This window comes from Panthera uncia, chromosome D4, assembly GCF_023721935.1.
Source record: "Panthera uncia isolate 11264 chromosome D4, Puncia_PCG_1.0, whole genome shotgun sequence".
Classification (NCBI taxonomy): Eukaryota; Metazoa; Chordata; class Mammalia; order Carnivora; family Felidae; genus Panthera; species Panthera uncia.
This window is the reverse complement of record NC_064807.1, coordinates 950402-1018523: the sequence shown is the minus strand read 5'-3', so window position 1 is coordinate 1018523 and position 68122 is coordinate 950402. Positions and strand designations below refer to the sequence as shown.

Sequence of the window (68122 nt, the reverse complement as noted above, 5' to 3'; positions counted from 1 at the left end):
AGCCCCACGTCGGGCTCTGTGCTGGCGGCTCAGAGCCTGGAGCCTGCTTCGGATTCTGTGTCTCCCTCTCTCTCTGCCCCTTCCTCTCTCTCTCTCTCTCTCTCTCAAAAAAAAATTAAAAAACAATTTTTTAAATGTGTTCTTTAAAAAGTCATAAAGATGTGCAAAGACTTAGGTGTACGAGAGGGTGGCCATTGCAAAAGGAAAACATAAAAGTTCATGAGTAAGTTACGATAGGACCACAAAATAGAATTTTTACTATGCGGAAAGATGTGTTCCTAACACATAATTAAGTGACATATAACATCAGTAGAATGATTCTGTTCTGTAAAGATCATGTCTTTATGTAAAAGCATAGGAAAGGTGTGAAAGGCTGCGCGTCTGGGGTGGTTTCAATTACAGTAGACGTGACCACGCGTTCCCTCCCACGGGGTGGAGCTCCCTCTCCCGCCACGCTGATCTGGGGATTGGCCCTCTCACTTACTGTGGTCAGTGGATGTGGCCGCAGCCTCAGTGGCTGGCTCTAGGCCTGGGCATTAGGAGGGCTTGCATATGCCCTGTTCGCCAGTCTGGGGGCTCCGGACCCCCAACAGGAGCGGGGGGGGGGTCATGCACGGGGAGGGGGTCACCCAGAGCATCCGCGGCTGAGCCCCAGATGCAAAAGCAAGACCCTCACCCACGACGAGGCCCCAAAGTGGCTCTCACCGGTGACGCTCATTGGGAAACGCCCCTGCTCCCACAGCAGGGAGTCATTCCCACTTCTACCCTTACCTTTGCTTTCTTTTCTTTAAAAGATTGTATTTACTTAAGTGATCTCTACACCCAAGCGGGGCTTGAACCTACAACCCCGAGATCAAGAGTCGCAGGGTCCACCGTCTGGGCCAGCCGGGCACCCCTCTTACCTTCCCTTTCTAAATTCTATTTAATATTATGTTGCTTAATTACTACATTAGTTTATTATTTATGTATTTTATTAACTATTATTTAGATTATACTGTATTTTAGCATTTGCATAAAATTTTAATGTTTATATGTTTTATATAAATGTTGTAAATCATTTTATATAAAGAATGTTTGTGGGACGCCTGGGTGGCTTAGTCAGTTGGACGTCCGACCTTGGCCCAGGTCATGATCTTGTGGTTGTAGGGTTCAAGTCCCACGTCGGGCTCTGTGCTGACAGCTCGGAGCCTGGAGCCTGCTTCGGATTCTGTGTCTCCCTCTCTCTCTGCCACTCCCCTGCTTATGCTCTGTGTCTCTCAAAAATAAACATTTAAAAAAATAAAAGGAAGAACGTACGTGTGTGTGTGTGTGTGTGTGTGTGTGTGTGTGTAACAAGCTCTTGCAATGTTTAAAAAGAAAATCTTGCCCTTGAGGCCAGCCTATCTTCAGCCTCAAACAGACACTGGTAACTTGTGATCATGACAAAGCATATTTCGATATTCTGTCCTTTCTCTGAAGTTATGTTGTGAGCACTGTTCTGTGTTACTAGGTGTCCTTCACCAGTGACGTTTACCGTGACGGACAGGCTCTCTCAGCACGAGGGTGTCACCTGGTACGTCCGTGTGTTTCCCCGTTAGAAATTTATTTCAGATTGTCATGTTCAGTGACTACTGGACGATGACTGTGCTCGTGCATATACATGTTGTTTCCCAAAGACACAGTCAGACACATGCAATCTAGTAGAATGGACATTCTTTTCTAGTCCCCCTGATAGGTTTGTGACTGTTTGCCTTCCAGAAGGTGTCGGCCACTGCATCTGTCTGCCCGCCTGTGGCAGATGACACAGATCACCCACCCGCGTCCCTCAGGACATGAGCTCAGGCTTTATTCTGGGGGGCAATTTGCTCAGCCCACCCTGCAGCAAGCTGCCGCCGGTGAAATGTACGCACAATTTATTGAGTCGTCCGCAAAGCTCCTTAAGAGGAGACAGACAACGGGAAACGAGCCCCCTTTTGCCTGCTTCTTGCATGGATGGTGGGATCTCCAGCAGCCATCTTGGGCCATGAGGCTACTCTGAGGATGGAAACTCCACATTATGCAAGACAGAGAAGAAAAATCCCCAATAACAGAGTGGAGGAGTCGTGCTAGCCTTGGATTTCCTAATTCCAGCGTTGTTTCATTTAGAGGAAAATCCTGCATGAGTTAAGTCTTTGAGCTTTAGATCTGTTACTAGCACCCAAGCTACTTAACCTCTTCAGAACATTATTGGCGTTGGTTTCAGCACATTAAAATTTTAAACATTATTTATAGGTATCAAGTGGAACTTAACAGTTGCTTACTGGTGTCTTTTCGGAGGGAATTTATAGGCAAAAGAAGCAGCACAAGCAAAGCTATACACGCTGGAAGGAGAGCCATTTCCAGAGAGACAGACGTCTCTCCTTGGAGTGAGGCCACCTGCTATCGTCTCACTGAGGGTCAGGTGAGGGGTCAGTTCATAGGGAACCACTGAGGTAAGCACCCTGACTTAACCACTTCCCTGTTTCCATTCTCTTCCTTCCTCCTCGTCCCCGCATCCCTCCCCCCTCTCTCCTCCCGCCCTCCCTCTCCCTCCACTATCTGTCCCCCTTCCCCAAGCCCCCTCCCCTCCTCCTTTCCCTGCCCTCCCTCCAGAGTCCCCGCCCCTTCCCTCCTTCTCCCTCTTTCTCTCCCTCCCTTCCCTCCCTCTCTCCCTCTCCCCCTCCCTCCACCATCCCACCCGCTTCCCCATGCCCCCCTCCTCCTCCCCCCTCCTCCCCACACTCTCCTCCTTCCTCCCCCCACCTCCTCCCTCTCCCAGCCCTCCTCCCCCACCCAGTCTAACAGTTCTAGCAGGAGAGAGGGAACAAGGAGTCCCCTGCCCAGGACAGAGTGAGTAACTCACCATGAATATGAACAGGTTGCACAGAGAAGGAACCGGCAAACCGACACCCTCCAAGCAGGAGAGCCCAGCCCTGCTGGCGCTCCGTGAAAGGCTATTTCTGTCCTCCCGAGTTCTGGCGGAGACACGGCATCTACTCCGATAAATGCCCCTTTGTGCTGGAAGGGTTTCCATTAGCTCGTGAGATGCCCTCACGGAGAGCCTGCTGCATGCTGCCCGGGGCTCTGCCCAGCAACGGGCCTGCCGGGGCCTGGCCCGCTGCCCGCCCGCACTCCATCAGAGCCAGGGACGGGAGACGTGGCGCTTTGGGGAACGACCCCACAGACCGCGGCCTCTGCAGCGCAAACGACATCCGCGGGCCGGCCGGGCTGTCGGCCCCACGGAGAGGCCAGCAGGTCACGTGCGTGTCCCGGTTCTGGAGCCTGCCTCGGAGGTCTGAGCACCGGGGGCCCCCACGCCCAGCCACCCGGGCACTCCCGTCTCCTCCCTGCCTCACCCCCAAACCTCTGCACCCCTCCTCAGGAAGGAGCAGCTGTGGAATCAACGCAGAATCTCTCTGCTCAGCCTTGGCTGGAGACAAGGAAAGCAGCAGACCCAGGGGAACCTGGAGGAGGCCGCTGAGCCCAACACGGTCAGACACGGGCCACCGAGTGTCAGAGAGGTGGGCAGCGGCCAGAGGGCAGAGGGCATCCTGCTCCCGTGTGGCCACCCACCCGGGAGCTGTTCTCAGGAAAATGTCCTCCCGGAGCCCTGCTGAGCGGTGACAGACCCTTTATCAGGAGGAAGGCTGCCTCGCCGTCTGTCGGACCCAGTTTGCTCAGCAACCACAAGACGTGACCGGTGACAGGTGGTCCTCGGGGACCCGGCTGCACGAACACCATGCCGGGCGGCCCTGGGACCTGGACAGACCCTCTGTCGGCCTCTTTCCTTCCCGGACGGACGCAGACTCATTCCTAACACGCCGCACTGACCAGCCTTGGCTTTCCCACAGCAGAGAACACGTGCCCAGCGCTAAGGGCAATGAGTGACAGCACGTGTGTGGGGCCCTCCTCTCCCATGCTCCTTGGTCAGATCCATGACTTTTCAATCTCCACCTCGGGGCTCCACCTGGGGTCCCCAGACCAGCCGCACAGCCCCCCCACCCCCCGGGACTTGGGCGTGGGCCAGAAAGCCGGGGCCCTCAGTGTTTCTGATGCCGGTCGAATCAGAAGCAGGACAAGGATATCCCTCCGGATGGGGGCTGCGTGGTGTCAGGCAGGGCTGGGGGCCTCAGGGCAGGGACGGGGGATGGGGACAAGCCCCTCCCCCGCCGCAGCTCCTGGGGCATTTGCAGAGGTCTCCCTGAGGAGAGCAAATCTGCTGTCAGCCTGGGGTCTGAGGTGGCTGGGCACCCCGTGCGCCCCACCACGGCCTCCAGGGAGCTCCCAGCACCCGTCTGGGGTGGGTGGGGTGGGCTGGGGAGAACTGAGTTCAAGTCTCCACTCTGGGAGCCTCAGTTTGCCCATGGTAGAAGGGGTGCAGCACCCCATAGTGAGACAGGGCACGCACCAAGCCCCCAGCCCGGGGCTCAGCAACGCCTGCTAGGGCCGTCCTCGGCCCCTTGGTGGCAGTGCCTCCACTGGGCCACAACCCGTGGGCTCCTGGCCAGACCCGTGGACCCAAAGGCAGGGGCCGGAAGCATCCGGGAAGCTGCCGTGAGCCTCCGTGTGGGGAGTGTCCCTGGGAGGGGCAGGATCAGGGCTGCCCTCAGTCTTCCCAGAGGAGGCGACCCCCGGACCTGGAGAATGAGAAGCCTCTGGCCCTCAGCGGGGAGGCTGTGGGTGTGGGTGGGTGCGTGCGCGCCCGGGGCCTACAGCACCTGTTCTCTGAGCACCTGCGCCAGGGGCAGAGCTCTCAGGCCTGGTGTACTAAGCGGGAGCCACTGCCCGCCCAGAGGGCCTCCTCTCGGCCTGTGGTTCAGCCCAGTCCGCCAGACCGGCCGGGGTCAGCAGCTGACCTTTGGAGAGGAAGGAGGAACCCAGCCTAGACCTGACCTGCCGGCAATGTCTCTTCACCAAACCACAGGTCACCTGCCCTGCCGGGGCTCCAGACGCACTCCCTCACTCCCACGACCACCTGTGGCCCGTTAGCTTCCTGGTGTGAGTCAGCGGTCAATGTCAGGGCAGAGAATTTGGAGCCCGGCAGCTCTGTCATTAGTGGTTTGCGGAGCACGGGCTGGACAGGGCTAGCCGGGATGAGAGACGCCTGGAGGCTGGACAAAGCAGACAGGGCTAGGGCATGCCCTGGGCAGCACAGGGTGTGGGCTGAGGGCGAGTGGTGCCTGGGGCTTTGCGTCAGGGAGGGGGCAGACAGCGTGCGCGGTAAGCAAGCATGGTGCTTTCGGGAGCTGACCCTGGGCTAGAGTGAGGGGGGCCAGGGGCCACTGCAGAAGGGTGGTCTGTGATCAGGTGACAGGAAGGAGCCACCAACATGGAGGCCTGGGGACAGGATCTTCAGACAGGGAAAATGGAGAGTGCAAAGGCCCTGAGGTACAGAGTCCATGGAATAAAGAGAAGGGCACTGGGGAGGCTGAAGGGAGGGGCGGATGCAGGGGTCATGTGTTCAGGGTCCAGGAGTGAGGATTTTTTCAAGAAGACTTCAGAGAGAGTTAAGCTGGCCGATGACATGGTCTGATACACATTTTCAAAATGGAATTGAGGGGGGAGGGGGAAGCGATTCAACGTGTTATATGTTCTGCGTTTAAAGAAGAAAATCTAGGGGCACCTGGGTGGCTCAGTCAGTTAAGCATCTGACTCTTGACTTTGGCTCATGATCTCATGGTTCGTGAGATGGACCTTCTTGTCAGGCTCTGTGCTGACGGCTGCTTGGAATTCTCTCTCCCTCTCTCTCTGCCCCTCCCCTGCTCGCTTGCTCTCTCTCACTCTCCCAAAATAAATAAACTTAAAAAAAAAAAAGGAAAATCTATTTATTAATGAAAAGCATAACACATATTTAAAAACCAGGGTCCAGATCAACTGTATCACAAGCCCCCTGCCCCCAAATTATGGAACCCTCAAAACAAGATAGATTTTTTTTTCTTATTCACACTCAAGAAGTCTTGAGGTGGGCAGCCCAGGGAGGGCCTGTACTTCAAGCACTGGGGACACAGGCTTCTTCTGTCTTTTTTTTTTTTTTAACGTTTATTTATTTTTGAGACAGAGAGAGACAGAGCGTGAACGGGGGAGGGTCAGAGAGATAGAGGGAGACACAGAATCTGAAACAGGCTCCTGGCTCTGAGCTTTCAGCACAGAGCCGGATGCGGGGCTTGAAGCCACGAACCGCGAGATCATGACCTGAGTCGAAGTCGGACGCTTAACCGACTGAGCCACCCAGGCTCCCCATGGCTTCTTCTGTCTTTAGCTCTGCTGTGTAAGACTCCCAGGCCCAAGTTCTCCTCGTGGGCCAGTGTGGCTGCTGGAACTCTGGCCATTACAACTGTATTCCACCCAGCAGGAAAGAGGAAGTAAAAAGTAAAGGAAGTAATACATAAAATTAAAAAAATAAAAAATAAAACCCCTCTGTTTAAGGTCTCTTCCCTGATGTTGCACGTCCCCTTCCACTGCTAGAATGTAGCCACACAGGCACACCTAGCAGCAGGAGAGGCTGGGAAACACAGCTTCTATTCTGGGAGGCCACTTGCTAAGCTAAAAATCAGGAGTCTGTGACAGAGACAGAAGGGAAGAACTGCCGGTGGGGGTGACCGCTGACCCTGCCCCCTTTGCCCTGGCTGCTGAGGACAAAGGCTTTGCTGGGTAAAGATGCCTGGAGATGACAAGTGAGTCAGCCCCACCCTGCTCTGGGAGAACCCAGTGCACAAATGGGCAGGACAGACGGGTGGGTCAGGGCCTCAGGAAGAAGCCACTTGTCACTGCTCTCTCTCCATGGTACCGGGCGGGTCCCTCCAGGCCAGCCAGCCTGCCACCCACTTGCTCTGTAAATGGCTACAAGGCATTCCAAAACACTGGCGGCCACAACTCAGTGTCTCCCTCACGGTGGGCGCTCACTTTGTTTTGGGGCTTGGGGCCCTCTAGGGCTAGCTGCGCCATACTGGGTGGTCTTGGGCGTGTCACGTCTGGCTGGGGGACTGTGGGAGGTGGTGCACACACCTGCGTGGGCGTCCCGCTCGCACCACCTGGCCCGTTGCCATCCTTGACCCAGGCATGCCTGTGCCACCTTGGCAAGCTCCTCTGCTCCTGTCTTTCAAGTGGGGAAGAAGGGGCACCTGGGGGGCTCGGCCCGTTGAGCATCTGAATCTTGATTTCCGGTCAGGTCGTGATCTCGCAGTTCATGGGACGGAGCCGCGCGGGGAGCCTGCTTGGGATCCTCTCTCCCTCTCTTTCTGTGCCCCTCCCCCACCCATGCAAGCACACGCACGCGTGCACTCTCGCTCAGAAATAAATAAACGTTGAAGGAAAATCTTTTTAAAAAGTTACAAATAAATAAAGTGTGGCGGTGGCACAGCACCTCCTCATAGGCCTGACCTCCTTTCCCTGTCCTTCTGGAAATGGAAGGTCAGCCCTGCTCCACCCCCTGGCCCCGTGCACCCATCTGGTGGGAGCCGTGGTCCCCGAAAGTACCTGACAGAGCACAGAGCCCGGCCCACCCGCCGCCAGGTAATGGTGCCCCAGGGGGGCCAGTGGGCATGGGCCACCAGCTCCCAAGGCGTGTCTGTCACCCCCGGGGCTCTGCCTGGCGCTGGGCGTGTGCGGGCGGGCCGGGCCCTGCTGGAGGCGGGAGAGGCGGGGCCTCCCGGGAGGACCGAGCGCCAGCCTGCCTTGCGGGGCTGGGGGGGCCTGGGCAGGTCATGCCACCTCTCCCCCCACCGTTCCTGCCCTCCGTATGTGGAAACACCACCGACAGGGATCCACGCCTCTCAGAGAGGGAGACCGGCCAGGAGCCCGCGGCCTTCTAAGGCTCCGGTCCACAAAATACGTTTTGTCTGGAGGTGCATCCTCCCAGGCCCGAGGCGACGGGTCGAGCCCTCCCCGCCGTAATGCAGGGGCACAGGTGATGCTCCTCCCTGGCTCCAGGGCGGGTGCGGTGGCTGGGGTGCAGGCCTCTCGGCGGGGAGGCCTGTGTCCTTCCTGGCCAGGAGGGGTGTTGCTCAGGCGTCCGCTCTCTGCCCGCCTGGGGCATGAAGCTGCCACCAGGGCTGCCCCGCTCCTGTGCTCAGCTCTCAGCTCCGGGGGGCCTGGTCCAGGTGACAGGGGCCCACGGGGGCTCCAGGGCCCTCCCACACTGGGCACTGGCCTTGGGTGTTCTATGGGCTGGGGTGCTTCACCTTCAGCGCCCCCATTTGTCAGACGGGAAGTGTTTCCCTAGTCACACAGCTCGGTGGGGCCAGGTTAACTGAGTGTGCGGGTGTATCTACACGTGTGCTGCTTGTACGGGCAGCCTCTCCGCCACGTCTCTGCGCCTCTCTGCGGGAGCACGGCCAGGGAGCACGGCCAGCCCGGGACACTCCCCATGATCCTCTGCCCACGGACCCTCTCTTCAGTTCAGCATCCGGTCTCTGCAGGAGAATCTGAAAGCAGGTAGTGAGGACACACAGCAAGATGGCCCGGCCCCTTTGGGTCCGTGCTGGGAGCAGTCAGGGAAGCAGACACTTCATAGGCAAATGAGGATGACACAGCCGTCCAGGAAGTCCCTCTCGAGGACACACAATGGGGTGGGGGGCGGGCCTGGAGGGTGAGACCCTGCTGTGAGGGCTGTGACCTTGACCCCCGGAAGGTGAACTGCTGAATCGTTACACCAGGACCTTTTCCGACATCCTCCTTCTGGACCAAGGGAATGGTGAACCTCAGCTCTGAGCAGCCATGGGGCCCACAGGAGAGACAAGCTCAGGATGGGGGACCAGGGCCCCCGGAGCCTTCCCATCCGCAGCCCCCACACGGCCCACCAAGACAAGACCCTCTCACCTGCGGAAGGGGCCGAGGCTCTTCTCCCCACCGCCCAGCCTCCCCTGCACCCTCAGGACCCTCCCTCCTGGCCCCTCCAGGAGCCAGCGTGGCGCCTGGGGTGGGAGTTTATGCCATTCTGTGTGAAAGGTGCTAACATTTAAAATTCTGCATTTTCGGCCACTTGTCAACAGTCAGGTGTGGGCTCTGTGAGAACAACTGTGTGTTGCTGTACGGGGCCCCGTGCCCAGGCCTGCCCAGACCCCGGGGGGCACTGCAGAGTCCCCGCTCAGGGCGGCCCAAAGAAGGACTGAGGCACGGACCACCTGCCCTGGCTTCAGTTCCCTCAGCCTTGAACTGGGCCAACGGCAGCTCCTTCACAGACCTGGGTATGGGGTAAGTGGGTAGGACCGACACCCCCTGGGATGGCTGCCCCCCAACCTGGGCAGTGCGACCCCCTGCCGGCCCTGCTACTCCCCCACACACGGGAGAAGAGAAAGGTCAACAGGAGGCCCAGACCAGGGTTTAGTGGAAGATCCCTTTTTCTGATAAATCCCCTGGGTGACTTGCATTTTCCATGCCTTTGGTTTCACTTATAAAACTCCTCTGCCAGCAGGGATGAGGCGTGGGGTGGGGGAGGGGAGGTCTCAGCCTGGAGTGTGGTGAGGATCCTGGTCAAACCAGGAACTGGGTTCCCACACCCACGGTGCCCTCCTGCTGGCCACGCAGACCTGCTGGGGGGGCATCCAGTCGACCGCTTAGACGGCCTGCAAAGGCCCCAGAAGTTCTGAGCTCCTCCTTCTTGGCCTCCCCCCCCCCCCCCTTCCTCAGTTTCCCCCCCCCCCCCCCCATCAGGCCAGCGGGGGAGAGCCTACCTCCCGAGGCTGTAAGAAAAGCCACGTACCTGGCCCCACGCAGGGCTGCTGGGGGCTGGTTCCTGCCTGTCCCACAAACCTTGCCCCCCCCCCCCCACCACCTTGTCGCAGCTCTGTGTCTAGAACAGGACCGGGCATACAGTAGGCGTTCCATGACGACCTGATGAATGAACAAGCCTCCAACTCCAGCTAATTCACCCACTTAACTCGCTGCTTCCTGACCTGGGGCACTGCTACTTACCTCCTTCCGCGGGGGGGGGGGGGGGGGGGGGGGGAGAATCAGCCCACAGGGCCTAAGAAGACCATTCCCGCATCACGGATGGGGAAGCCGAGACAGAGAGGTCCAGTCACCTGCCCCAGCCCACACAGCTATGGTGGTTCAGGGTTATAGAGTCCGGCAGCCTAAAGGGACCTCAGCCAGGGGCGCGGGGAGGGTCAAGGGGGCCAGTGGCCCTGCTCACGGACACTAGGGTGCTTTGGCGGAGACGTCGGCAGACCACCGCGGAAGAAGTGGGAGTGGTAAAAGCGGCTGGGCCTGGCAGCAGGCTCAGGGTCAGGACTCGAGGACACAGTGGCCCCGGGAGGTAACGCCCGGCCCCTCCGGGTCCCCGCGCACCCGCCTGGCTTCCGACGCCTGGGAGCGGCCCGCGTCTTGCCGGGCGCCCTGGGAAACAGCGGCCGACTGAGCCAAGGCCTGGGGGAGCCAACGCGCTCTGGCCGCCCGCAGCGGCCCGCCCTGGCACGGGGCGCCACCCCAGACCAGAGGACCTGTCTCCCGCCTGGGAACACGGAGGCTGCGCCAACAGGGCGGGGGCTGCACCAAGCGGCCCTCTGCTGCCCCCCCCGCCCCCCCCCCCCACCTCCTGAGCGTGCGGGTCGGCCCCGGGGGCGTGGGGCGCCCGAGAACCCCCACTCCCTGGCAGCGGCGCGCTCGCCTTCCTGGCGCGCCCAGCAGTTTGCGAAGTGGCCCGGGGAAGGATGGTTCTTGGCTTCATTTCGTGGATTAAAAGTGTCCAAGACGTGGGCAGAGCCGGACGTGGCCCGCCCCCGCCCGCGCGGCGAGAGGGAGGGTCCTCGGGGTCCCGCGGGCCCGCCCCGGCTGGGCGGAGGGGCGGAGTCCTGAGGCGGAGTCTGGGGGCGGATGGGGCGGAGGGGCGGAGCCCGGGGGCGGAGTCCGGGGCGGGCCGGGGGCGGGCCGAGGGCGGGAGCGCAGCGGGGTCCCCGGGGCCCAGGCGCGGGCCGCGCTCAGGCCCCGAGCGAGGCGGCTCTGGCTGCCGCATCATGGAATCGGGCACCGAGGAGTTCGAGCTCAACGGCGACCTGCGCCCGGGCTCGCCCGGCTCCCCGGACGCCCCGGTAAGCCCCGCCCCGCCCGCGCCGCTGTGCGATCTTGGCCGGCGCCCGCCCTCTCTGGGCCCCGCGCCCGCTGCTCCCCGGGCACCGGGGGTCGCCGGCCGGCTGCGCGCCCGCTTCCGCACTGCGGGGTGCCGGGGTCTCTGCTCCCCGTGCGTCCCCCCCCCCCCCGCCGTCGGGTCCGACGTGCGGTCCGGGGGCTAGGGCCACGCCGCCGGGGTCGCCGGGCGGGCCGGCAGGTGCGTACGCCGAGCCGCGCGGCGGGGTGGCCTGGGCGCCACCTTCCCCCGCCTCCCGTGCCGGCCTCTAACTTCGGCCCCCGCATCCCCTCCCGCTCGTGCTAGCCCGGACGCGCAGGATCCCAGCCTCCGGGCCCGGGGCCAGCAGCGGGCAGACGGTTACGTCACCCGCTGTGTTTGCCGCCACCGCACTATCCGGTGCGTGCCCCGATGGGGAACTTGAGGCCGCTGTGGCTCCGCTCCTGTCTCCGCCGCGGCCTCTGCAAAACATGCACTCCTGGCCTCGGACGGCCGTGGGCATGGGACAGGCGCTCGCAGGGGTCCCGACTTCCACTTTACAAGTGGTGGCTCCCCCGCTGCCCCTGGGTCCTGTGGGGGGCGGGGGGTGGGGCTGTCCGTGCCCTGTTCCCTGGGCCCAGAGCTTCTCCAGCACCTCTGTTTGTGATGCAGTCCTGGGCATGACTCTCTGGTGACTTGTTGACTTTGAACATTCTTTCACTTTCTGACCCCCTGGCGATGGGGGCAGGGATGGCCGTCTCCCAGCCATGTGAACCCGGCTGGGGCAGCGCGGCTCAGCTGTGGGGAATAGGCCGGGTTGGGGGTGGGGGAGGACATTGGGGTGAGTGAGACCCCGATGGCAGGGCAGGCCCCCTGTGTGCTGGTGACCCCACTAATCCTCTCCATTCTCTGCATCCTTGTCTGTTCTTGACAGAGGCTTTCTGGGGCCCAGCCTCTGTGCTGACCCTTCAGGAAAGCCTGAAGGCCCTAGGGTGGCACAGGATGTTTGTCCCTGGGTTGGTGGTGAGGAAACTGAGGACCGAGAAGGTCCTTGAGTGGCCTGCCCTGGCATGGAAGCACTTCAGAGCTGTGGGTGTGCATACTCGGGGAGGCTGCCTCACCTCTCAGGGCCTCCTGTGCACCGTCTGGAAAGGGAGAAATAATCCGACCCCCCCCCACACCCCAGTTGGAAAGGAGGGATCCTGCTCACCTCCCAACCTGTGGCTGCGCCTTCCAGTCCAGCCTCTCTCTGCTCCCCTCAGCTTTGGCAGGCAGGGTCCTGTGAATCCCAGGCCCAGGGAGGTCAGGTGGGAGATGCCTCCCCCATCATCACTGAGCCGCTACGTCAGTGCTGAGACGAGCCCAGGCGGAGAAACCAAGGCCAGAGCCTGGAGCCCTGCTGTGTGGGTGGGGGACAGGGGGGTCAGGAGGGCTCCTGCACAGGGGGCTGCTGGCGCTGCGTGCTGCAGGACCCGACTGTGGTGCGGCATGGCCGTCTGCCGTGTGGGAGAGGACATCCCAAGCAGAGAGAACAGCAAGGGAAAGGCCCAAGCAAGTCTGGGGAGAACGTGTGTGACAGGAGGTCAGGCCCTTCCATGGCCCCCGAGAGCCAGTGTGGGTGTGGGTGTGGGTGTGGGGGTCTCCTGGAAGGATCTCACCGTGCCTGCGGCCCAGACCCACGTAGCGCCACTCCCCAGCCTCTGCCTCGCCCTCCCACCTTCAGGACCCGCCTTGTTGTGTTTGCGGGACGTTACTCTGTCTCGGTTTCCCCTCTGTGATGTTGGATGGTAGCAATGTCTTTCGTCAGAGGTCGTGGTGAGGACCACATGGGCTTGTGTGTGTGCTGGGCACAGTGTCCACGTTCCTGCCCGCTGCTGGTGATGACTCCAGGGAGGCACCTTTCCCCGTGGCGGGACCCCTGTGGACAGGCACAGCCTTTCCTTCACAGCACCTGCTCAAATCTGAGCCTCCGGCACCTGTGTGAGGAGGTCTCACTGGCGAGAGGGGCGACCCCTGGGGTCTTTGGATGCGCGAGTGGAACAGGAGCCCTGGATGGCAGAGCGGGTGGGCTAGGTTGGTCCCGTGTCCCCAGCACAGCCCTGGCGGCGGGGAGTGCTGACTGGGAGGCCCAGGCCGAAAGCCCCTGTCAGCCTCAGGACGCCCGCTGGGGGCTGGAGTGTCCTCTAGTGAGAAGTGGGGCAGGGTCACTCACTTCCCAGGGGGGCCGGGCTCAGGGAAGAGCCCTCCGTGCAACCGCTGAGCGGATGGACCCCGCAGGTGCTCCTCACCCCGTGCCTGTGCCCCCACGGCCCTCACGGAGGCCAGGCTGCCCGGGGCCCCTGCCGAAGAGAGCTGGTGTCTCTCTCACCTGCGGCTGGTGGCAGGACGAGTAGCAAACCTGAATGTTGTGTGAAAATGGCCCTTGGCCGTGTCATGCCCGGGGTGGGTCTTGGCTTGGGGGCAGCTGCATTGGACCTTGTGGTGGCCATTGGGGCCACAGCCAGCGGAGGACACAGCAGGGGGGGAGCAGGGGGGTGGGGTGTGGCTCCGGGGGCTGCATCTGGGCTCTCTCCCTCACTTCTGCTTTCCCGGAAAGATCCTGAGGCTGGCAGGGTCTTGGCCAAGTTCTAAAAGGCCTCGGGGTCACTGCCGGCCAGTGCTGAGCCCACAGGAAGCAGGTCTGCCCAGCCCATGGCCCAGCTGCTGTGGGAAACCCCCCCCCCCCCGCACCGAGACTTCCCGTGGGGACACTGACAGGGACACTGACGTGGAGCGAGACACCTCTCAGTGCTGGCCTTGTGGCCTCCGTGCCAGGCATGAGCGATGGCACATGGCCAGATGGGTGGGTCAGATGAGGGACACCCCAGGTCTTGCCAGACCCACCTTTGTTCTCAGGTCCCTCCCCAGAGGGAAGGACTCCAGAGCCCCGTTCCCACCGGCACCTACTGTGCCCAAGCAGAGGAGCTGTGGTGGGCCAGGCCCCTGGGTCCTGCTCAGGGCACACGGCCATTTCCTGGGCTTGTCCTTTCTCTTGTTGTTCGGATCTATTGGTCCAAATCCGTGCAGCTCATTTAGGAGGCCGTCTGCCCTGGCTGGCTGGGCTCCAACAGACCAAAGGGCCTCTGCACCCCTCATTCAGTCTGATCGCCCATTTTGCAGATGAGGAAACTGAGGCACAGACCCCTGGTGTGGGATTCAGGGGTCTTGGGGAGAGGTGCCAGCGGGAGTCCTACCCTAGCTCCTCACAGAGCAGCCGATGGACGCCATGGATTTGGTGGGGGCCTTGGTCTCTTCCGAAAACAGGAAGGTGGGTTCTGGGCAGGGGCTCCCGTTCCACACTTCCACGCAGCAGTCAGGGCGGGCAGGATGGGCGGCGGTCAGCAACCCAGTCCCCTGGCTCCTCCCAGGCCTGGCCTCAACTCCCCGGGGAGCTGGAGGCCGGGGCGGGCACTCCGTCTCGTCTCCTCTACCCGAGCCTGGGCTGGACTGGAGTGTATCCGTGAAGCTACGGCCGAAGCAGGCACTTGGGCGCTGCAGATCTGGGCTCACATCCGTCCCAGTTCCCTCCCTGTCCGGGCTGAGGACAGCACTGTGGCCCTGGGCTAGCTGCGAACGCCCCCAGGCCCTCTGTCCACAGAAGGCGGGCCTCCCTCCTGGGCCCTGGCTCCCAACCCGCAAGGCTCCTTCCTGGATTTTAGGGGGAGAACTCCAGAGCTCACCTGCCGCTTCGCCCGGCTCCCGATACGACCGTTGAGGTTTGGGGGAAGTCCTCCTGGCCCTGGGGACACATTAACCAGGGTGTTTGTTCCCTGCGCTACTCAGGTCACGGGCAGAGGTCTGTGTGGGAGGTTCCCAGCGTGGCTCCCGGCAGCCAGGCTGGCAGTTCAGACCAAGGGCTCCGGCGGCCTTCCCACCCTGCCCCGCTAGACTGTGCCCGGGACAGCGGGCTCTCTGGGGCAGACAGGCCAGGTTGGAGGGTTGATGCTCCCTGTCCACTAGAGGGGGGCTTCCCAGAGTGCGGCCCGGGGCACACAGATGGGGAGACTGAGGCCAGCTGCAGGGAGCACGTTGTCGAGGCCACACAGCCAGGCTGTGGTGAGCGGGGCTTGACTGGCCTCCTGGCTGGCGCCCCTTATCCCTGCACGGGTTGAACAGGAAGCAGATGGCCGCGTGGGCAGGAAGTGCCCTGCACCAGGAGGGGCGTGCTTGCCACTCGGGGCTCTGAGGCAGTGGCCAGATCCACCAGAACCTTAGGATGCCTGCTCCTGGCCCCGTCAGACACACGGAGACTGAGGCCCAGAGGGGGTTGCACACACGGAGGCTGAGGCCCAGAGGGGGTTGCACACACGGAGACTGAGGCCCAGAGGGTGCTGGCTGTCCTAAGGTCACACCACTGGAGCCGTGGGGGTGGGGGTTGCGGAACAGTGGCCGAGTGAGTGCACAGCTCCACCTCGCCGGCCCTGATCCCAGCCCCCTCTGCAGGCCCGAGGGGAACACGGGTCAAAGCGCAGCCCTCCCTTGGTCTCTGCTTTGGATAAAGTGCTTCCTGTGCTAGCCTCAGTTTCCCCACAGTGAGTGTGAGGACGGGCCAGGGGCACCCAGGACAGGGGAGAGTGGGGACACAGGGTCCCCATGCTGGGGGCACTGACGTGTCATTCTGTGTTTGAGTGTGCGTGTGGCTGTAAAGGACTCGAACGGTTGTGGAAGGCTCAGAATAAAAGGGAATTCTTCCTCCAGCCCAGAGGCCAGCACAGTCAGCCTGGCTGTGCATGTGTGCGTGTGCCTGTTTATAGGTTAATATGTGCATGTGCCCACATGCGTGTGCACCGAGCATGTGTGCGTATTTGCTCACGTGTGTCTGCTTGTGCGTGTTTATACGTGCATGCGTGTTTACGTGTTTATATACGTGTACACATACACGTGCTGATGGGTGTGTGCTCTTGGGCGTATATGTACCTGGCCACCCTGCCCCCAGCAGGTGGGAGCCCCTCCAAAGGTCTGCGCCCGGCTCTTTTCTCCAGGACTGGAGACCAGGACAGCACTGTGGTGGCCTTGAGGGAAGGTGCTTTGGCACTTGTGGTTTGTGACAGGAGCACGTTCCCGCCACAGGCGAGGGACGCCCGCCCCTCGCAGCAGCGCACACGTGATGAGGCGTGGCCAGCCCAGCCGCCCGCTGTGGGCACACAGGCCCTTAGGCAGCGGGCTGGGGCGTGTGCGGCCTGGGGGTGGCCCCCCCACAGCTGTGGGCACAGCTGGAGGCTCGCGTGAAGAGGCCAAGCCGGGACCCCGGTGGGGCTGCTGTGTGTGGAGCGCCGCAGTCAGCAGTGCAGGGTGGAGGCGGGGCTGGGTGGAGGGCCCAGTGCTTGGATCTGGAATTTTAAACCTAGTGCCTCTGCTACTCAGCCTCCGGGCTGAATGAAGGCGGGGCTGCCCGACTGCCGCTGTTCCACACGCCCATTCTCCCTTCCTCCTGGTACACTATTCTAGATGAGATTAAGTTTAGTAAGTAAGACACAGGGCAAAAACGACCCCTGCCCCGCCCCCGCCCCCGCCCCTGCCCCACCCCCACCCCCGTAGTTCAGCATTTTGCAGGGTGAAGTTTCCAGCCGCAGAAGGTACAGGGGGCAGAGAATGCTGCTTTTGCCCCTCCCCTGCAGCCTGCCTCCAGCCTGCATCTTTCATGACTTCGGAAACGCGATCTCCCCTGTGCCCCAGGAGGCGCGGTGCAGGGCCTGGTGGCTCAGGGCCGAGGGGTGCGGGTGCGTCCTGGGGGGCTGGGGAGGGGCCAGCCGGGGGCAGCTGTGCCCAGGAGAGAGGGGCTTCCTGGAGGTGGTGACCCCTGGGCGGGGCACGGAGGGCTCCAGGAGTGGCCTGAGGCCCAGCGATGTTCTCGGGCAGGGGCACCTCCTGGACAGAAGGCGTCACAAGCCTCATCACAGAGCATGGTAATGAATGAAAGGGCAAGAGGAGGCTTCTGGGGGCCGCCAGGGTGTCCTGGGTGTGCACTTAACTCCTGAGGCTCCAAGTTGTCTACGTTAATTGTGTACGGCTTTTTGTATGGCAATCACACCTCGATAAAGTGGTTTAAAATTGTTTTTAAAAATAAAAATTGGGGCGCCTGGGTGGCGCAGTCGGTTAAGCGTCCGACTTCAGCCAGGTCACGATCTCGCGGTCCGTGAGTTCGAGCCCCGCGTCAGGCTCTGGGCTGATGGCTCGGAGCCTGGAGCCTGTTTCCGATTCTGTGTCTCCCTCTCTCTCTGCCCCTCCCCCGTTCATGCTCTGTCTCTCTCTGTCCCAAAAATAAATAAAAAATGTTGAAAAAAAAATTAAAAAAAAAATAAAAATTAGGGGGGCGTCTGGGTGGTTCAGTCAGTTAAGCGTCCAACTTGGGCTCAGGTCATGATCTCATGGTTCCTGAGTTCGAGCCCTGTGTTGGGTTCTGTGCCGACAGCTCGGAGCCTGGAGCCCGCTTCAGATTCTGTGTCTCCCTCTCTCTCTGCCCCTCCCCTGCTCGTGCTCTGTCTCTGTCTCTTTCTCTTTCTCTCTCGAAAACAAACATTAAAAAAATTAAAAATAATGATAATAAAAATGCGGGGCGCCTGGGTGGCTCAGTTGGTTGGGCACCTGACGCTTTGCTTTCAGCTCGGGTCATGATCTCACGGTTCAGAATTCTAGCCGCAGGTCGGAATCTTCGCTGACAGTACAGAGCCTGCTTGGGATTCTGTCTCTCCCTCTCTTTCTGCCTCTCCCCCACTCATGTTCGCCCCCCTCCCGCTCTGTCTCTCCCAAAATAAATAAACTTAAAAAAAATACAATAAAAGTAAATACATAAAAATTAAAAGAGCAGCTCAGTTTGACTCTACCCCGCTTTGGTAGGTGGCTGGGGGAGCGAGCAGGGTTCTGGTGCCTACACTTCACTTCCTGCCCTGGCCCCCCCCCCCCCCCCGGCCCCGCCGGGCCGGAGGAGGGCAGGCGGGGGCCCCCGGTGGGGTTGTGCCAGGCAGGGGGCCAGAGGCTCCACCCGGGGCCAGACCAGCACATGTGCCGAGGCTGCAGCTTGGTCTCCTAGAGGACTTGATTCGGGAAGGGGGGGGGTTGTCTTACAGGGGCTGCACAGCCCTGTCCGGACTCTGATCTGTCAAGGAGCCCTTCCCTCTGGGGCCCTGGGCCTCACCTGCAGGCCCCACGGAGCCCCACCCCCTGCCCAGTGGGGGGGAGGGCACAGGCGGTGGGGGGCAGCACAGGCCGGGTGGGGGGGGGGGGGGCACAGGCTGACCAACCCCTCCCCGCAGCCATCCCGCTGGGGCAGGAACCGGCCCATTAACGTGAACCATTACGCCAACAAGAAGAGCGCGGCGGAGAGCATGCTGGACATCGCGCTGCTGATGGCCAACGCGTCCCAGCTGAAGGCCGTCATCGAGCAGGGCCCCGGCTTCGCCTTCTTCGTGCCCCTGGTGGTCCTCATCTCCATCTCCCTCGTGCTGCAGATCGGCGTGGGCGTGCTGCTCATCTTCCTCGGTGTGAGCCTGGGCTGGGGCCCCGGCGGGGGAGGGCCCCGGGGCAGCCCCCACTCAGCCATGCGGTCAGGAGGTGGCCCCCCGTCTCTGTCCCTCCACCCACCCGAGCGAGGCTGCGGGAGAACGTGGTCTACGGGGACTAGCTGGTGGTCCTTCCCCCGGGGGGAGGGTCAGGGCTCACCTCCACGGCTGGCTGTGTGACCTCGGGCAGGTACCTGACCCCCGCGGGCCTCGGTTGCCTCATCCATGAAGTGGGGGTAAGGGCAGGGCTTTGGGCCCACGTGACAGTCACTAGGCCACTGCCCGCAGTGCTCAGAAAGGCGCCTGCCTGGGTGCGTTCAGCGCCAGCGCGTTGTGCCCTCAAATCCACACCTGGGCCTCGGGCCGTCTCTTCTGCTCCCAGACGGACACCTCTGAGCTTCCGTTCTTGGAGAAGGGGCTGCGGGGCTGAGGCCGCAGGCCTGGAAAGCGGTCCGAGCGTGGCGGCAGGCCCCAGGTGCCGCAGGCCCCGGTGCAGCGTCGGCTCCCTTCCGCCCACAGTCAGGTACGACCTCAACAACCCCGCGAAGCATGCCAAGCTGGACTTCCTCAACAACCTGGCCACCGGCCTAGTCTTCATCATTGTCGTGGTCAACATCTTCATCACTGCCTTTGGCGTCCAGAAGCCCGTGATGGACGCAGCACCCCGGCAGTAGGGGTTCAGGTGAGCCAGGGAGGGACCCGCCTGCTGCCGTCCACCTGCCGGCCCCCGGGCGGGTCCGTCTCCGCCGCGAGGCCGCCCGGGCACCCGCTGACCCACGAGCGGACCCTCGTGACCCGCGTCGGTCCTGTGGGGCGCCGCCGGCCGTGTGCACGGTCCCCGGGCTCATCCCCTGTCCTTGCTCGGAGGCGAGCACCCACCCAGGGTTGCCCTACCCAGGAGCAGGAGCTGCCGTGGGCGGGGGACCCTGGTTCCATGCTCAGCAAAGAAGCCCCTGCACTCTTCGGGGCCTGAGGGGCTGCCTCAAGGGCGAATGCGGGTCAGCAGGCCCAGCGTGTGTCATGTGTGCTGCACAGGGGGCCCTGGCCGGGGCCGCACACCACAGGTACGTGCGGCCTCGGGCCCAGCGGTTGCTCGTCAGGCCCGCCCCAGAGAAGGGGTGGGCACTGCTGACAGACAGCCACCAGTCCGGCACCGCGGCCGAGTGGACAGCGGGCTGCCTGGACACTGCCTGTGTGTCGGGCGCATGAAAGAAAACTTCCAGGGGGGCCAGCCGGAGGTTGAGGTGGGACCCGGGAGCAGGGCCCACACGTGTCCATTTCCCACTGGCCAGCCATGGGAGTCCCAGCTCACTGCCTGCCTGCTGGCCCTGCTTTGTTGTTAAGTCCATCTCCCCCAGAATCCTCTGGATGCCAGCCTGCTCTCTTGCTCATGGCGTGATGACCAGGCCGTTTATTAATCGTAATTAAACACGGTCCTGGCCCTCCCTGAGCATCAGCCCAGAGAGGGTCACACGGGTCTGCTCTCTGAGGCCCCCCTTTAAGCCCTGACAGTGACCCAGGAGGGGAAACTGAGGCTTGCCCAAGGCAGAATTGGGCCCTTCTGGCTCTGGAGTTGTAGTGGCTCCAAAGCTCGTGGGCTGCATGCCAGACACGCTGCCAACAGGGGATGAACAGAATGGAGCTAGAGGCCCCTCCAGACAGGGTGGCCCTCACACCCCTCCTCTCCCTGCTCGGCAGATGCCCCCAGATCGCACCTGGCCACAGCCACCCAGGTCCCAGGAGCCGCTTCACCCTTGAGGCCCATGTCCCTGTGAGAGGCCCTTCCCGAAACTGGAAGAGCCCGGGCGGGCCTGCTAGACCGCGTCCTGGGACAAGCCGCCAGTGGTTAGGCCCCTGCAGGCCAGCGCAGGGCCCCCGGAGTCGGGCCCAGGAGGCCGAACTGGGGAAGGGCCGTGGCTGGCGTGGACACACAGCGGCCCAAGGATGGGGATGAGAGGCCCGGTCGGTGTTGGCCTCAGGACGTTTCCAGAGGGACAAGGAGACCCCCACCCTCTGTCAGCGCAACAAGCATCTGGCCTCGAGCCCCCCATGCTGATGACCTGTGGCGTCTGTGCTTCCTGACCCGGGACTCTGGACCTCAAGCGCCCTGGGCCACGGGCCCTGCCCATGCCTTCCACCAGCAGTGACGGGGCAGAGCCCCCACTTTTATAAGCACCAGTGACCAATAAAGCTAATGCACCTCCTCCCCTGTTTTGGGCCCTGCAGTCGTGTCTGTGCGCTGGGCTCTTGTCTACGCTGCAGACCTGCCCGTGTGCTATGTTCTCATCTACACCGCCCACGGGTCTGTGTGCTGTGTTCTCGTCTACACTGCTGCCAGGCATCCCACAGACTTTTCACAGCACAGCAGACCCTGCATACACACTCCCCTGCTCAGGCCTGGGCCTCCAGGTGCTCCCTCAGGCCCGCGGGGGCGGGGGCATGTGTAGGACCACTGGCTTGGGGGGCTGTGTCAGTGCCGCAGGAGGGACACTGGTCCCTCGTCCACTTTGGTGGCTTTGGGGTCAGAAGCCAAGACCTGGACCCTCTGAAGAGGTTGGAAGGACAGTGTGCAGGATGACCTTGGGTTGGAGGGACAGCCAGGTGTCACCATATGCCCTCAGGGCACTGGGCCCGTGACCCCCTGGCCTCATGGAAAGTTCCAGTGCTCTCGGATTTCCTGAAGCCTCTCTGCACCTACAACCTGGCTCACTGCGGGGTGCCCAGTGCTGCTGGCCAATCAGGCCGAGGGGGCTGAGGGAAGGGGGTCTGGTGCTGGGCGGGCCGCGACCCACAGAGACCCCCGAAGCGCCAGTGTTGGCTCCAGGGCATCTGTCCTGAGGGTCCCCATGCTGGCTGGAGTCCCCTCTTCTCTCGGTCCACCCCTGCGAACTCCAGGGCCTGAGCCCTCGCGCTCTGCCCCCTCGTCCCCTTTCCCAACCCACACCGGCACCCCTTCATGTCCTTGGTGTGACAGGACCCTCACCTGGTCCTCCAGGTGGGAAACTTTCCAGCCCCAGGTCCCTCCCTAAAAATATTCAGGTGACTGTGGTCAGCTCGCACAAAGTGATCGATAAACAGAAGTGCTGGTGGGTAAGGTGGTCCAGTCCTGGACTTTACTCAGGAAAAAGCATGAGGAAGTGAATGACTCGAGGTCGAGAAGGGCTGGTGGCCTCGGAGCTGGGGCCCTGGGGAAGCCCTCTGCTCCCGTGAGCATGTCTGTGTCCTGATCCACGTGTGAGACAAAATCCATGAAGAAGCATGAGGGGCAGGTGGGCAGAGGGTGGACATGTGTTCGCAGAGGAGCTGATGGGGCCCCGCCGGGCAGGGGCAGGCAGCCCTGGGGTCTGGTGGTGCCGAGGTCACAAACTTGGGAATGGCCCTGCGGTGGGGGGCGGGGGGGCGGGGAGGGGGGGGGGCGGGTAGCTAGCTCACTTCTCCTGCTACCGGGAGCCCGGCTCACCTGCGCTGACTGACGCGGCTTTTGCCGGAAGCAGCAGGAGGTCAGGCTCACGTCTGTGACCTGTCTACACAACCTGGCCCTCCTGCCAGCCCACCCGGTGCACCCCCTCTGTCTCCCTTGCCCCTCTCCCCCGGCCATCTCCAGTGTCCCGGGATGTTCCCCTGGCCCAGTCCTGCCCTGCACAACGCCCCTGGGGTTGCCCAGAGTGGCCTGCGGCCTGCGGTGTGGACTAGCCGGTAGTCACGTGGGGTGACACCATGCACGTGGCCAGCAGATGGCCTAGCCCCTCCCTGGGCCAGGACAGGAAGTCCGTCAGTGCACCACCAGAGGGGTGAACCCCAGATGACTGGACTGAGCCCCAGTCACCGAGCCGGGCTGGCCTCCGAAGGTGCTGGGGCACTGGGGACAGCAAGGGGTGGTGGGTGGGTCTGTGTGCCCTGGTCCCCCCAGCACCCCGTCCCCGGCACCCCACACCTCCCCACCTGCCGGCTCCCAGGCTCGAGCCTCGACGGCCCCTCTGGCCCCCCGGCCCTCACTCCAGATGCGCTCCCATCTCAGGCCTCGGCATGTGGCCGCTCTCCAGGGTGGGGCTCACGTCCTGCAGGTCCTCCTGACCCTCTCCGCCAGTCACTGTCACAGAGGCTGCTCGGCTCTACTCCAACTTGGGCGCCACAGGCTGGCATCGCCATCCATAGTGTCCCCACGGGCCCGCGTCTGAGCCCTGCCCACCCCGGCTGGGCCTGCCTCAAGTCCAGGGCGGCCCCCAGAGAGGGAGGGTCCTAAGGCCAGTCACCCTGAGGATCCGAGAGAGAGGCTTTAACTGGGGGAGGAGAGGGCCCCCCGTGTACGCCTTCCCTTCTGCTTGTTTCTGGGCCACGGGTCTGGCCTGGCTCTCCCAGCAGGTGCCACCACCTGTGGCCTGTGTCCTTGGCACCATGTCTGGCATACAGTTCGTGCCCAGTGAATGTCTGCTGCAGACCTCCTCCCTCACTGGTGCTGGTGAGCCAGGCGGGTCCAGTCACGAGTGAGTGAGGGGGCGGGGGTGGGGAGGAGATGAGCTTGTGGAGACCGAGGGCAGCCTTGGAGAGACACTGGGGAAGGTGGGGGGCGGGGGGGCCCGGGGGGGGGGGGGGGCACGGCCCATGGTGCAGGAGCGCGGGGCCGCGGGGGCCAGAGCAGCGTGTGCTCAGCCTGAGAGAGAGGTGATGGGTGGATGGACGAGGATGACAGGTTGGCAGGTGGTCGACAGAGGCTAGACGACAGGTGACAGATGGGTCATCCCTGGGCAGCGTCCCCTCGCGAGGAGGTAGCTCTGCCAGGCCCGCCCCTCCACCTCTCCCAGGAACATGTGTCCTCTGGGTCCGGTCACTCTGTTTTGATGGTTTTTCTCTTTCTCTCGAGCGTTTACTTAAGGAGACCCGTGTGGGGGCCGAGGAAGCTGCCCCGACCTGATCCCACCCAGACCCTCAGCGGGGAGACGGGGCTCCGGCCTCCCCTTCCGGGCGGCACAGGATTCAGGGTCCCGGCCGCCACCTGGCTACCGCCGAGGGACCCTCCCCCGTCCTTGTGACAGCGGGTTGTGGGGCCCAGCCGGCCGGAGGCTGATCCGGGGGCCTGGTGGGGCCCGGGGTCGAGCCGAGGTCTGGGAGGACACGGGGTCAGCAGGACCCCTCAGCCCATCGCAGAACGCTGGCCCGGGCGGACTGGAAGTAACGCTCTGATCCCACAGCGTCAGCGCCTTCGCCCGGACACCTGCAGGGTCAACACCGCCCTCTCCCCGAGGGAGCGCTGGGTTGTGCAAGATGCAGCCGCGTTTCCGGCTCCGCAAACACCAGCCTGTGCCCTCGCCTGGCCCGTAACCACATCCGCCTGAGGCAGGGGGATCCGGGGCCAAACTCCCTCCACCAGGAGACCTCCTTCTTCACTAGCGCCCTGCGTCACACTGTCCTTTCACCCCCTCACACTGGTCTCACGCGTCTCCAGCAGCCTCCATCACACGCCCTTTCACCACGACTCCCTTACACCCCCCCCCCGCCCCGCCCCCCCCCCCCCCCCCCCCCCCCCCCCCCCCCCCCCCCCCCCCCCCGCCTCAACATACCTCAACACTCTCCAGGCACCTCCTCACATGCTCCTCACACCTCATTTCACTCTCCTCGGCTATCCTCATACTCCTGTCGCTTCTCAAATCCTGGGAACGATCCTCTGCCCCCGGGCAGCCTGTCCCAGCCCCTGCACTCTTCTTGAGGTGGGAGCGGCACTCCAGTACGACCGACCGTGGCTGGGTCAGGACCTACTCTGGTCGCTGAAGTATCTGGAAGGGCTTCCTAGATGAGGCAACGTCTCACGTCTTCAGGTTAAACCCAAGGGGGTTCTGGAAAGAGCGTTCCAGCTGTGGGCACAGCACGTGGAAGGTGTGACGCACGGGTCGTGAGCGGTTCCGCTTGTAGATGTGTGGGGGTGGGCATACAGGGGCAAACAGCGAGGGCTCAGAGTGGCCAGGGCAGGGGGAGCGGAGGAATGCGTGACGTGTGGGGCCTTCTGTGCCCCGATGGACTTCATCCATTCCGGGTCGCTGGCTCTGACCGCCCAGGGGGTAGGCAGGGCAGGGGCCTGGTGGGGGGAGGTGCTGAACCTCAGCATTGATGCCCCACTGTTCCCCCAAGCCTCAGCCTAGGAGGGGAGGCCTTTCAGGGTTTGACCAGTGGGGCAGGCAGTTGGGCCAGCGCAGACCTCAGCCATCGGCATGGAGTCCAGTCACAGAAGAGGGCCTGTCGAGGCTGGTAGCCAGGGAGGGGTCCAGACAGCCCGGGCTGAGGGGCAAGGCCTTGGCGGGTCACGGACAGGAGGAGAAAGTCAGCAGTCAGGAGAAGCCTGCTTGGCCAGGGCTGGGGGACGGGCGCCCTGGACCACCACGGCTCACCACGGGTCCGGAGGCCTGTGACGGGTACCGGCCGCCCCCTGCTCAGGGGAAGGAACCCTACCACAGGGCCCTCGGGGGTGGCGGCCTCACAGGTCTTGGGTGGCGCACAGCAGGAGGACCTTACCCGCCACAGGCCTGTGGGCCTGCCTCTGGGATATCTCCTTGGAGGTGGTGTCCTGGTTCGGGCGCTAGAACGGAGTACAGACTGTGGCTTATACACACAGAGACTTCGGGAGGCTGGAAATCTGAGGTCAAGGCGTCAGCAGATTCGTGTCTGGTGAGAACCAGCTTCCTGTTTTCACTGTGCCCTCACGTGGCAGGCTCTCTGGGGTCTCTTTTACAAGGTCACTAGTCCCATCTTGGGCTCCATCCTCGTGATCCAATCACCCCAAAGGCCCCACCTGCCACCACCATCACCTTGGGGGTCAGGTTCCACCATTACGGATTTTGGGGGGGACACGGCTGTTCAGAACACAGCAGGTGCTTTCAGCTGAGGCAAAATTCTAGCCCCGCCGGAACCTCTTTGCCTCCTGAGGGCCGGCGTGCCTGCACTTTCACGCAGTGGCCTCGTTTACCGTGACCTGGGTGCAGCCACCACTTCTACCCAGGTGTCTGTCACCTTCACCGGGGTGTTTCCGTCACCTTTTGCCAGCTGTGTCTCTCAGGGAGCAGGACAAACAAACACCCCAGGGCACCTGCCCAGAAAGAAATTTAACCTGGGAATCGGGATCTTGCTCCGTCGTGAGGGGACCCGCCCAGCTGAGCCTCGGGGTCTGACCTCCGGAACCTCCGGCGCCCCCGATGTCAGAGTCCAGAGCGGGTGCAGGGACCAGGCCTCTGGTGTGGCGGGCCAGCGGGAAGGTGGCCTCCAGTCCAGCCTCTGCAGTCTGCATGAGGACCTGGCACGCGGGACGTCTCTCCAGCCCCGGTCAGGCGCCAAAGCGCCGTAGGGAAGCGGGCAGGTCTGCAGGTCCCTCTCCTGGGCCCCGGGAAAGGTCAAGAGGGGCTCTGTGTGGGGCTCAGCTGTGGGGGCTCCATTCAGCTCGGGTGGCTCAGGGAAGCCCCTGCGTCCTCACGGCCAAGCGCCAGCAGCCGTGCCCGCTCCACCCAATGGAATGTCCCAGAGAGAAATCTGCATGTGACGCTCCCACAAAGTGGTGAAATCGTGGAGAGAGTTCTGGCAAAGAGATGGGACTGAGCAGTGCCGTCCAGGGCCTGCTCGAGAAGTGCTCACAGGAGTGTCTCCATTGTACAGATGGGCAAACCAAGGCTCCGTTTGGAGACACCCCGGGGCCTGCAGCGTAGAGGTGGAGAGTGAGCGCAGGCCATGCTGTCCCACGGCATCCAGCCGGGGCGCCGGAATGAGGGAATTAGCCCAGGAGCTGGCTGCGTGTGTGGGACACCACGTCCCGGAGCCGGGCCCCTCTGCCCCCACCCGTTTCCCTACACGTGCCCTGCCACCTTGAGACCTGGGAGCAGCTGTCGTCCCTGGAGGTGGCCTGCCCTGGCATCTCCAGAAACCTCCCATGGAAAATGCAAACTCATGGTGATTCGTGGGTTGACAAATACGCTTCTGTTTCCCCAAAAAGGGGCTGTGGGGGAGGAGCCGATGGAGGAGGCAACTGGGAGAGGGACCCCTGGGGGCCAGCCTGTGCCTGGTGCACATGCATGTGTGGCGAGGCCGGGTGGAACCCCCATCTCGGCGGCTGTGTGGTCCTTGGCTTTGGACTGAAAATGATGGCGCCCAGAGGCGACGCGGTGCCAGGAGGTCCTGCTTGCAGGTCCGCAGGCGACTCAGTTGGCTTACGGGGCCCTCAGGGTTGTGACGCTGAATGCCAAGGCTAGGGCACCAGGCCCTCTTGGACTTGCACACTTACCCTCCCATGTCCAAAGGGAAGTTTCCACATTGGGATCCTGAGCCTGAGGCTAGCAGGTGAGACAGGTGTAGACACCCCGGTTGAGGGGATAGGCCAGTGTCCCCAAGATGAGGATGAGGGGGGTGGTGCAAACCCCAGGCTGGTGGGGGCAGTGGGGAGGAGCCAGAGGCCAGGACCCTGGATGGCACAATGACATTTGTCAACTCTAAAAGTTCTAGAAGGTTTTGTGGACTGTTTCGTTCTGAGTTTCTGCCTGGAATCTGGGACAAGACCTTGGGCTCATTTCTAGACCCAATGGACCCACCCCAGACCCATTAAGCCCAGGTCTCACCTCGTGGTAGGGAGGGACTCCACTCCCAGGACAGAGGCGGGTGAGGTCAGGCAGGGCCCCGGACCCGGGTGTTGGCTCTGGTGACTAGATGGGGACAAGGGGCTGTGAAGGGTCCCTTTAGGACACATCACAGAAGAGAATGAAGGCAGTGGTGAATCTTAGACCCCCTCACATGCCAGGTCCCCCTTTTCCTGGCTGAGTAACCTCAGTATCCTCTTCAGGAAAGCAGGGATGCAGCCCCCACCTGCTGGGGTCGCTGGGTGGAGTGAACACATATGGGCATGGGGCTTCTTGGGGCATCTTGGTATGTGCAGCTGGTGCCCCCCCCGTGGCCCCAGGCAGGGGCTGACAGATGGCGGGGCAGTGCCCCCACCCAGCCCTCCCACCTGGGCTGGTGGCCGGGAAGGGCGAGGTGATGGGCCGGGATGGGGGGATGGGTGTGGGGGCGGACCGCGTGCCAGACAGAAGACTACAGAGGGGCTCCAAGTGAGAAGTGTGGGCTCTGGAGAGGCACGGTGGGAGGGAGAAGGGGAAAGAGAGGAGGGACCTTCTGGGGAGACGGTGAGGTGGGGGGATGTTGGGGGTGGGTGCTGAGGGGCAGTGGGGGCTGGGGCAGCCTGAGCAGGACCTGGCCCCGGGCTGAGTGTGGGACACTGAGAGCCCTCAGAGTCAGCCCCGCCAGCCAAGACACCACAGGGTCTCAAGTCAGAATCGTCCAGAAAACATTCCCAAGGGAAGCGACAAGACTCCCAACATTTAATGTTGAGCACCTTTGTCAGGCGAAGGTAACTTTCTTAAAAAAGTATAAATAGTGAAAAATAAACATTTAGAAAAGTGGGGCCCACTCGGCAGGCAGGTGGGGTTCTTTGGTGGGGGCAGGGTCATCAGAGCCCTCCCAGGTCATCTGTGAGGAAGGCCAGCAGGAAGCGGCTGACGTGCCTGTCGACGATGATGGGGGAGAAGCCCAGGACACGCCGGGCCCCCGGCAGCACCTTGGGGTCTGGAAGACAAGGTGGTCTCAGACACTGCCACTGACGTGCCTGTGCAGCCCCACAGCCAAGCGGCGTGGGGCGTCCCTGCCAAGTGGGCCTGTGGCTCCCCGTCCACAACGGTGACAGGCCCGGTGTGGCCAGGCAGGGACGGCAGCTGCCATGCTGGGCTGTGGGCCCCCGTCCATTTGCCAGGGCTGTGACATGGGGGCCAGAGGTGGGCACCCTACTCCAGGCCACACACAGGACAGGGGCCCCCAGAGCCCCGGCTGCACCCTGCCTCCCGCCAGGGGCTGTCACCCTCCGACCCCTGGGGGGTGGTGGAGCCCCCATACTCCCTCTTCTTCCTGTGCCTGCAAACTGGGCCCCACTGCCGTCCCACCACACAGGCTAGGAAATTGAGGCACAGGGAGGCCAGGGGGCTCGGTGCTTGGGCCTGGCAGGCGGCACCCACCTGGAGGGCAGCAGTAGACGAGGAGCGCCAGCCCCGCGGCCAGGCCGAGGCAGGCCAGGAAGGCCACGGGTCCTGGGGAGAAAGGGGGCATGTGGGCACATGGCCGCCTGAGCCCAGACGGCGGGCGCCCCAGCGAGCACCCTGGGGCCCAGTCAATGGGAAGGCAGGACCGAGTCTGACTCGGAAAGGAGAAGACCCTGAGGCAGAGACGGAGCCCTGGGTGGGGGACAGGGTGGGGGACGTGGGAGGCCGTTACCCCTGTCACTGAGCTCGCGGCCCACGGTGCCGGAGTCTAGCTCTGTGCAATCTGAGTTCTCTGGAAACAAAATCACAGGGCTCGGTTAGTTGTGGGCCGGCCAGAGGAGGGTGGTCGTCCCGCCTGCAGGAAACCAAGGGGCTGCTCAGGCTCCTTCCCTCCACCCCCGGAACCCCTAGGCTGGGCCGGACCAGGCTGTACACACACCCAGCCGGCCTTCTGGGCCAGGCGTGGCAGAAAGCACCAGGGAGGGAACCGTGGGATCAGCGTCACAGAACCCTGAGTTTTGGATCTCCTTCTGTCCACATCCTGAGACCCTGAGGGCCATGGGTAGGGGGCACCGCTCCGTGCGGAGGCAGGCACCGAGCGTACCATCCCAAGTCTGGTGATGTCCATAGGAGGGCAGGGCACACTCTCTCCCAGACCTCCCCAACCAGCCACCTGCTGATGGCCCAGGAGCCTGGAAGGTGCTTGATGCCCAGCCAGACTGTGGGGCCCCCCAGTGGCTGGTGTGACACACGGGTCCTGGACCAGAGCTCATCCTCAGGTCAGGGACACCTGCCCCGGGGTCCCAGCTGAGCAGTCAGGGTGAGCCACCCTGTCCCTCAGGCCTCTGGCTTCCCATCAGAAGATCGAGGGACACCGGCCCCTCCTCCAGGGGACCAGGGCACAGAGGTCTCAGGCCTGGACTGCCATCCCCGCCTGTGTCTCCTCCATCCCCACACGCAGCTCAGAGGGTCCCTCGGGACTCACGTGCCTCTTGAGCTCTCGGCCAAAACCCTTGAAACCAAAGCGTGCATGCCTCAGACCAGCCACCGTGCCTGACATCGTTCTACAGAAACGCCCACATTATGGGGATCCCCCCGCCCCCGGCCAGGGCATCCTCAGTTGTGGGCACGACCTCAGTTTCTGCCATGGGGGCACAGATACTCAAGGCTGGCACAGCCGTGAGCGGCCCCCAGCCCGCAGGTGACGGGCCCCAGGGCACCAGGCTGGAGGGAGGGCGGAGCCACACCCGCCAGACGCCTCCTCCTGTGTAACAGCAGGCGCGAGAGATGCGGCAGTGTCCGCATCCGACAGCTTGCTCCTGTCTGGGGGCGCGGGGGGCGCACTTACGCAGGGCCAGCCGGCTGGGCAGGCGGCTGTGCAGGGGCTGCGCGTGGATGTACAGGGCCCGGTAGAACTCCTGGCAGTCCCGCTCGCCGCTCCGCTGCAGGTGGCCCAGCAGGTCACAGAGCCGCACTCGCAGGGACGCCTTGGGATTCCGGAACTGGGGGTGGAAAGGGTGCGTGGAAAGGTCAGGCTGGAGGGGCAGGGCCAAGGAGGCTGGGGGCTCTGGCTCTGCCCTGGGCTCCAGCTTCTGCATCAGAGGGGCCCCTGCCCGGGGTGCGGCGGGGGCGGCAGCACAGAGCACCCAGAGGAGGCATCAAGTGCCACCAGGGCCACAGCCCACCCACGTGGCGCCCAAGCCGGTGCTGTGGTCACAGCACAGCCACTGGTCCTCCCTGTGGAGCCCCCTCCCTGTGGAGGCCAGGACAGGTCATCAAGAAAGACAGTGGTGACATTGTTCCACCTGTTAAAAGCTGATGGTTTGCCATGTGACTTTGGCAGGTCATTTTACACCTTGGGACTCTGTTTCTTCACTTGTAAAAAGGCTACAAGGAATCAAGGAGGTGATGTCATAAGTAATAACTTCTAGTAGTTTATAGTCAACAGGAATGTGACTCGAGGAATTTAAAAACGGAGGGCTAAGCAGGAAAACAAAACAAAATAACCCAGAATCTTCTGATGAGTTCATGGAGAAATGTATGGTTCTAAAGGTCAGTGAGCCGGCAGGTGGCATTGATGCAGGACCTGGAGGCTGTGGCCTGGTGCTGCCACCTGGTGGCAGCATACCATTCCACTCAGAACCAGAGTGTAACAAACTGCAAGCGGACGGTAGGAGCCAGAGAGACCAAGGAGCAGAATAGCGTGGCAATGTGCATGCAGGACTCTCCTTCTTCTTGTATAAACGTCTGAAACTTCTCAAATATTTATATAATAAACGTGTATCAGACTTTTAATTACAATAGTAAGGTATGAACTCCACCCGTACTTTTCCTTTGCTGTAGACTTTCACAACCTGAGCATCTGAGCCAGTGGCAGGGCCCATGAGCCTTCCAGCTGTGTTGGGGGTCAGCCTCACTGTGCCCAGGAGAGGCCCCAAGCCCTGTAGGCAGCCCTGCAGCCCCGAGAGTGGGGCTCACTCAGCCACTCGGCTGGAGGGGGCCCCACACCCCAAAGCCCTGGCCCTGAGGGGGAGTCAGGGAAAGGGCGGCTCAGGCGAGGTGCACCCACCTCCCTCGGTGTCCGCTTTTGAGCCTTTGGAAGAGGCAGGGTGCGGAGCCCTGCGGCATTGGGGTGAGCCCGGCCAGCGCCCCCGCCCCCTCTCCCCTCCCAGGCTTGTCACACGCAGTGGCACACTGTCCTGTCTCCTGTGATGCTTCCAGCGGCTCTGGAGGGCTGGCAGGCCCCGAGGACACGGGGAGAGACTGAGGCTCAAGGAGCCGGTGTTCCGGGCCCAACGTCACTGCAAGGAGTCAGGCTTTCACCTCCACTGTCCTTCTCCACCCCCCCCACCCCCCCACCCACTTTCTCCCAGCCCAGGGAGGGAGGGACAGGGAGGGAGAGATGTGCCGCACCCCCCCCCCCCCCCCCCCCCCCCCCCCCCCCCCCGCCTCCCCTCACCCCAGCACCTTCTCTGCATCATTGTTGCTGAGGATCTGGGGGTAGTAGCGGTTCAGCTGGAGGATGATCCTGTCCACCTGCTGCTCACTGAGGCGTCCGTGGCCCATCAGGAAAGGCGTGTCCTGGACCAGGCGGTCACAGTAGGTCTGCTCTGAAACAGCAGAGAGCACGGAGGGCATGAGCCCGCACGGCCGAGGAGCGGCAACGGGGCCCACATGCCACCCGTGGCATGGCCCCCAAGCCCCCGGGCGGCACATCAGCTGTAAGCCGTCCCACCCGTGCAGGCTATGCACAGCCTGGAACCCCAGTGTCCTGCCACCCCCCTGCCAGAGATGGGGCGCACTAGTGTGTGGGACCACAGACTCCAGCTCTTCTCTTCTACGCCTGAGAGCTTACAGCAGGAGATAAACTCAGGCCAAGTCCGCTGTCCCTGGGTCCCCCCCCCCCCCAGGGCCTCCTGCAGGGACACACCAGCCTGGAGAAGGCCCGACCCTGCAGCTCCCCTGGCTGCTGTTCCCACAGGGACAGGGGCGCAGGGCTGGGTGGCCCGTGCTGGCATGGCCACGGGACACGTGAGCTTGCCCGGCCTTGTGAGGCTGCCACAAAGCAGACCGGTGTGCCCAGCCAGGGTCCTGGCATCACGGCATCACTGCCATGCCTTTTTTCCCATTAAGAATGTTCTTTAGAATGACAGGCCTTTAAAGTCCAGGGGTGGGTCAGTGGTTGGTGGGAGGCACAGGATCCCCAAGGAAGGGTGCTGAATCCCAGAGCATCCATTGTGTGACCACATGCACCCCCCCCCCCCACTGGTGCCAGCCTGTCCCACTTGCTGGTGGACACGGGCACTGGGTGAGGGCAGAGCTGCAGAGGAGAAGAGTTTTTGTGTGTGATTGGAATTAAGTTGATATCAATTCACATTAGATGGTTATAACTTTAGGATGTTATGTGGAACTCTCATGGTAGCCACAAAGAAAATATCCGTGGAATATCCACAAAAGGAAATAAAAAATGTTATTACAGAAAATCAACTAAACATGAAAGAAGGTAGTAATGGATAAAGGACAAAAAGCTACAAGACCTACAGAAAACAAACAGCAAAAATGCAGAAACAAGCGATTCATTATCAGTAATTGCAGTAATTAGTTTATTATTATTTTTTTTAATATTTACTTCTGAGAGTGAGAGAGAGAGAGAGAATGAGCAGGGGGAGGGGCAGAGACAAAGAGAGAGACACAGAATCCGAAGCAGGTTCCAGGCTCTGAGCTGTCAGCACAAAGGTGTCGGACACAGGGCCTGAAATCACCGTGGGATGATGACCTGAGCTGAAGTCGGAGGCTCACCAATGGGGCCACCCAGGCACCCCAGTGACTGCAGTAATTACTTTAAATGTAAACAGATTAAGGAGCGCCTATCTGGCTCAGTCAGTGGAGCATGCAACTCTTGATCGCGGGATCATGAGTTCGAGCCCCACATTGGGTGTAGAGATTACTTAGAAAATAAAAGCTCTCAAAAAAATAAATGTAAACAGGGGCACCTGGGTGGCTCAGTCGGTTAAGCCTCTGACTTCGGCTCAGGTCAGTATCTCACGGCTTGTGAGTTCGAGCCCCACGTCAGGCTCTGGGCTGACAGCTCAGAGGCTGGAGCCCGCTTCCGATTCTGTGTCTCCCTCTCTCTCTGCTCCTTCCATGCTCATGCTCTGTCTGTCTCAAAAGTAAATAAACATTTTAAAAAAATGTAAACAGATTAACAGACGCAGATTGGCAAAATGGAATTTTGATACTGTGATTTCTAATAAGAAATATATATTGGCACAGGGCTCCTGAACCCCCTGGAACGTCCTAAGAGATGAGCCATGAGGATGAAGCTGTCTTTTGTTCCTAACGAGCCCCCTTCAACCTCATCTGGCCGTGTGCACAAGGTGACTCTTCTAAAGCCCCTAAATAACCACAAGATGGGACTGGTTGCCAGTGGAGCCAACCACATGAGGCTTAGAGGGGAGAGGGGCTGGAGGCCGAACCCATCACCAATGGCCAATCATTGAATCAATCACGCCTATGTAATAAAACCTGCGTAAAACCCCGAGAGGATGGAGCTGGACGAGCTTCCAGGTTGCCGAGCACATGGTGGCGCTGGGGCGGCTGGCCCGGCAGGGACACAGAGGCTCTGGGCCCCTTCCCGAGTTCTTTGCTCTAAGCACCCTGTGTGTGTGGACGTTCACTTGTATCCTTCTGTGATAAATCAGCACTAGTATGGAAAGTGTTCTCCCAGATTCTGTGAGCTGTAGCAAATGACTGAACCAAAAAAGGGGGTCACAGGACCCTCGGTTTATAGCCAGTCGGTGAGAAGCCTTGTGACCGGGGTCTGTAGCGGGGACGGTGTACAGGACTGAGCTCTTCACAAGTGGGAACTGAGGCCATCCCCAGGGAGACAGCGTCGGGAGGTGAACTGTGACACCCCCAGCTGGTGTCAGGGGACTGCTTGATGGAGGTGAGGGACCGCATACCTGGTGACCAGAAGTGCCAGGAGTCCTCAGAGGTATGAGTGCTGCGTGTAGGAGCAGAGGAGAAACAGAGTTGTTTGTCCTCTCAGGATTAAAAACATATGATTCAACTATGAGCTGTCTCCAAAAGACTCAGATCCAAAGACACACATGGGCCAAAAGTGAAAAGAAGGGAAAAGATGTCGCTGCAAATAGCAACTCAAAGAGAGCAGGGTGGCTCTGCGCATAGAAGCCAAGATCGACTTTGCATCAAAAACTGTTACAAAAGACCAAGAAGTATATCAACGTTAATAATAGAGTCAATTCACCAAGAAGATCTAATAAGCACATGAGCCAGATATCAGAGCCCCCAGATAATAGTAAAGATTTAGTAATAATGAAAAATAGTATCAGTTGGAGATTTCAGTGGCACACTTTTATTATTTTTTTAATGTTTATTTTTGAGAGAGAGAGAGAGAGAGACAGAGCGTGAGTGGGGGAGGGGCAGAGGGAGAGGGAGACACAGAATCCAAAGCAGGCTCCAGGCTCTGAGCTGTCAGCACAGAGCTCAATGCAGGGCTCGAACTCACGAGCTGTGAGATCACAACCTGAGCTGAAGTCGGATGCTTGACTGCCTGACCCACCCAGGTGCCCCAGTACCGCACTCTTAGTAATAGCCAGAAACACCACACAGATGACCAGTAAGGGAACGGAGGGTGTGAGCCACATGATAAACCAACGAGGGCCAACACACCCGGACTGCAGTCACCCAACAGCAGCAGAAAATACAGGTGCACCTCCCTTTACCGCACTTTGCAGATACTGCGATTTTACAAACTGTGGGTCTGTGCCGAGCCCGCTCGGAGCAAGTCCACTGGAGCCACTTTTCTACCAGCATCGACTCACTTGGGTCTCTGTGTCACGTTTTGATAATTCTTGCAATTCAAACTTTTCATTCTTCAAACCGTATTTCAAACCTTCTCATTATTATTACAATTGTTATGGTGATCTGTGATCAGTGATTATGAGTTGCTGAAAACTCAGATAATTGGTAGCATTTTTTAGCAATAAGATGTTTTTAATTAAGGTATACACATTGTTTTTAAGACATAATGCTACTGTGCACTTGATAGAGTACAGCATAATGTAAACATAACTTTTATATGTGCTGGGAAACCAAGAAATATACTGGGCTCACTGTTTAATTTTTTTTTTTTTTTTTTTTTTTTTTACTGGACTCACTTCGTTGCAATATTTGCTTTACTGTGGTGGTCTGGGACCGAACTCACAATAGCTCCAAGGTGGACCTGTACATTCTTCTCAAGCACACATAGAACATCCTCCAGGACAGACCATAAAACAAATGTGGCTACAAAACAAGTCTTAATATCTTTAAAAAGGCTGAAATCATACAAAGGGTCTTTCTGATCACATGGAATAAAGCCAAAAATCAGTTAACAGAAGGAAAACTAGAAAATTCACTTGTATGTGAAAATGAAACAATGGATCAAAGAAGAAATCACAAGGGAAATTAGCAAGTACCTTGAGACAACTGAAAATAAAAATACAACACACCAACATGTAAGGGATGCCATGAAAACAGTTTGGAAGATGACATTTAGGCTGTAAATGCACACTTTACACCAGAAGAAAGATTTCAAATCAGCAACCTAATGTTACACCTTAAGGAAGTAGGAAGGTAAGAGCAAACTAGACTCAAAATAGCAGAAGGGGAGGAAATAATAAAGATTATACCAAAGATAATTGACATGGAAAATAGAGAAAACAAAACCAAAAACAAAACTTGGTTCTTTGGAAAGATCAGCAAATTGACAAACTGTTAGCTAGACTTACAAAGAAAAAAGACTCAAATTACTAACATCAGAAATAAAAGTAGGAAATGAACTACCAATTTCACAAAAATAAAAAGGATTATAAAAGAATACTTGGGAAATGTGTAAGCCAACAAATTGGACAAACTAGATGAAGTGGACAAATCCCTAAAAACACACAATCTACCATAACCAAAACATGAACACAGAGAAAATCTCAATGGACCTCTAACTAGTAAGGAGATTCAATTAGTAATCACAACTGTCCTAACAAATAAAAGCTCAGGACCAGATGGCTCCACTGGTGAATTCTACCCAACATTTAAATATCAAAGCTTCTACAATTCTTCCAAAAAACATAGAGGAGGGAACACTTCCTAACTCATTCCATGAGGCCAGCATTACCCTGATAACAAAACCAGTCGCAGATAACTACAAGAAAATTGCAGACCAATATCACTTATAAACACAGATGCCAAAATCTTCAACAAAATACTAGTAAACTGAATTCAGCAGCATATTAAAAGGATTATACACCAGAATGCAAGGGTGGTTCAACATAAGATAATCCATCAATGTAATACATTATGTTAATAGAATGAAGAAACACACACACGATTATCACGGTCATCTCAAATGATGCAGAAAGGCGTTTGACAAATGCAATATTCCTTCTGGATTAAAGGAAAAAAGCATTCAATAAATTTAGAAGAAAATTTCCTCAACATGATGAAAGTCACATATGAAAAACACTCAGCAAATATCATGCTTAATGGTAAAAGTCTGAAAGCTTTTCCCCTAAGATCAGAAACCAAGCAAGAGGCCCACCCTCACTACTTCTTTTCAATGCATTACTGGAAGTTCTAGCCAGAGCAATTAGACAAAAAAAAAAAAAAAAAAAAAAAAGTTAGTTAATTAAAAGAAAAGGAATAAGTAAAAAAAAAAATTTAAAAAAAGGGGGGCGCCTGGGTGGCTCAGTCGGTTGAGTGTCTGGCTTTGGCTCAGATCATGATCTCACAGTTTGTGGGTTCAAGCCCCGCATCAGGCTCTGTGCTGACAGCTTAGAGCCTGGAGCCTGCTTCTGATTCTGTGTCTCCCTCTCTCTCTGCTCCTCCCCCGCTCATGCTCTGTCTCTTTCTTTCTCCTTCAAAAATAAATAAAAACATTTTAAAAAATTCAAAAAAAAGGAATAAGTAAAATGATCTCTTTTTGCAGATGACATGATCTTCTATCTAGAAAACTGTAAAAAGGTTAAAATTAATCAACAAATTCAGCAAAGCTGCAAGATACAAAATCAATACACAACAACCAGTTGCATCTCCATACACTAATAATCAACAATCCAAAAAAGAAAATAAGAAAACAATTCCACTTACAATGTCATCAAAAATAATAAAATACTTAGGAATAAATTCAACGAAGAAGGTAAAAGACTTGTACACTGAAAACTTCAAAACATCACAGAAAGAAATTTAAAAGATACAAATTAATATACCCTCTGTTCATGGATTAGAAGATTTAATGTCGTGAAGATGACAATAATTCCCAAAGTGATCTATGGAGTCCACGCAATTCCTATCCAAACTCCAATGATGTTTCTTGTTTTTCTTCTAAAATTCATACAGACTCGTTTTTTTTTAATGTTTATTTTTTTGAGATAAAGCACAAGCCTATGCATGTGGGAGGGAGGGGCAGAGGGAGAGAGAGAATCTTAACCAAGTTCCATGCCCAGCGTGGAGTCCTACACGGGGCTTGATCCTACAACCCTGGGATCATGACCTGAACTGAAATCAAGAATCAGATGTTTGGGGCACCTGGGTGGCTCAGTTGAGCATCTGACTTCGGCTCAGATCATGATTGCACTGTCTGTGGGTTCAAGCCCTGAGTCGGGCTCTGGGCTGACAGCTCGGAGCCTGGAACTTGCTTCAGATTCTGTGTCTCCCTCTCTCTCTGCCCCTCCCCCACTTATGTGTGTGCACTCTTTCTCTAAAATAAAAATTAAAGCATTTTTAAAAAATAGGTGCATTTGGGGCACCTGGGTTGCTCAGTCGGTTAAGCAACTGACTCTTGATCTTAGCTCAGGTCAGGATCTCACGGTTTGTGGGATGGAGCCCCATGTCTGGCTCTGTGATGACAGCACAGAGCCTGCTTAGGATGGTCTCTCTCTCTCTCAAAATAAATAAATAAACTTAAAAAATGTTTAAGAAGAATAAATGCATTTGTTGTGAGTAAATAATACCTCAATAAAGTTGATTTTTTCAAATGGGGTCATCATGTGGGAACAAGAAGGGCCCCTCCTAGATTTCTGCCATGGGGCCTACTCAACACACCATCTGTCCTCCTCACCTCTCTCTCCCACTGCCACCTCCTCCTGACTGGTCTTTTCCCTCAAAAATATGCATTTCTAACTTCTGGGTCCTCCCAGGTCCTGAAAGTCTACCTGGCAGACGCACCCGTCAGCAGCCTCACCATGGTGAGGAAGTCACCCCCAGGGACACCGAAAGATCTGCCAGGGCCACATAGGCAGGACTTTCCCGGTCACCTGGCGTCACCACTCGTAGCCCCTCTGAGCCGGCTGACGGCGTGTGCCCCGTGACCGGGCACTCTACAGGCTCTTTGCGTGCAGATCATCTTCATCGCCCCATCAGCTCTGCGGCTCTAGCAAGACCATCGCGCCCATTTCCAGATGGGAATAGATGAGGGACCTGCCCAAGACCTCAGCCACTAGAGAGTGAAGATGGAGGCTGGAGCCAGGCACAACTTTGTGGCATCCAAAGCTTTGTGGCTGTGTCAAGCCACTGCCTCTTGACATCCAAGACTTCCCACTCGCCTAATTAACGTACTAATTAACTGTTCAATTAGCTGCATCCTGACCCCAGGCTATTCTGCCCAGCACTGCCTCTACAGCGTGTGCACTCGTGCACAGGGCAGGCATACAGCAGGCACTCACTAAAGAGTTCTGGATGCATGGACTGTCGGTGGACCACGGCCAGCACACTGGCGGTCCTCCGGCTGCAGCCCTAGCTAGGTGGAGTCTCCACGGCAGCAAGCATGAGTCACCCGGCACAGGGCATACACAGCCTAGGGCTGAAGCTTTCCGTGGTGGCTGGAAGCCGTGCAGGAAAACCACACCCAGATGGCCACACCCAGGAAGGAAAATGCACAGGAAACTTTGGTCCTGGGTCCCGAGTAACAGCCCCAGAAAGCTCTTACAGGATGGAGTCGAATGTTCTGGCACAAACCCACCCGACTCTGCCAGCAACTTCTGCCAAGCCCCACCTCCCCCACCTACTTGCTCAGCTGGTGCCAAAACCACAGATCCCCCAACCCCTTACCCCTGCGTGGCACTCAAGGCCCTGTGGGAGCTACCCCAGGTGCCTTCACCCCAGGTTCCTGAGCTGTCCTGCACAGCAGCCGCCCCCTGCCCCTGCCGTGGCACCATGCTGCTTGGGACCCCTGCCAAAGGATGAGAACCCTGTCCCTTGGCTTCCCCCTGGCTAACCTGTACTCAGCTCACCGTCCTCCCCTCAAGAGGCCTCCCTGAGTTTCCATGGCTCCCTCCCCACTGCAGTCCCTGACCCGCTCAGAATCCCCTCCTGCTTGCGCTCTGGACCTGGCCTCAGGTGTGGCGCTGAGAGGGCTCACTCCCCAGCCCACCTGGGTCCACAGAACAGTAACAGCTGCAGTGACACCTGGCCAGCGTTGGCCCTGTGCAGACACATTGGGTCCAAATGCCCACCCTGCAACCTGTCATGAAGGCCCCAGAACCAGCACAAGGCAGACCCCCCAGTCATGGCACAGGAACAACGAGCCAAGGATTTCATCCCTGCAGCCTGGCAAAGCTGCCCGCACTCTCTGGGCCTCAGCTTCCTGCCTCCAAAATGAGGAGCTGTGACGGGAGGGATCTCTAGAGGCTCAGCGCTCAGACTTGGCTGCAAGAAAGGGGCTGTGGAGAGGCTCCCACAGGACCTTGAGGGGCCTGGGCAGGGCACAGGTCTAGTTCTGCCCCTGACCACCCAGGTAGCCTGGTGCTTGGCACCTGTCCAACCTGAGCCTTTATTTCCTCATCCACATACAGACAATATCCTACATGTCCTTCTACACCTGACACAGGGCCAAGGGCACAGCAGGCTCTCAGAAAAAGCAGCCACAAATGAGAAGGGTTCTGGGAGGTGACAGGCGAATAGGGTGCAGCTGGGGTCTCTTCTGACCTACGCTGGGACACTGGTGTCCCAGAAGACACCAGGTACTAGCCCATGAAATCCTATTTGTGGGACTCCAGTGAGCACCGGGGAGAGAACAGGACCTTTGGGAGCCTCCCTGAGCCCTCTGCCACCCCGGAGGTTGGAAGAGTGGGGCCCTGGGGAGCAAGAACATTCCCTGACCATGCTGTCATGAGATCCCTGGCCAACCCATCTCCATCACCAGGTCTCTCCATCAGTGGAAGTCCCACACAACAAGGTGACCCTGCTCAGCTGGGACCAGGAGGCAGGTGGGTTCTGCGGTCCACACAGGCTCTGGGGGTTTGGCTGCACTTCAGACCCCACTCTGGGAGAATCTGGAGGGGGCAGGGCCGCCCTGCACGCAGCACAAAGCCCAGGGGTGCTGGCTGAGTCTGTGTCCCCGGTTCTCCTGGGCCTGACCCCAAACAAGAGTCCCACTGGTACTATACACGGGTGTCAGGTGGCCAGGATGACCCCCGCGAAGACTGCTGGTGCCCTTTTCACCCTCGCCTCCCCCTGTCAGGCCTCAGCATCACCCCAGCCCCTCGCCCACGGCCCCTCCAGGCTCCGACCACCGCCCCCGGCCGGTCGTCGTCCCGCCCACAGAGAGGCGGTCACGGACCAAGGTCACTGGCCGCTGCCGCGAGGAGCTGCCACCGGGGCAGCACCGGGGGGTCACCGCGGCCGCGCGCCGGTCCCGGGCTGGCAGGCTGGACACCGGCCCGGCCCGCTCTCACCTGTCATGGCGACGCACGGCGCGCTCCCGGCCGGGCCCGGCCCGTCCCCTTGCCGCCGTCCACCCGTTAGGTCGTCTGTCCGCCGCTCGCCCGGTCCCACTCGCTCCGCCCCCTCCCGGCAGGCCCGCCTACCGGCAGGCCTCGCCCCGGTCTCGGCGGTGTCGCCGCCACAGTCCCAAGTCGTCCCCACTGAGCCGGCCCTTTCCCGTTATGCTCCGCCCACAGAGGCAGCGGCAGCGCCGCGAGCGTCCCAAGCCCAGACCCCGCTCGAGCCCCGCCTCCACCCGAGATACCTACGGCACCCGTAGAAGTTATAGGCCCCGCCCCCACTGGGCCCGCCCCTTCCCGTTATGCTCCGCCCCCAGCGGCAGCTGCGGCGCCGCGAGGGCCCAAAGCCCCGCTCCCCATTCGAGCCCCGCCTCCTCCAGACGTTATGCTCCGCCCCCAGACCTGTGGCCTGGCCGCGAAGGTCCTAAGCCCCGCCCCCACTTGAACACCTCCCCCTCTGGAGGCACCTACGGCTCTGGCAGGAGTTCTTGGCCCCACCCCTCTCTGAGGCCCTTCCATCCCGGGCGCCGCAGGCGTCTTCGCATATGCTAGGGCTCTAAGCTCCGACTCCACTGAGCCCCACCCTTGCTGACGTCTGTTAGGTCGCTTCTACAGCCCTGACCCACGCCCCTCACTGAGCCCGGCCCCGCCTTCTGAAGTCTGGAGTTTCCAACCCGCATAGGGTACAGGGGCCTCACAAGCCCTTAGCTCCGCCCCTCAATAAGTCCCGTCCCGCCATCCTGTCCCAGGGCTCCAAACTCCGCCCCCAACATGGCCCCGCCCCTTCCGGCGACGACCAGGACTCTGAGCGCCCCACTCCAGCCCCGCCCCCAGCCCTGGCGCACCTTCCCCTACTGCGGACGCCCGCCTACTGGCTCCGCCCTATCTAGGCTCCGCCCTATCTAGGCTCCGCCCCCTCGAGGCCCCGCCCTCGAGATGGCCCCGCCCGGGAGTAGGTGGCTCAGCCACGCTGGGCGCAGTAGGCTTCCCTGCCCCGCGCCACCGCGCCCCACGCCCGAATGAGGAAACTGAGGCTCTGAGAGAGGAAGTGACTTACCCAAGGTCACGCAGGTCAGTCTGTAGGAGGAACAAGGACAAGCCTGGGACAAAGGCCGGTGGGCGTCCAGTAGCCAGGAGGGATCAGCCTAAAGGGGGCAGTACCTGGACAGTGACGAGGGATGGATCCCCGCCTGTCCAGCCGTCAGGTGAGACCACAGCCCCAGCCTCAACAGAGAGCCAGAGCCACCCTGCCAAACCTCACATGAAACAGAGAGCTGTAGTAACAGGTGATAATGACGATTGTTTTTGAACCACTGTGTTTCAGGGTAACTGGTTACCTGGCAGTTATACACCGAATGCACCAGACATCCAAGCAGACGCCCGGCCAAAGGGAGGCAGAACTCCACACGATGGCTGGGGAACAGTATCATGCAGGAGCCCAAGCACAGACCACCTTTCTAGGCTTGAGAGACAGTCTGGGCGGCTGGACTGGACTCTGCAATAGCAGTGAGGTCGGGAGGTGACCGGGGAGTCATGCAGAGTCTCGCGGGCCAGGCAGCCAGGGCCCAGTATTTGAGGTTATGCGCTGAGACGAGGGCGTGGTGATCTCTGACTGATAGGTTTGAAAACAGCCTCTGTACACACGAAAGAATTAACAGTAGGGTCTCCAAGAGACGTGTGCACACTCGTGTTCAGAGCAGCATTATTCACGGTAGCCAAGAGGCAGAAGCCAGCCAGTGTGCGTGAGCGGAGGAACGGGTTAGTATATACGCTGTGTCCAGACAGTGGGTTCAGGCTTAAAAGGGAAGGAAATTCTGACACCTACTGCAACATGGATGAGCCTTGAGGACATGATGTTGAATGTGATATTGTGATTAACAGTAAGAAATACATATTTGGTCTTCCTCCTGGCAGAACTCTTAAAACCCTAGGGATTTCCTAAAGGAGAGAAAAAGGTGCCTTTTGTTATGTTAATGAGGCGACTTTTGGAATGTCCCCAGGTCACCTAAGAATGGGGCTGGTGGCCCAGAGAAACCTCCATGTGATTGGAGGGTTAGAACTTGCAATCCACCCCTCAGGAGAGAGGAGAGGGTCTGGAGCTTGAGTCAATCCCCAAGGGCCAATGAATAGATCAATCGTGCCTTAAGGGACAGGGGTCAGAGAGCCTCCGCGTTGGTGTGGGAGAGTGGTCTGCCTGGAGAGTGCCTGGACTCTCCGTGTCCTCTCTCCACATGCTGCCCTGTGCATCTTTCTGAGTTCTGTGAACGACTCTAGCAAATTAGTCCAATCCAAGGAAGGGATGGTGGGAACCTCTGATTTACAACCAGTTGGTCAGATGCACGGGTGAGAACTGGATTTACGGCCGGCGTCTGCAGCATGGCAGGTGGGGGACACTCTAGGACAGCCCGCAGCTTGTGGGATCGAATTCTCCTGGCAGACAGGGTCAGCAGTGAGTTGAACTGTAGGCCACTCTGCTGGTTTCTGAGAACTGCTTGTTGGTGTGCGGGGAAGCCCCCTCCACACGTTCAAAATTGGTTGCACAGAACATTAAAGACTACGTGAGATAAGCTGACACAAAAGGTCAAATACTGTAGGATTCCACTTACATGAGATCCCTATGGCAGCCAAGTCCATAGACAGACGGTATCGGATGGTGGGTGCCAGGTGCTGGGGAGAGAGGAGACAGGGGAGTGTTTAAGGGGTACAGAGGTTCAGTCTGGGAAGATGGGAAAGTTCTGGAAACATGTTGGTGATGGGTGTACAAGAGTGTGAATGTACTTAATGCCCCTGCACTGTATGCGTAACAGTGGTTAAGATGGTAAATTTTTATATTATGCATATTTTACCACAATTAGAAATTCAAAACCCCAAAGCAACCCTGTGGTAGGGTTCTTTCTGTGTGGAAATTCACACGTGTGTGCAGGGTGGTACCTGAATGGAGGCAAGGAGCCTAGGAGACCAGGAAGCTACTCCAACAATCGGGGCGACAGGAGCCAGAGGCTGGATACACCGAGTGGGTTCCACATGGGTTTTGAGGTTGAGTCACAAGGACTCGCCGCAGGACTGGATGTGGGGACTCAGAGAAAGTGGAATCGGTGTTTGGGCCTGGGGGAGTGGAAGGGGCAGGTAGAATCAGGAGTTCGTCTCTGCTGAGTCCAGAAGCTGAAGTGCATCTAAACCCCTGAATGTTCAGGCCTGAGGAATCTCGCACATTGTTTCCTGGGCCGCTTACTTTTGAGTCACAGCCACTTGCCAGACGTATGTGTGGAGATACCCCTGGAAGATTCCAGCCCGGCCTCTGCTGACAAGGGCCGTGGGGCAGATGTGCCCAGCAAACCCACAGAACCAGGAGACGAAATGGTAACCTGGCGGCTGTGGTTTTAAGCCAGGGTTTCCCGGTGGCTGGCTGTCCAGCAGTGGATAAATGGTACACACAGATAACCAAGTTGCTGAGAAATGGACTCACAAGGCAGTTTTCCCCCAGCCACTGTCCCCCGAGCGGGGGACGTTCTACCTGGGATGGGGTGCTGCCTGATGCTGCTCAGCCTCTTCTGGGGACAGGAACGGCCGTGCCCCAGTATTGAGGGCTGACTGGTGTTCTCTGATGGCGTAGCTATCCTAGCACCTCAACACCGCGGGTCTCGCGTGTTGGAAGGGCTGGGGCAGGCCTCGAAGCACATGCGGTGGAGAGGAGGAGGGCACACCAGGAGAGTCACCCTCCTGGCCCGTGACGTCAGTCTGGTCAATGCGTGGTGCGCATGAGTGAGGTGCGTGCCCCCCAGGCCAGAGCCCTGCCTTGAGGGACCCTTCACATCCCTTCCTCTTCCCAGAGGTCGTGGACCCCCCCTTGGGATGGGGCTGCTCCCCCAGCTGGGGGCCTGTGACCGCACAGCGCAAGCAAGAAATAAACCCTGAGGCGAGGGGGCTGCTCCGGACTGAATGCTCGTGTCCCCCAAATCCGTGGATCGAGGCCCTGCCCCATGGCTGTCTCTAGAGATGGTCCTCTGAGGAAGTACTGAGTGTAAACTGGGTCCTAAGGGTGGGGCCCTGATCCCTACGATTAGTGTCCTTGTAACCACACACCAGAGAGCCCACCGCCCTGGTCACCCAGCACGCGTGAGGACACAGAAGGTGGCTGTGTGCAAGCACGAGGGTCCACACCAGAACCACATGGGCTGGCACGTGGGTCTCGGGCTCCCAGCCCTCAGGACTGGGAGATAAATCTCTGAGGTGTGCCTCCACCCCAGGGCCTGGGGCTGGCCCAGGGCTTGCTCCTCGCAGCAGCAGGACCCTTCCTGAACACCATGATGACCTGGGTGGAGAAGCTGGCCTGGCAGCATTGCAGGCACGAGTGGGGGTGGGGGCGGTGGCAGGTGCCGAGGCCCCTCCGTGGGAGTGAGCTTGGGGTTTCCAGAAGCAGAAAGAAAGGTGTTCACTCCTCTCTTCCCAGTACAAGGTGGGACTGGTTTTGGGGGGCTTGGGGCTGGCTGCTTCCCTGTTCTCTGCAGCTGGGTGACGCCTCTCTGCCCTGAACCGTCCGGGACGCTCCCAATCCACCAGAGACCCCTGGCTGTGGCACACACGGGTTCAGAGCCCAGCGTGCCACACAGCTGAGGCCTCCCGCCGCTGGGTCTCCCGGGCAAGGACTCTGACACTCGTGCGCCTGCCCCAGCCGGACCCCATCTGTCACCCTCAGCTGTTAGGAATGGAGAACGGGGCCGCCCTCCTTGGGCCGCTTCACCCCAGTCTTCCCGTCCTGCGCTCCGGGAGCCCCGGGTCAGGTACCCGGGGACAAAATACTCGCCTCGGCAGGACTTGAAAGCCCTCAAGGAGCACAGCAGTTTCTGACGCATCACGGCCACCCTCTGTGGGGTCACGGCAGCTTGTCACCCCAGCCCGGCCCCCGGCAGCTGAGCCTGCAGACTCGTCAGAGGCGCGTGGCCCAGGGGCACAGCTTGCCACTGCCAGAGAATCTGGGGAGAGCCCAGGTCTGCCGGGGACACCATCATGTGGAGCCTGCACTGCTCAGGTTGAGGGCTGGGAATGACGTTGCCCAGCTGGTGTCCCCCAGCACCCCCCACGGGAGCGCGGTGTGAAAGCTGCCTCGTGCCCAGGTGAGGGCTGCACACACCCTCTGGCCTCACGATCCCACCCTGAAACCCACCCTACGGGACAGCATCCCAGGACAGAAAGGATGTTGGCACCAAATGCAACAGCTGAAAACCACCCAAGGGTCCCTCAGCGGGTGGCTTCCCACAAGAGCCAAGGGACAGACAGACCAATCTGGGTAGCCTGCATCAGGATATATTTGTAAGTGATGGGAAACACCACAATCATGGCTTCAGGGGGGCAGCCCAGGCTCCTGAGGACCACAGGCTGCCCTCCTCACGGCCCCAGTGTGGCTGCGGAGGCTCCGGGCAGGAAGCAGGGAAGGTCAGAGGACAAACCAAAGTGACTTTTCTCAATGGCCAGACAGATCCCACCCCAAAATGCAGGAGACTGGAGGTTGGATCTTAACCGGCCCAGGACAGATGTGGATGTGGAGGGTGGGACCTAGCAGCCCCCAGGAGCCACTCAGAGGCGTGGCTGAGCAGTGAGCCCTGGAGGAGCACAGCAGCAGGTGCAAACGTTGAGAGCCACACCTGATGGGTGTGGACATACAGGTATGCTGTCTGTCTGTCCCCTCAGGAAGAGGGGCTGGGTGGTAAAAGACAGGACATCTTCTTGTCAAACTGCTTTGATGAGTTCAGGGTTGGGGGACTGTGATGGCTTTGAAGGTGTCCCCCTGTGCCTGGTCCTCCTCCCATCCAGAAGTGGAGTTCAGCTGCCCCCTTGCTGGCTGGCATGCAGCAGCAGTGACCCGGCAGGACTTCCCAGGCCCCGGAGGGCATGGCTGACACTCAGGACTCTCACCGTGGACACCAGCCCCCAGTGTGCAAGGAGACCCGGGCCCCTCGAGACGGCCACCGCCGTTGAGGTCTCTGTGAGCAGGCTGCTGATGGCACTGCCTGACGGAGCCCCAGCAAGCCCGGGGCCCTGAGCAACAGTGACAATAAGGGAGTTGTTTTACACCCTGAGTACAACAGAGATTGAAAATCAAGACAGTGATCTTTATCTTTGTTTTCCCAGTGTTAGAATGGTTTATTTCCCACCTCTCACCCCTCGTGGCTACTGTGCAGGTAACAGAGGCAGCACCCCAGCTGGGTCCCTGCTCACAGGCCCCGGCCTGGCCTGCGGGGAAGATGAGGCAGCCAGCAGGAGCCGAGAGGTCGGCTGCCCGGCCTCCTGCTCTGCTATAAGTGAGATTTGCTTTAAATGTCCTCCAGTTTCTTTAAAGGAGCAGGCTAGGCAGGGCTGCACCTGGTTCCAGAACCTTTCGTGCTGGTTCCAAGGGAGCCTGTCTATAAAAACTGTTCTGGCTGGGCGTCCCCGGGACAGGACACCCCACCGGCGTCCCCAGCTCAGCACCCTGAGGGATCCCTAACCCCAGAAGGTGATTTCACTGACCACTCTTAAGCTGGGCCCAGGTGGATATGCAGGTGGCTGGGTGGTGGGGTTGGCCTGGTCTTCCCAGTGTGGAGGGCAGGCTCCGGCCTCTGCCTCAGTCACCCCGGGACGTAGGCCGCATGCTGCCTGGACATTCCTGCAGCGGGCCAGGAGGCAGGCAGGGTGTGCCCCGGGTCTGCCGTGTGCACCATCACCTGGGCACGGGGTGAGCCAGCAGGACGGGTGGTCCAGGGGTCCTTGTCCACGCCACGGGCCATGCCAGCCATTTCTCTGGTGCCCTCACCCAGGTCTCTGCAGGAAGAAGAGGCAAAGCTTGGGGGAAGAGCGGGGACCCCGTGTAACCCGACACTGCCCCCATGCCGGGCACCTGGGCCCTGCCTTCAGTGGGCTTGGGGCAGGGTCAGAACTGCCCTGAGCCTGAGGAGGCCCCTCCCTGGGCCTCAGACCCCTCACTCGTATGAGGTATGTGGTCCAAGGAGCAGCATGCCCACCTTCCAAGCTGGGAAGGGGCTTCCTGGGGTGGTGCTGGGGAAGGGGGCTTATTCAGGGTGTGCAGAAAGCACAGGGGCCAGGCCTCTCCCTGGCCCCGTTGCTGGGGGCAGAGACAGCTTTGCTCCTCCAGACTGTCCTCTGGTGGCCTGGGGCCAGATCACCCACTGTCTGTATCTCCGGTTCCTCTGTGCATCCCACCCCCAACCCACAAACCAATCACACTCTTCAGCCTGACCAGAGCCTGCACCCCCATCCACTGGGTCGTCTCCTGCTCACACTGCCCTGCTGCTTCCTGCCCCCACTTAAGATGCTGTCTCTCTCCTTCCCCCAAATGCAGACTCTCCCCATCTGTTCACCACAGGCATCACCTCCTCCAGGAAGCCTGCCTGGATCTCTGCTCCCCCCACACTTAATTCTCAGAAAAGCTCTAGGAAGTAGTAGGAGTTAAGAAGTTATGTTGGTTTGATGAATAAGTAAATGAACCAGTTAATTAGCGGAGAGGAAAGACTGCTTGGTGGGTGAGGCTGTGGACTTTGGAGCCAGACAGCCAGAGTCCAAACTCGGCTTCACGCTTAGCAGTTATGTGCGATTCTGGACAAGTTTCTATTAAAATGGGATGGAAACAGTGCCTGCCGCTAAGGTTAGAGCAGCGCCTGGCCTATTGGGAGTTGCTGGGAAACATACAGAGAACAGGAATGTGGGGGGCACACCTGGCCTCCTCCAGACAGCCCCACTGACCTAGATGGGGGGCTCGAGGCCCTGGGCCTTACCTAGGAAGGCACATCCGAGAGACAGCCGTTCCTCCCCCACTGAACTGGTGCGTCCCCAGCTAAGACACAGCACGGTGTGTCACAGTCTGTAATGGGAAGGGAAGGTGCCACCGGGTAGGGGGCAATGGAAAAGCTCTGAGACCTGCCGGGGGTCGGGGGGGCGGCTGACCGTCCGCGAAGAGAATACATCAGCCGAGACCCCACAGCACAGCCGGAGCAAAAAGGCAGGCACTTGCGGCCGTGGCTACGCTTCTGTCCCAAGGACCCACAGAGCTCCCAGAACAGCCGTCACCAGCAGGCGACGCGCAGAGTAACCCCGAAGGACTAAAGCCAACAACACAACTGACAGCGATGGTGTGGGGAACACCTCGGCGTTAACCGAGGAGCCGCCGACGAGCATGAAGCTGGCGCCTGCTAAGGGAGTGAGCGGGAGACCAGTCCTGACACCCGGTGACGGTGCAGCTGTTGTGAAAACGGCTCAGATAACTTGTGCTGGGCTCCTGGGGAAAGAACGTGGAAGTAAAAACATCCGGACTGTTGACCTCAACAGTCCATTCTTGGGTGGTCCCAGATGTCATCTTGAGAAAGGAAAACCACTCTGAGTAAGTGCAGACATTCACCCCAACCCGAGTGCAATGGCTGCAGCATCTGGGCGACGCTCTGGGGACCGCAGACCACGTGGTGCACGGATGGAAAGGGGGCGAGGCAGCATTTCCGCCACGCCACCGTGACGTGCGCCTAGTGTGTGTCTAAGGTGCATCTGGAGCTCCAGGGAGGGAGACAGGAAATCAGTGCCTCCCCGTGGGCCAGACTCCACACTCCAGCCATCGCCGGGCCCGGGACGTCGCAAGCAGACACGGGGCCAGACCGCCGCACCACAGCCGCGCCTCAAGACAAGAGCAGGATGAACGGTGACGGCCGGCACTCCCCGAGCCCTGTCCGGCCGGCCCAGGCACTGCTAAGACCCTGGCCGTTTGACGGAGGACCCTGAGGCCGCGGCAGCCGCCATGCAGCAAGGCCACCGGACGGGGACAGGTGGACGGAAAGGACCGGAGCCTGTGGAAACGTGCACCCGGATGAGGTCGGGGACAGTGACCGTGAGCATGACAGGGGGCCCATTACACGTTCCGTCTGCTTCTGTGTGCTCCTGACATCTCCCCGAAATAAAGTTCAGGAAAGAGTTCAGAGTGACGTGCAAACAGCAAAACCAAAAAGAAAGTGAGTAAACAGCCAGAGCTCATCCTCATTCCTCACAACAGGAAGGACAGAGTCGCGGCACAATTAGAGAATCACCATGTGTGTAACTCCCAGGCCACAGGTCAGGGCCGTGGGGGGAGCAGTATGGCCCCTTGCAGAGTCCCCTCTTCATCACGTGACGTGGACGCCTCAACCGAGAGGCCCCAGAGCATGTGACCACGGGGCGCCGGCCTGACCTGCGTCTGTGACCCACAGCAGCGCCACCAGGGGGCACATCCGGGAGATGCAGCCTGAGTGTGGCCATGCAGAAGCCTGGCGGCCCAGAACCCGCAAGAGACAAAGCTGCCAAAAACAGCCGGCCCCACTGAAGGCGCCCGGAGCCCCAGCGCTGGGGTCAGAGGGCACATGCTGAAAGCTAGAAACACCGGGAGCTGTTGTATCTGCAGCCCACGTGCAGTCTTGACCAGACTCCGGGAGTCAGAGGAAGGGACATAAGAGAATGTCCCTGTAAACGGTTCAGAATGTCTGTGTGCCCGTGCAAGAAGATAAGACCCAGAGCCCTGCTGCGTCCCCCGGGAGGGGACCTCCTGTCTCTGCAGGTCTGAGTTCCCAGGATAAAGGCATTGGGTGGTGGGAGTTGAGGCCCAGGTAAGGCTGGGCAGCGTGTGGGATGACGGGCGTCCTGACCAAGCTGGGCCCCCCACCCTCACGCCCAATGCCCCCCTCGCCGTGCCCGTGCCCACGTGGTGAAGCTGTAGTTGTCGTGCGCCTGGCCAGGGCGGACCCCAGGGTCCCTGCCACCACCGCCGCCATTGTTCGGGCCCTTGAGGCCGAGGTAGGAGGCCTGCACCGTATCCAAGTCCCCGGCTCTCAGCTGGAGCCACAGCTGGGTTGCCCTGGGGAGAGACGGGGGAAGGACATTCAGGATGCCAAATCCTCTGCAAGGCGGTTGATGAGCTGGACTCTGGCTCGTCACCCTGCTCACCCAGCACCGCGGAGCCCGGGCCGCGAGCGGACCCAGACTGAAGGAGGCCCAGACCAGACCCATGTGTGCGGCCTGGTTAGGAAAGACCTTCCAGAGCCGCGAGGCTCTGTGAGTCGCAGGCTGCTGTGGGGCAGCACTCGGTAGCCGGGCTCCCTGAGGAGCCAGGGCAGCCCCAGCGCCCCCGGACACCCGCCGGAGGCCCAGGGCACGGATGGCAAGTGCCCATGGAGCGCCCTCTGCCCTCAGGCTCGGGCGGCAGGGAGGGCTGGAGGCCGCTGGGGCCAGCGTACCTGTCGGATGGCTGCTCACTCCTCTTCATGCACCTCATGAGGCAGGAGGTGAGGAAGGCCATGGACATGAGTAGGATGATAGCGCAGCTGACGATGGAGGCGATCACGGCCACCTTGAAGCCGAAGGTCTCATACGGCGGCACGGCTGAGGGAGACAAGGCCACCTCCTGCACAGGGCTCGCGAGGCTCTCAGCAACCCCGTTCCGTGGGGGAGGCAGGGAGGTAGGTGCTGGTGGCTGGGGCTGTCAGGGAACACTGTCCCCTAAAGGGGGGGGGTGCTTGGGCAGGGTTTCGGAGGGTGTGTAGGAGTTCACAGCAGCACACCCAGAAAAGCTCTGAAAGGAGTTCAGTGATAGCCCCCTGGTTCCATGGCAGCCACATGCCAGCAGTGGCCTGCTTCCACGTGCTCCAAGCTGGTAAACCCTTCAGGGGCCCACGTGCCTTCTCAGTTCACTTTCCAGGAGGCCCAAAAGCAAGAAGAATGCCTGTGTCTGAGGCCAAAGGGCCTTTGCTGCTTAACAGCCGTGTGACCTCAGCTATGGGTCGAGCAGTGTTCTACCGGCTTCTAACGGGCATCCTGGGAAGACAAGGCCCAGGGTCCTAGTCTGAGCAACACTGCACACCCTGCCCTGCGGTGACACTGCTCACGCCCCACCTCCATCCCCATCCCCTGCCCCAGCTGAACACAGGCCACCCAGACCCAAGAGCTCTCCCGGCTGCCCCTGCAGCTGTATATCCGTCTTCTGGCCCGTGGGGGTGAGGGGAATGGTGTGGGGCACTTCTTAGGGCCTTCCTTTCCTGCCCGGCCACGACAAGCACCCAGAACACAGGTGCCATTCATTGTCTTGAGTCCCACCCCAGGGCGAGGGGCCAGCGCAGCCTGGGTCCCCCCTCCACAGGGAGTGCCGTATGAGATGCCCATCCTGAGGGCTATGGGCCCTCAGAGAGAAAGCTCCTTGTCAGTGAATCCCTGTTATCTTGGAGCCTAATCCAGATGGGCGCCCTCCTTCTCAGAGACTGATCCAGCACACGAGCATTTGAAAGGCTCTGAGAAGTGCTGTAGCCTATTAATCCAGCATGTTCCAAACCGTGTTGGCTACGAAGCCCTCTTTGATGCCCGACACACGTCAACACGATACAGTGACCTCCCTCTGGAAAACCCTTCACCACCCTGTACAACAAATACGACTTGAAAGCTAGAAAGCCATCTCGTCCCCTGACGGGGAGCCCGGGGCTGCGAGCATCCTGGCCCTCAGTGTCCCCAGTTCTAGAATCCATAGCACACACAATATCCTATGAAGGTCTGCTGCGTGGGTGCATCAAAGAATGAATGAATGAACAGACAGAGCTGCCCGCTTAAAAGATGACAGAGAACAGCTCAAACAAGCTCTCGGTGCTGACAGGCCAAGTCAGTGGCAGAGCGAGGGTTGAGGCTGCTGGGCCTGGAGTCCATGTGCAGACATAGGGCCCAGTGGGGGCTGTCCAGCTGCCCGCAGCGGGGTCGGGACCCTACAGAGGCCTAGCGGGGACTTGTACCCACCGCATCCCCTCCGTGGACGCTCACGCCCCACATGACGGGACCAGCCGCCCCCCACCCCCCTGCAGGTGCTCAGGGGAAGCGGGCCTCACACTTGCACACGGGGCTCACTGAAGACCACTCGGCGATGCTCCCCTTCCAAGCACAGGTGAGGAGGCCGGACCCAACCATCTGGTGGCCTGAGGGGCAGTGGAACACGAGGACAGTCCCCACAGAAGTGCCGTCGCCACGAAGGACTTGAAGGGTGCCCCGCGGGGGTGGCTGCACCCGTGTGCACGTGCCTAGGGAAGAAGAGAGCAGAGATGAGGACCCTACCCTGGACAGCAGAGGGTGGGGAGGAGCCCCGGCGGGGAAGGGCGCTAGTGCTCCAACAGCCACACGACGCCCTGGGTAAGGTGCCACGGCCCAGGCCATCTGGCGTGGCAGCCACTCGGCCGGTGGCCTGGGGGCCAACGTGGAGCAGATCCCAACATTAAGTGAACCTTAGAGGTTCCAAAGACCACAGTGTTGAAAAAACGAATCTGTGTCAGAAGACAAGAAAAGCAAACACAGGTGACTCTTGAACAACACGGTTTTGAACTGCTCGGGTACACTTAAGTGTGGACTTTTTACAGGACAGGGCTGTAAATGGATTTTCTCTTACTTACGACTTTCTTAATGACGTTTCTTTTCTCTAGTTTACTTTACTGTAATCATATGGTACATAACCCATCTAACATGCGAGATAGGTGTGAACCAGCTCTTGATGTGATCAGTAAGGCTTCCGGCCAACAGTAGCCATTAGTGGTTAAGTTTTCGGGGAGTCAGAAGTTGTATCCAAATATCAACTGCATGGGGGTCAGGACCCCTAACTCCTGTGTTGGTCAAGTGCCAACTGCACACAATTAGTATCTAAGCGTAGACCCAAAGGCAGAAGCAAGGAAAAAACAGGGGAAGGGAGAGACGGGCAGTGTGCGTGAAAAGTAAGAAAGGAGAACTTTCGTTCCTCCAATAACTAAGACACAAACAAGCTCAGGTGAAACAACCAGGAAGAGATCTGGAGAGCGCAGGACGAAGGTTCCACCCCCTTGCTGGTTGGTATCTTCGTGCTCATCCACAAAAGCTGACCCCAAATAAAAAGCAACAGCTAACGTGGGAACACGCACTTCACAGAAAAAACACAAGGAGCCGAGAGGCAAGAATCTGTTTCCTCACGGTAGCTGAGGATGTGCAGATTCAGAGACCTCGTCTCTCACCCCTCGAGCTGGCCAATTGTAAGAGAAAAAAGACCATGTGCCAAGTTCAAGAGGCCTGGGAACGCCCGCTCTGGGTGGATCCAAACCTTTCTGGATGGGAAAACGTGTGAAGAGCTTTGTGTCGTGGATCATCCGAGAATTTAGCCAAAGGAAAGAATTACAAATCTGCAGCCAGGATTTCTACACCAGGATGTTCACCCCCACGTGTACAGAAACCACCAATGTGCCTGGCCGTGGACCCGTGCGGCCAAGCAAGGCATAGCCTGGTGACAAATGCCAGCCAGCCGTCCTTCCATAAGGACGTACAGAGACGGTATGAATGGAGTGGCAATCACAGCACCGTCATGAGACCGCCACAATGACAACAGCTGGCGCTTACAGGGAGCCTACGGAGTGCCGGATGCTGAACGCACGCCTTACGTGCACTAACACGTCAACCTGGACAGTGCCTTCCTGGGGAGCCACCATTCTCCCCACTTGGCAGGTTAGGAAACCGAGGCACAGGGTGGCTAAGTCACTTCCCGAGGCTACACAGCTCCTGTGTTGCAGGGCAGGGATTCGGAACCAGCAAGATGGCACCAGGCTACCTTCTGAACACGTGTGTGTGCACACGGACATATGCACGCAGCCACGTGCCCTGTGTCTGGCTCCCCTGCTCAGCACAATGCCCAGGGAAGGCACCAGCCATGACATTCTGCCGTCAGCCTGGCACGCTGTGACCCAGCCAAGCTCCTGCACTCGCCAGGCTGCGCGACACGTGGCCTTTGCTGTGTTCACTCGGACGGCAGCACCAGGCCGGCTCCTTCCGTGCTCCAGCCCTGACACGTGGACACTTCTTGATCCACAGCCGACTCGCCAGCAAACCCTGCGGGCTCTGCTTTTAAAATCTGTACCCAGGACACCCCCAGGGGGCTAGAGTGCCCCCCAAGGCCACGCCCACCTGGAAACAGCCACGGGGGCTCCATGCGTGCCACCATGGCACCCCATTCCACATAGGCTGCGGGAGGAGAGCACACCCAGGACCGCCCAGGACAGCGGCTGTCACTCGGGACAGCCACACACGCACATGCCTGGCACATCCAACCTGTCCAGAGGGGAAACCAAGGCAGGGGGAGGTCAAGCCACCCCTTGTCCAGCTGTGCTGGCCTTGCCCCACTCAGGGCGAGGTTGTTAAGGGGGCAGCAGCCTGAGCATCGGCCCCGCTTCGTGCTGTCAGGAAAACAGTAGGAGCCGTGGCTGCCCCAGGCCTCACCATGGGCAGTGACTGTGAGTGACAGCATTTGGCTGTGCTCTGCCACGCTGCACTAGTCTACCCCTTGTTCTGCCTCACCGAGAACTGGGGGGAGGGGGGCTCACGGGCCAAAATGTGGGGCAGAATGTGAGCCGGGGGCCCTCATGCTTTGTGCAAGGGGTGGGGTGCTGACTCCTGGATCAGCTAACACTGGGAACCTACTGGGTGCTTGGCTACAGCCCTGTGAGCAGGGCAGTCCATCACTACCTTACAGATGGGGAAACTGAGGCACAGCAAGGCTGGGTGACACACCGCGGGAACTGGCCGCAGCTGTCCCCGTCTCTCCTGCGGCTGGGAGGATGTGGGCCCCCGTGTGCAGGTGTCCGACACCAGCATCACTACCCCCACCAGCAATGCAGCTCTGATAGAATGTTCTGGCCAAGAAGCACCCTCATTCCTAGCCTCGTGCAGCACTCCTAACCGTCTCAGAGGACAGCGGAGAAGAATCATCGTCTCCATTTTGCCGCGAGGAAACCAAGGTTCCACAGGGGAGGGGCCCGGGACTAAGTCAGCAGCAGAGCAGGGGGTGTGGGTACCTGTCCCAGAGCGGGTCTTTCCCTGATAGACCGCACTACCAAATTACTAAGACGGTGTCAACAATCACAAAAGAAAAGAACAGGTAAATCAGAAAAGAAAAACCAATGTCTCAAAAACCAGGGGAAGGGCAATTAGTTTAAAAAAAAATTAAATAAAAAGCATTCACATCAGAAAAGGAGCAAACCTCCATTTGACACCATCTCGAATCCAAAAATCCGCAGGCATCTACTAAAAAACCTACAGAAACTAGTAAGTCCAGCAAGGCTGCAGGATGCAAGCCCAACACCCGAAAATCCATCATATTTCAGCACAGTGGCAGGGAACAAAGTGGAATAAAGAAAGCAATTCCATTTACAAGAGCGTCCAAAGGAATACATCGCTTAGGAATAAAGTGAACAAAAGAAGAGTAAAACTTAAACCCCGAAAACTACAAGACACTGCGGGCGGAAATAAAGGTCCTGCCCGGAGGTGAAGTCGCACGTGCCCGCGGGCCGGAGACTGACCGCCACACTAGCCTCGGCTCCTCTGCAGACACACCACAGCCCCTCCCAGAGTCCCAGCTGCTGCCTTTCCAGAAACTGACAGGAGGGTCCTAAAATTCTTAAGGAAATGCAGAAAACCTAGGATAGTTCCAACAAAAACTATCTCGAAAAACATCAGAGTTGGAGGACTCACGCTTTCTTGTTTCAAAACTTTCCGCAAAGCTACGGTGAGAAAGGGACAGACCCGGAGCCAATGGAGCAGAAGCGACAGTGCAGAAATGAACTCTTAAAGTCAGGTGAGCTTTGATGAGGGCACGAGGACCGTCCGGCGGGAAGAGAACGGCGTTCCAGCAGCTAGTGCTGGGCAACAACATCCACAGGCAAAGCAGCACTGGCCCTCTCCCCGCAGCAGGCACAAAAACGAACTTCAAGTGAATCCCAGACCTAAATGTAAGAGCTAAATCTGCAGAACTCTCAGACGAAAGCAGAGGGATAAATCTTCCTGACCTTGATTCGACACCAAAAGACTAACGACAAAAGCAAAAAATAGATAAATGGGACTTGACTGAAATTAAAAATCTTTGTGCTTCAAAGGCCATGATCAAGAAAGTAAGAAGACAAGCTACAGAGTGTGAGAAAATATTTGTCAACTGTATATCTGATAAAGGACTTGTGTTTAGAGTGCGGAAGTTATTATGGTGAATTATAAATGAAAAAAATTTTATTTGAGAGAGAGAAAGAGTGCGCGCGAGAGTGGGGAGGGGCAGAGGGAGAGAGAGAGACTCTTAAGCAGGCCCCTCGTTCAGTGCAGAGCCCAAGGCGGGGCTCGAGCCACCAGCCTGGGATCATGACCTGAGCCGAAATCAAGAGTCGGCCGTTCAACCAACTGAAGCACCCAGATGCCCCGTTATACTCACTCCATCATAAAAGACAAATAACCAAATTTAAAAATGGGTAAAGTATCTGGACAGACATTTCTCGACAGACATACCAGTGGCCCCCGTTAGCACATGAAAAGATGCTCAACGTCCTTCCTTCAGGCAAATGCAAATCAAATCACCAGGGAGTCCCTGCTTCAAGTCCAGCAAGCACCTGTCCCTGAAAAGGACCAGGTGTCCCCAGGGGGTGGAGAACCTGGAGCCCGTGCCCTGCAGGTGGGAACACAACACGTGAAGCCCCCTTCCTGACGGTCACATGGGGCGTTACCACGCGGTGCAGCACCGCCCCGCAAAGCAACACAACTGAGATGAAAACACACCCACACACAGACTTGCGCACACACACACAACAGCGTCACTCACGAGAGCCAAACGGTGGAAACCACCCCAACGTCCACACGGATGAGTGGACAGATAAATAGAAAATGGTACAAGCCCCGCTGGAACAGCACCAGACGACAAAAAGGAGAGGGGCAGCGACACAGGCCACAGTGTGGCCGAACCAGTCACAAAACCTCAAGTTGTCAGACTCTGTTTATAGGAAATGTCTGGAAGAGGCAAGCAAATCCTCACAGACGGAAAGTAGATTAGCCATGGGCGGGGGGGGGGGGGGGGGGGGGGGGGGGGAGACTGCTGGAGGGCGCACGGCTTCTCTCCCGGGTGATGAAATGTTCTAAAAAGGACTGTGGTGATGGCTGTCCCTATCTGAAAACGTACTATAAGCCACTGAGCTGCACACGTTAAATGCACACTTTAAATGGGTGAATGACATCTCAATAAAGCTCCTAAAAATTCCAGGAAAATACTTGTGTCAATCAGAGAAGTGCAAATTTGAAATGCGAGGTATTGTTTTGGCCCCTTAGCTTGGTCAAGATGGAAAAGACTGGCGTACCGGGGCGGGTGGGGTGTGTGTGTGTGCGCGCAGAGCCCCGGCTTGGAGGGCAGGGGACCCACCCTGTGCCCCCGAGGTGGACACTGCCCGCTTCCGCTCACTGACCTGGGACTGAACACTGCAGACTCTGGGCTCTTAACTGACCGCCACACTTGGCCTCGACAGGCGCCAAGGCAGGAGCGACGGAAAGGCTGTCTCAGCCACCGGGCTACAGCCAGCGCCCCCACCAGGACCCGTGGACAAGGACACCGGCTGTCATCCCGGCCAGGAGGCGGGCGGGGCATTCTGGAACCGGGTAGAGGGAGCACGGCAGCCACAGGCCGGCCACGTGGCCCCTCCCCCGGGGTCACCAGGGAGCCAACACTTCCTAGTCCTCAATTTAGAGCCGCCACTTCTGCTTCTGGGGCCGGGGCCGCTAAGCAGCCTCTTTCGGTGCTGCCCCGTGTGACCTGCCTGGGGAGGAGGCTGGCCAGGGGGAGAGGCCGGGAGCGCTCACAGCACCCGCACCAAGCGCCTGGCCTGCACACCTAGAACTTTCTCAAGAAGGTCAGGAGCCCTGAGGGACAGACCAGAGCAGCAGCAGAGGTGATGAAGCAGCCTGGTGAAGTGTCAAGGGCAGGGTCAGGCTGGGAGGTGTGGTAATAAATCCATTCGGCTCTGCAGGTGCGTCTGTGATATTTAAGACAAGGGGAGAGAGCCTCCAGCCAGTGTCACCGCTGAATGTCACCGCCTGGCAGCCAGGGCCCGGCCCAGCCCAGACCCCTCGGGCTCTGCGGCAACCCCCCCTGCCCCCGCCACCCGCACCTGCTGCTCTGGGCCTGTGACCCATCTGGAAGTACCCAGACGGCACTGCCATCTCAGGAACTGCTTCGCCCTGTGTGCACGGGTTGGGGGAGGGCCCCTCTGTCACTCACATCCTGTGCTGCTGCCGGTTCCCGTGGGGGTGGCCAGGATGCCCATCCTGGGTTTCTCCACCCAGGGGATGGGTCACACAGCTGAAAGGAGAGAAGTGATTCTCCCTAAGGTGCTCAGAGCCATAAAGGGGACAGAGAGAGGGGGCCGTCAGGGAAGGGGGAGGGGCGGCACCGACCCGCAGACAGGAGACAGGATTTAGAGCCCACCCAGCGAGCACACTGTGGGGTGGGGGTCTGCGGGTCTCCGAGAGACTCAGAGTGGGGGGCTTTAAGTGCGGTCCTGGCTCCGTGCCCCAGCCCTGCGGCCTCACACTCTGTATTTCCAGGCAGCGAGCCGAGCTCACACCCGTCAGAGGCAGGGAGCCACAGCATCAGTGTGTGGCCGGCCAAACACAGGGCCAGAGGAATAATCGTGGTGAGAGGAGGGGGAGGAGCCCTGCCCACTACCTGCCCAGAAGAGGGGAATGCCTTCCCTGGGGGGCCGGCCGGGAGCCCCACGTCCCGGACAGGATGCTGTGGTGGGAAGGTGCCCCTGCCCCTGCCGGGAAGCCCCCAGCCCCCAAACCTCAGGCCCTCTCCACCGGGTCTGACTTGAGTCCTAGACCTGGGCCTCACCTTGCTCAGACTCAATTTCCCCATCTGCAAAACAGGGTGAACTGCCCTCCCGCAAGGGTCATGAGAAGAGTAAGGCCACCCCAGGGAGACCTCAGAGCAGTGCCTGAGCTCAGAAACACTCCCCAGGAGGGGGCTCAATGCCTCATTCTGAGCACCCAGCCCATGGCACCCCAGACACCCCCAGGCTCCTATGGGTCTCTTCCGGCATCCCTTCCCTGGGCCCAGAAGGCCAGCGAACACATCTCTGGGCTGAGCCCATTTTCCAGATGAGGAAACTGATGTCCCCCGTGTACACTGGCAGGGTCCCCACAAGACCCTTCCACGGAACTGGTGACACACAGCCAGGGCAGGGAGGTGGTTGAGTGCCAAAGGGCTGCGGGGGGCTGTAGTCACGTCCACCCAAGACCCCCTCCCAGAGACGTCCTGAGGAATCACCACGGCCGGCGGATGGGCCAGCGGGCTGTAGACACCATGGCCCTTGACACGGCGAACCCAGCTTCTGCTCACAGCCCTTACTGACCCCTCCCCATCCTGGAGACCCCAGACCCCATCACTGGCTCCCAACAGCCCCTCCCTTGATATCTAAGAAGCAAATCCCACCTCCTCCTGTCGCTGCCGAAAACCCTCACAGACACCCCGCTGCCCCTGGGCATCCTGCAGGACACCCTCACGCTGTCCTCTCCTCCAGGCCCCTCCCACCTGTGGCTGGCCCAGACACCTGGCACTGCACCCCCCCAGCCCTTCTCTGGCTGGACCTATGCACCCCTCAACCTTGGGTGCATTGCTCCTTGGGCCCTTCATGGCCTTTTTTTATGACCTCTTTTTTACTAGGTGCAAATAAATCTTAAAGCAGGAAAAACAAAGTAAATGGATTCACTGCAAAGAAGACACAAACCCAAACCAAACCCTAGGGGCTCCCTGGACAGTGAAGGGCAGACTTGCCCTGGAACGCCCCTTGTCCCCAGCTCCCACCCCAACGGGTCCAGGAGGATGCTCCCTCTCATGGGGAGGGGGGGTGCAGGGCCTGTGGTGGTGCTTCCCCAGCCCAGCCCCGCATGGCCAGCAGGGTGAAGAACAATCCCGCTTGTTAATCTTTTATCTGGAACCTTGGGCCACAGGCCTGCTTGCTTCGTCCTCCTCCTTCCTGGAGCCCACACTGCCCTCACACCCTGACCTCCCCCCCGCTCCCCCCCCACCCCAGGACCTGGTAAATCAGTTACTTTTTTCCGTTCTGGGAAGAGGTGCACTGGGACTGGGATGGGGAGACAGGCTGCTGGGCCCGCTCACCACCGGCCTGGGTCCCTGCGACACTGGAGAGTTGCTTCCTTGATCTGCGTCTGGGTTTCCCCCAAACGGAAAGGGAAACCCAAGGAGGAGAGTTCAAAGGGTGACATGTGCTCTATGGAGGGTGAGACCCCCAAGATCCCAGCAGGGGGGGACAGCCACACGTGGGGGGGCCCACAGCCCCGGCTGTGTGTCTTCAGGCTAGATACTCGCCCTCTCTGAGCACGTCTCCTGTCCCCTCCGAGGGCAGGCCCGGGCCTCGGGCCTCGGCCACAGTGGAGACGGGGTCTCCCGGCACGCCCCCCAGCTGGTGGGTCAGCCCACACTGGCGGAATCCCCAGTGTGTTTCAGAGCAGACCCAGGCTGGTTCCCACCCAGGAAGAGCTGCCACCCAAAGCTCCAGGGGCGGGGGAAGGAACGTGAAGGCAGAAGGCGGAGCTGGACCTCGGGACAAGGAGGCCACGCTTGAATTCCCACCACTCCCCCTGGGCCTCGGTCTGTCCTCTATGAAGTGCGCGCAGATCAGCGGTGCGGCAGGGATATAGGAGTCACGCCCATGGCACGCCCTCATCATCCGGGTCCTCCTGCGGCCCCCTTCCCAGGCATCTCCTTCAAGGCCCTTCCAGAAGTGGGAGGGGGTCACCTCTGGCTGCGGGAACCGTGTCCTTCCCGCAGGGCTGCGTTCCTGCACAATCTCCCCCATCAGGGAGTGCTGGAGCAGCCCGGGAGGTGGGCCAGGGCCGGCGGGGGCCTGTGGGCAGCGGGTGGCCTCCATGGCGAGCGGGGCACCCGGCCTCCGCTCAACAAACACTTAACCCCTGCTGTGAGCCAGCCTCTGCCCCTTCACCAGCCACACCTGGGCGAAGAGGGAAGAACGTGGACCCCGGGACGCCAGGTCCGTGCGGCTAGACTTTGGAAGAGCAGAGTGATGCGTCCATTTTACCACGGCAAGGAAAAACACGCCCCCGCCCCCACTGCTAGGTTGTAGCTTGTGCCAAACTGTCACAACCCCACAGGGACAAGTGGGTACACATTTCACAGCTCAAAAGACTGGGGCCATGGGGCAGGGGGATGGTGGGGTCTGGGATGACTGTGTTACCCCGGAGCAGAACAATTGTGGTGGGGGTGGGGGGTGCACAGGCCCTTCCTGACTCCCCCTGACTGGTCCACAAGGCCGGGGACAGGCATGCAGTGCCCACTAAGCACGTGGGGAAACTGAGGCCAGAAGCAGAGCGACACATCCCAGGTGAGAGGTGTCTTTCAACCCCAAATGCTGGGGAAGGGCTAATGGGCTGGGACCCCCAGGGCGGCCAGAGGAGTCTGAGCCCTAAGATCGGAGGCAGGGAAAGCCTGAGGGCGGGGACTGGCCTCTGAGACCCCACCCCCCACCCCCAGGATTCTCAGCAAACAGTCTTTTGTATGCAGACACATCAGGGCCTCCCCTTCCCCGTCCTAGGCTGGTCTTGTGCAAGTCTCTCCACCTCTTGGTCAACACCCACCTCCCCGGCAGTGGGGCAACACTCAAACGGTCATCACACGCACCAAATTCGGTATTAGGGGACGGGGAGTCAAAGAAAATAAACCCACCTCACCAGGCCAGGCTGCCCCTAGAGTCAAGCACCTCTCCTCTGCCGGTAATTTGCCTCCTTGGGCCTCAGTTTCCCCATTTGAGAAGGAGCTGCCCGCCAGGGCCCCCAGGGTGGGGACTGTTTTAAGCAGGACTGGCAGCACCCAGGGGGGCTCCTCCAGGCCCCGCTTCCATCCGTGCGAAGAGCCCAGTCCTGAGCCTGGCCTGGGCCACAGGTGTGCAGAGACCTTCGGGCATAAGGGGAGGGGGCAGTGTCCGCTAAAGTGAGCCTCAGGGACCTCTGGTTCTGTTTCTCAGTTAGGCTTTAGGCGCATTCATGCACCAAAGCCAGCCTCCAAACCTGGGGCTTCGGACGAGCTGCCCACACCGCAGCCAAAGCACGAAGGTGAACCCTCTTCAAAACATTCTCGAAATCAGTCACAAAGTACGCTAAGTGCCAGTCCTCCCACTTCCGGAGACCCCAGACTTCGTCCCTGGCCCGGGAGCCTGGCGACCGCGGAGAGTCGTTCCCCCGCCAGGCTCAGTTTCCTCACCTGTGAACTGGGGGTGGGGGGCCAGCCGGGGCACCGGAGAGCCTCCCCGCCAAGCGAGGCCGGGTCCCCACGTCGGCCGCACCGACTTCCCCTGCTCCGAGCGGGGCGCGGGCGGGGCGGGCGCCGCAGCGGGAGCGGGCGCGCACCTGCGCGGAGGGGCGGCTGGCCGCCGCCGCCGCCGCCGCCGCCGCCTGGTTTCGGGCCGCCTGCAGCCGGGCTTCGGCTCCTCTGGGGCGCCGGCTGGGCGGGAGGGGAGGGTCGGAGAGGGTCGTCCTCGGGCGGGTCTCGGGCTGCGGGCCTCCCCGGACGCGGCCGTGCGCCCCTTCTCCCGGCTGCGCGCCCCCACCGCCACGGCTGTGCGCACCCCCTCCCCGCTCCCGCTGCGCCGCGCGCCTCTTGGCTTCCCGGTCCGTGAAATGGGTGCAGAGCCTCGCTCGTGGCCCGCAGCCCCGGCGCTCACCTGTGCCGTTCCCCGGGGCGGGTTCGGCGTCCACCGCGCGCCCCCCGGGCCTCGCCCTGCGGCGAGGGGTCGAGGCCGCCCCGTGCATCCCTGCGCTCCTCGCCGCTCGGCGGGTACCGCGGGGCCTGAGCCGGAGGGGCGGGGCGGCCCGGGACACGTCCCCTAGGGCCGGCCCCGCCCCGTAGGTCGGGGGCGGGGCCGACCCCGCGGGAGCCCCAACCCCCCAGGGGGCAAAGCTGGCGGTGCAGGAAGTCTCGCTCCAGGGCTCTGCACGGGCTTTGCCCTCGGCTCCCGCCCCTCTGAAAACCCCGGTTCCCCAGGCCAGGTGTCCTCCGTGAGCGGCACATGTGAACCCCATCCGTGTCCCTGTGGGCCAGGCCCTCTGAGCTGGGGGGGTCGATGCTGTAGGTCTTCACTGAGGAGCCCCGGGTGGTGGGGGCAGATTCAGACCCCTGGGGTCTGGCTGTGCCCTCACGAACGCGGCGGGGCACCTGCCCTCTCCCGGCTCAGCCCCCGGCCCAGCAACCCGGGTCGTGGTCCGGGCTGGACCCGGAGCTGCAGCCCGCCCCTTCCTCTCCCTCTGACCCCACCCCGCCCAGGCGCCGCGTCCTTGCCTGGCCATTCGCCCAGGGGGCTCTCAGACTACTTCCCAGCAGAGGCGGCACTGGGTGGCTCAGGGCTGCTCCCAAGCAGGCTTGTCTCTTGCGGAGTTGGAGGAAGTGATCTTGGAAGAAAGAACAGCAGATGCAAAAGTCCTGAGGTGGAATATTTTGGAAGCTTGAAGAACAGCCGGAAGTCCCTGGCTCATGAAGCCTGAGAAGGTGGCCCAGGTGGACAGGACTGGCTCTGGAGGGCCTGGCAGGTGGCACAAAGAGGTGAGTGTTCTCCTGGAACCACAGAGCAGGGTCCCAGCAGGGCAGCCCATCCCCACCTCTGCTTTCAGAGCCAGTGGAATAAGTGAGGGACCCTCCCCTTTCCTGGGTCTGAGTTGCGGTCACCCCATAATATCTGGTCCCCACTTCAGACCCGTGGACCACACAAGATGAGTTTCTTCAGTTCCCCTGACCAAGCAAGTATATCCCGTTTGCCACATGGGAAAGCCAGGTGAGCCCACAGGGCCTGCTGTGATCCCTGCTCCCTCTAGACCACCCTAGGCTGGAGCCCCAGAATTCCCTGCCAGAGGCCCCCAGCCCATCTCCAGGGCTTGCACACAGGGCTAACCCTGGTCTCTGCTTGTGAGTGGGAGGGGAGGTAGGACCGGCTGGCCCAGGCCTCCAGGAGTCCCAAATGCCAGATTGAGCCTGGCCACTTAGGGCGGTATGTTCCGGGGTGCTGTAACACGGTGCCACAGGCTGAGTGTCTTAGAACTGCACACATGTTGTCTCGGGGCCTGAGATCAGGTGCCAGCAGATGTGTCCCCTCCAAAGGCCCTAGGAAGGATCTATTCCAGGCCTCTGTTCAGCTTCCTGTAGTTCCTTGGCTTGTGGCTGTATCATTCCAAACTTCACATGGCCGTCTGTCCCTTTGTACATTTCTGTCGCTGCCCAGATTTACCCTTTTTACAGGGACACTAGTCTCACTGGATTAGAGGCAGCCCTTCTGATCTCACTTTAACTTGGTTACCTGTAGAAAGGTACTGTCTCCAAAAACGGCATGTTCTGAGGTACTGGGGTTAGGACTCCAGCACTTGAATTTGGGGGGTGGGGGTCTGGGCACAGTTCAGCCCCTGACAGATGGCATCGAGGTCAGGGACACAAACTGTTCTCGCTGGTCTACAGCTGGGTAGTGGGTTCTGGGCGTTCAAACATGTGGTGCTGGCCCCCTGTACTGTTAGGCAGATGGGGTGGCCCAAGACCTCTGCCACATCCCACGGGAAACCGTGTCCCTTGTCACAGCTCAGAACAGCCACCTGCCACGAAAGCCATCAGAAGCAGCAGGAGGCACTGGGGTCGGTTCTAGAGGTGGGTCCGTGGCTGATATGAGACATGTACTGGGGTGCTGCATCCATCCATGTTTTCCGGGGCCTCTTGGAGAGCCCGGCAACGCTGTGTGCAGGGAGGGAAACTGAGGCTTAGGTGGGGAAGGCACTTGGCCCACCTCAGATGACAGACTGCCTGGGCCACCCCCTGCCCCAAAACCTTGTCCCCTCATCCATGGCAGAGACCGTGACTCTGACAGGCCCCCCCACCCCGATGCCACGAGGCTTAGTGTTTTCATCTGGGGGCTAGAGAAGGTTCTGCCACCTTCCTGAGATCACCCTGAGATCGCGGAGGCCCTGCGGTGATCAAGGCTGGAACTGGGCCCCTCAGGCCCCACCCCTTTACCACCTCCCCCCGCCCCCCTCTGCCCTCCCAGCTGCCCAGGGCCCCAGCGTCTCTGCGTCTTGGCCCAGACTGGGAGCAGTGCCTGGGCTATGCCAGGGTCTCTTACCTTCAGGCCTCAGCCCCCCTTCCAGGGAGCCCTCCCTGTTTACCTGCAAACGGCCCCCACAGCGACCTCAAAGCCTGTGCTGAATCTCAGAGAGGACTGTGGCTCCCCCTGTGCAGGTGTTAGGGGCCAGGAAGGAACTTGTGGGCGGCTGTTGGAGAGGAAGCAAGAGCCCACACGGACGCCTTGGGGAGCTGATTGAAGCCGTGGCCTCTGCATTTGGGGTCTGGCCCACACCCTACCACCCGCCCATCTCAGTTTACAACTGGAGCAGGCAGTACACGCTGGAACATTGTGGAATGAATGGACTCGTGGAAAGGAACCAGGGAAGGCAGTGAGGGGAGAGAGGTCTGAGGCCCTGGGTCTCCGTGTTCTGCTCTGTAAAGTGGGCTCATACCTGTGCTGCCAGACCTGTCAAGGGGATGGGGAGGATCTACCCTGGGGGTCTCCTCTTCCTGAAGGGGTCCCATGGGCACCTTCCTCAGCCCCCAGTTTGACCGATGTGGTGTCCATGGGCCCTGGTGGCCTGGGGAAGGGGGGCTGTTCATAAGCCTCGATGGGGGCAGGTGTGGTTTTTGGTGTGTTTCCCTCAAATCGGATAATAACTGTAGAAATGTAAAATGCTGTTTATTTTCTTTAAATATTCTTTTTTTGGGGGGGGCGCCTGGGGGGCTCAGTCAGTTGAGTGTCCGACTTCAGCTCAGGTCATGATCTCGCAGTTTTGTGAGTTCAAGCCCCGCGTCGTGCTCTGTGCTGACAGCTCGGAGCCTGGAGCCTGCTTTGGATTCTGTGTCTCCCTCTCTCTCTGCCCCTCCCCCACTCGCACTCTGTCTCTATCAAAAATAAATAAAATGTAAAAAAAGAAATTTTAACAAATATTCTTTTTTTAACATTTATTATTTATTTATTTTGAGAGAGAGTGGGGGACAGGCAGAGAGAGAGAGAGAGAGAGAGAGAGAGAGAGAGAGAGAAAGAGAGAATCCCAAGCAGGCTCCATGCTGTCAGGGCAGAGGCCGACAAGGGGCTTGATCCCACAAACTGTGAGATTAAGACCTGAGCCAAAATCAAGGGTCAGATGCTTAACCGACTGAGCCACCCAGCGCCCCTATATATATATATATATATATTTTTTTTTTTAATTTATTTAAATAAAACCTACACCCAGCATGGGGCTCAAACTCATGACCCCGAGATCAAGAGTCACATGCTTTTCAGACTGAGCCAGCTAGGCGTCCCTTCTTTAAATATTATTGATTTTGGTTTGTTTGTTTCTAGTTGATAGAAACGTGAGATATTCATCCTAAAAATCTTTTACCGTGGACCAACCCCAGAAAGTTCTATCGAAAGATGGTTAAGAGGGAAGCAGTGTGGCCCCAATGGGCTTTGCCTTTTTTTTTTTTTTTTTTAATTAAAAACAATTTTCGGGGCGCCTGGGTGGCGCAGTCGGTTAAGCGTCCGACTTCAGCCAGGTCACGATCTCGCGGTCCGTGAGTTCGAGCCCCGCGTCGGGCTCTGGGCCGATGGCTCGGAGCCTGGAGCCTGTTTCCGATTCTGTGTCTCCCTCTCTCTCTGCCCCTCCCCCGTTCATGCTCTGTCTCTCTCTGTCCCAAAAATAAATAAAAAACGTTGAAAAAAAAAATTAAAAAAAAAAAAAAAAAACAATTTTCAAAAAAGTGACCTGAGGCTGTAGCTCCAATGAGCTGAATGTTTGGGCTGAATTTCCCCAAAATGTTTTCTGTCAGGCCATTTGGTGCCCGTGCGCACACTGGCCGTTCAGCTGCCCCACAAGAAGGCGAGACTCTGCTCCCTGTCAGGCCCCAGCTCTGACTGCTGGGCTGTCGTCCCTGGCCAGCCGCCTCACAAGCCAGCTTGCCTGGGCCTTCGGGAGGGGGGTGGGGGAGTCACCCCAGGCGACACCCAGCTGCTGCCTACAGGTTTACAGTGACAGTGACGGCTTGGGGCTCCTGCGGGGACACAGGCCTCGGGGCCACATGCTTCCCTGGAGGGCGAGAGCAGGTGGTGGGTTCACCGACCAGATCCCAGCAGCCCCTCCTGCAGGACAGCCCTCACAGGAGGGACACGGCCTGCGGGGCTGACCCCGCGGCTCCTCCGCCCCCACTGCTGGGCAACCGTTTCTTGCCTCTTGCGTCTTCTTTGTGCTGGAGTTTCTACAACAAGCATGAAGCCATTCTCTAGTCAGAAAACAGGAAGCTAGTAAAACCTTTAAGGGTGGGGTCCC

General features: G+C 59.6%; 3 protein-coding genes across 8 annotated transcripts; 1 reads left to right on the top strand and 2 right to left on the bottom strand.

Annotated features, from left to right (window-relative positions):
- Positions 1-10856: 10856 nt before the first annotated feature.
- On the top strand, positions 10857-20747 carry NINJ1 (ninjurin 1). Of its 2 annotated transcripts, XM_049638195.1 has the most exons (4): positions 10857-11024; positions 18331-18556; positions 19096-19258; positions 20275-20747. In XM_049638195.1, exons 1-3 carry the CDS (start codon positions 10950-10952, stop codon positions 19248-19250), a joined length of 456 nt encoding a protein of 151 aa, XP_049494152.1. In that variant the 5' UTR covers positions 10857-10949; the 3' UTR covers positions 19251-19258; positions 20275-20747. The 2 variants fall into 2 exon arrangements, with proteins under 2 accessions (XP_049494152.1, XP_049494162.1); XM_049638205.1 differs by lacking the exon at positions 20275-20747 and having other exon boundaries at positions 18331-18558; positions 19096-19184.
- Positions 20748-27893: 7146 nt separating this feature from the next.
- CARD19 (caspase recruitment domain family member 19) lies at positions 27894-41087 on the bottom strand. Of its 2 annotated transcripts, XM_049637283.1 has the most exons (6): positions 40862-41087; positions 31599-31741; positions 29980-30133; positions 28864-28923; positions 28608-28679; positions 27894-28164 (listed from the first exon to the last, which is right to left on the bottom strand). In XM_049637283.1, the coding sequence occupies exons 1-6, from the start codon at positions 40866-40868 to the stop codon at positions 28049-28051; spliced, it is 552 nt and encodes a 183-aa protein (XP_049493240.1). In that variant the 5' UTR covers positions 40869-41087; the 3' UTR covers positions 27894-28048. The 2 variants fall into 2 exon arrangements, with proteins under 2 accessions (XP_049493240.1, XP_049493316.1); XM_049637359.1 differs by lacking the exon at positions 28864-28923 and having other exon boundaries at positions 40862-41083.
- Positions 41088-41971: 884 nt separating this feature from the next.
- SUSD3 (sushi domain containing 3) lies at positions 41972-63594 on the bottom strand. 4 transcript variants are annotated; one of them, XR_007459225.1, is made up of 7 exons: positions 63457-63594; positions 52780-52968; positions 51151-51295; positions 50619-50771; positions 47417-47707; positions 43516-43576; positions 41972-42847 (listed from the first exon to the last, which is right to left on the bottom strand). XR_007459225.1 is itself a non-coding variant. In XM_049636994.1 (5 exons), the coding sequence occupies exons 1-5, from the start codon at positions 63542-63544 to the stop codon at positions 47515-47517; spliced, it is 768 nt and encodes a 255-aa protein (XP_049492951.1). In that variant the 5' UTR covers positions 63545-63594; the 3' UTR covers positions 46194-47514. The 4 variants fall into 4 exon arrangements, 2 of the variants coding, with proteins under 2 accessions (XP_049492951.1, XP_049493122.1); XR_007459218.1 differs by having other exon boundaries at positions 41972-43576; XM_049636994.1 differs by lacking the exons at positions 41972-42847; positions 43516-43576 and having other exon boundaries at positions 46194-47707.
- Between the last annotated feature and the right edge of the window lie 4528 nt (positions 63595-68122).

Bases quoted from the DNA above. Each gene is read 5' to 3' on its own strand.
- NINJ1 (XM_049638195.1), top strand. From the start codon at position 10,950: ATGGAATCGGGCACCGAGGAGTTCGAGCTCAACGGCGACCTGCGCCCG. The intron at 11,025-18,330 runs GTAAGCCCCGCC...CCCTCCCCGCAG, and splicing joins CCGGCTCCCCGGACGCCCCG to CCATCCCGCTGGGGCAGGAA. The intron at 18,557-19,095 runs GTGTGAGCCTGG...TTCCGCCCACAG, and splicing joins CGTGCTGCTCATCTTCCTCG to TCAGGTACGACCTCAACAAC.
- CARD19 (XM_049637283.1), bottom strand. The intron at 28,924-29,979 runs GTAAGTGCGCCC...TTTTGTTTCCAG, and splicing joins GCCCAGCCGGCTGGCCCTGC to AGAACTCAGATTGCACAGAG. The intron at 28,680-28,863 runs GTAACGGCCTCC...CTTTCTCCCCAG, and splicing joins CCGCGAGCTCAGTGACAGGG to GACCCGTGGCCTTCCTGGCC.
- SUSD3 (XM_049636994.1), bottom strand. From the start codon at position 63,544: ATGCACGGGGCGGCCTCGACCCCTCGCCGCAGGGCGAGGCCCGGGGGG. The intron at 52,969-63,456 runs GTGAGCGCCGGG...CTTCTTCCCTAG, and splicing joins CGCCCCGGGGAACGGCACAG to GCACGTGCACACGGGTGCAG. The intron at 51,296-52,779 runs GTGAGGCCCGCT...TGTCTCCCTCAG, and splicing joins AGTGAGCCCCGTGTGCAAGT to CCGTGCCGCCGTATGAGACC.